Raw genomic sequence first — 72,089 nt, 5'->3', positions numbered from 1 at the left:
ATTTATGAAGATTCCTTCATTAGTTTGTTTGACTTGTAACCCCAGAAAGTAACTCAACTCTCCCATCATACTCATTTGATACCTGTACTGCATTAGCTTTGCAAATCTCTCACAGAGTTTATCATTAGTAGATCCAAAAACGATATTATCAACATATACTTTTACTAATAACAAGTCCTTACCATGGTATTTATAAAATAGAGTTTTATCAATTGTACCTCTTGTGAAACCACTCTTTAGCAGAAATAGAGCAAGTGTTTCATACCAGGCCCTTGGAGCTTGCTTCAACCTTCTTAGGTTCAGTTTGAGATAGAAAAGATTGGTAGAAACATTCATTCTGAGTGGCTTTTCTTGTCCTTACACCACTGTTAGGGTTTTCAATGATAAAGTCGGGTGTGTGTGACTTAGACCATTTTCTTGCTGATGGAAGTTGACTCCTTGATGAAGAACCTCCCCCTTGATCCATGAATTCTCTGTTATTTCTTTGAGTAGTACCATTGTTATTTCCTGATGCTCCCCCTGAATCAGTGTTCCCATTGTTATCAGTGTTTGACTCACCAGAATTTGAGGAATATGATCCTGATGATCTTTTTACTGAATTTCCTTGAGATGTATAACTTGCAGTAGACTCTGGATTTGAGTCATGTTGCTCCCCCTCAATATCAGGACTTACTATATCAGAGTCAGGATTTAAAAGTTCAGCATAAGGTACTTTATTTTCAAATCTCAACTTGTCATGATCATCTGCATCTTCTAGACCTGTTATCTTCTTGTCATCAAAAGATACATATATAGACTCGATGATTATTCTTGTTCTCAGATTGTAAACTCTTAAGGCTTTTATAGTCAACGGATATCCTACAAATATTCCTTCATCGACTTTTAGATCAAACTTGGTAAGCTGCTCCGGATGAGTTTTGAGAACAAAACACTTACAACTAAATATATGAAAGTATTTCAAATTTGGCCTCTTCCATTTCACCATCTCAAATGGTGTCTTTCCATGATTGTTGATCAATGTTGAATTATGTGTAAAGCAAGCAGTCTGCACAGCCTTAGCCCAGAAGTAGGTAGGCAGTCTTGCTTCTTTAAGCATGATTCTTGAGCTTATATCAGAGTTCTATTCTTTCTTTAAACAACTCCATTTTGTTGTGGAGTTCTAGGAGCAGAAAACTCATATTTTATCCCCTTGAGTTTGCAGAACTCTTCCATAGAGCTATTCTTGAATTCAGTTCCATTATCACTTCTGATGATCTTCACTTTGTATGTTGATCCTTTCTCCAGCTCCCTCGCATGATCAATAAGAATGGATGGAGATTCATCTTTGGTGTGTAGATAATACACCCATATGTATCTTGTAAATTCATCAACAATCACAAGTGCATACCTCTTCTTGGAAACGGATATAACATTCAACATGAAGTAGATGATATGGTTCAAGAATTGAGGATTCAGTTTTACTCTTGAAAGATGTCTTCCTTTGTTTGGATTTTTGGCATGAATCACATAAGCCATCAAGAGTAAATACTACATTTGTCAATCCTCTTACAAGATCTTTCCTCATAAGTTCATTGATATTGTTAAAGTTGAGGTGAGAAAGTCTTTTATGCCAGTTCAAGTTGTCTTCCACAGATGCTCTACTAAGTAGACAAACTTCTGAGTTATCAGTTCTTGTGAAGACCCTGGCTTCATACAAACTATCATGTCTCACACCAGTCAATGTGATCTTGCCATCAGATTTACTGACACTTTCACAATGCTCCTTATAAAAATTGACATGGTAATCTCTGTCACGGATTTGACTCATACTGATCAGATTATGCTTGAGTCCTGCAACCAGAGCTACATTTACAATGATGACATTTCTAACTTTGATTTTGCCATATCCCAAGATTTTTCCTAAGTTTCCATCTCCATAAGAAACGCTTGGGCCAGCCTTCTGCTCAAATTCTGATAGCAGGGATTTATAACAAGTCATATGTCCTGAGCATCCACTGTCCAAGACTAGAGCATTCCTCCTGTCACCGTACTATCAGTAATTTGAATCAGTTAGTGTTTTTAAGGATCCATACTTGTTTGGATCCTTTGGTCTTTTTAAGTTTGTTAACATATGCAGCAAAAGACTTCATATCAGAATTTATCTTAACATTCTTACTACCAGTATTTATACATGTAGAAATATATTTTGGTTTAATTAAAGAGGGTTTCAGTGTATAAAAATCATAATACAAACTATGATACTCTTTACATGTATAAATAGAATGCCAAACACTTCCATAATGAAAACAAGGGTTCTGTGGTTTATATCTAGCTGTTCTATTCCTAAACTCTGATTTAGAAGGAACAGCTTTTATCTCTTTATTCTTCCTGCAAGTATTAGTAAGATGATTAGTGCTACCACAGTTTGAACAGGTCTTTCGAGGTGCATTAGGAGGGGTTACATAGTTTCCATTCTTATAAACACCTACCTTGCCATTCATATTCTTTCTTGACCTTTTCCTCTTGTCTTTTATGTGTAAATCCTTCAGCTTTTGCTTAAGCTATTTATGAGTCACTATTTATGAGTCATTGAACCAATGTTTACTGAGTTTGTGTGAACTTGTTCACTCTTTTCAGTAATTAAGTCTAATCTAAGTGCTGAGGTAGTACCTGCCTAATGGATATATTTAACATTATTAGCACTTAGATTAAATTTAATGGTCTTTATTTGAACCTTGTTCAATTTGACCGGACTATCAATTTTTATTGGTTCTGTTATCTCAGTTTCTTTTCCACTTTTCTTATCGGAATTAGATCTAGCTGAATATCCTAATCCTGATCCCTAACAATCATTTTCCAAGATTTCCTGAGTTGACTTTCCTGAGTTAGTCCAAAGTTTAATGACTTCTCTCTCCTTAGCTAGCTCCTTTTCTAGATAAGCATGTATTTCTAACAATTTATCTTTAACATAAATAGCATTATCTCTTTATTTTTGAATTTCTAGCATGGAAAGAAACTCAGTTTCTAGGTAATCATTCTTTTTCTTAAGCATAGAGTTTTCACTTTTGATTCTATTATTCTCCAAGGTCTGTTCCCTATAACTAACATACAGAATCTTAAGAAATAATCTTAATTCACAAATATCATCAGTATCAAATGCAAGAGTTGATTGAGGTACCTTTAATTCATCATTGTTAGTCTCAGCATCAACATTTGCCATGAGAGCATAATTGACCCCATCATCTGAGTCTGATGAATCGTCCTGGTTTCTCTTCCTTGAGATTAAAGCTTGTTTCTTCTCAGTTCTGGGTTTTGTGTAGTCAGCTGCAAAGTGTCCAAGTCCATCACAGTTGTAGCATCTCTCTTTTGACTTGTCAGGTTTTCCAGATCTAGCTTTCTTCCAATCAGTATCTGTTCTGTTGTTCCTCTTATCAGAGATTGAGGAACTGGAGCCTTTTCTGGAAAATCTTCTCCCTTTCTTGAAGTTTCTGTAGACCATCTTCTTGAAGCTTTTAACCATCAGGGCAGCCATCTGATCCATATCTTCATTGTTATTTTGATCACTATCAGTATCTGATTCAGTATCAGGATTTGAGTCATCATCAGAATTTGATGATTCAGTATCTAACTTAGCAATCATGGCTTTCCCTTTGGAGTAGCTTTTAGCTTTCTCCTTTGGCTTCTTTTCAACTTTGAGTGCAACTTTTCTAGATTTTTATCCTTTCATCTTGCTCCTTTGCTCCATCTCTAGTTCATGAGTTTTCAGAACTCCATAGATCTCATCTAGAGGTGTGATGTCGAATTGATAGTTATCCCTGATCGATGTGACTTTAAAGTCACACTTTTAAGGAAGAGCAAGTAAGAACTTCAAGTTTGAGTCTTCCAAATCATATTCTTTATTTATAAGGGATAAGTCATTCAGCAACTTCTGAAATCTATCATAGATCTCAGTTAGGGATTCATTGTCCCTCGAGTCAAAATGATCGTATTCTTGAGTAAGCACTGTCCTCCTATTTTTCTTGATAGTAGTTGTACCTTGACATTTTACTTCTAAAGCATCCCATATCTCTTTTGTTGTTTTACATCCAATAACTCTGTTGGACATAACACTATCAAGACTACTGTGCAGGATATGTCGAACCTTAGCATCCTTCATGATTGACGAGATGTCTTCAGGAGTGTATTCCTTCTTATCTTTGTCAATCATCTTCTCTGGTTCTCCTGCAACTGAAACAACTACCTTCATTGGTTTATGAGGACCCCCATAGATCCTGCTTAAGTATTCAGGGTCCGTCGCTTCCAAACACATGGCCATCCTGACTTTCCAGATTGGATATTCATGCACTTTCAGGATGGGCACCTTGATTGCTTCATACCTACTCATGTTGCTACTTATCTGTGATGTAGCTGGGGGTTTTGGCGTTGGATCCAGATTCTGTGTTTCTTCTTCTCCTTTGTCTAACATGGTTGATCAATCTTCAGATCTTAAATTGTTTTTGCATAAACAACAAGCTTTGATACCAATTGTTAGGCCCTTAATCAACTGTAGAGGGGGGTTAATACAGTTAATACGAACAAGTAGACAAAGCTTCAACGGAATCAAACAGTTTTTATATAAATCTTATAAAAACTTATTACACAAGTACTCTCTCGAAAGGATGAACAAATATCCTTGAGAGCTGCTAGTTTATGCGAAAGATATAACAATGTCACAATGCATATAGCATGAACCTAAACTATGATTTTATAGAGCACATCTACCAATGCATAAGGAATCATATTCTATTAAGAACAAGGAAACCTATATAATTGCTTCTGAGATAAAGTCCTCCACCGCCTTAAAATTCCTGTTTCCTTTTCCTCTTCAAAGATCAACTGATGTGACAAATTCTGATCTCATCATCCGTTGACATCGTCATCCGTCGAATATCAACATCCGTTGATGCTTTTATTTATCATCCATTAATGCTTTTTAATCATCATCCGTTAATGCTTCTGATAGTTCTTGTTTGATATCATCAATTGCTCCTAACATAACGAACAACAGAAGAAATCAAAATGCACTCCCAAGAGTCCTAACAATTCCATACACATGAAAAAGAGTGCATTTGAGGCCTTACTGGAAAATGGAGTTCAAAGATGAAAAATGCATCAGAAGATTCTTCAGATTGGAAGATCAGCTAAAAGTTGCAAGCAATGAAATTCTCATAAAAATGCAAGGAATGTTGGATTAGATAAATGAAGATGAATCTGAATTTTATAGGCAACTCCAACACCAGATTAAAGAAAACAATGTGAAATTGGGAAAGAAGTTCAGAAAGTCAAGGAAATAAGCTAAATTTACTCAGTCTATAGGAGCACCTTGAAAATGACCTATGAGATTTTCTACAAAACTTCCTCTCTGTGTTTGTCAATAATTTGCAGCACTTGTTAATTTTATCTACTAGAAATCAGTCTGTATTCATAGGGTATTTTGTTATCATCAAGTTTCTCTTAATTTATGGCTATAATTCCAGTAGACATAAATTGGGGGAGATTGTTAGAAATATATTGTGCACTTGATGATATGTTGAACAAAAAACTTATTAGATTTAATTCAGTGAATCTATAGCTTTCAACGGATGATCACTTTAGACATCCGTTGAAAGGGTAGATTATATATCAATAAGATTAGTAGCACATTTCTGCATATTGTAATGCCTTAGAGAACTAGATGTTGTAGAATGTTTTAAGTCATGTTGACTTCTCGATATATAATCAAGATAGGTCGGCTAATTGTAAATATTAGATGCCTTGTAATCTTGTATAAGTGAAATGGAGTCAACCGCTATGAAGATAGTCTCAACGGATGTTCTACAAGGTTTCAACGGATGATCAACTAAAATCTCAACGGATGTTCAACTGGACTCTCAACGGATGATCTAATTGAGTTTCGACGGATGAACAAATTCAAAAGAGCCGTTGAAAGTGACTTGAAAGTCACATGCGTTGATTGTATTCAAATGGAATGTGGCAGCCTATTTACAAGAACAAAGAAGCATTTCCATTTCCATACTAAACTGGAGTTATTCAAAGATGCTGGATGGAAAAATGAAGCAACATGAAATTAAACTAGAGACATTTTATCTTATTTGTTTGTCTTTTTATCATGTAACTTGGTGATATATAAATCAAGGGTAGCAAGTTGAAAAGTATCTAAATTAGTAAGCAATTACCAGAGAAATAGATAAAGCTACATCTGTAAAGAATTTCTCTGTTCTTTGTAAGTTTAACTTGTAAGCAGCTGTGTGCAAACATTGCATCACAGAGTTCTCATATTAATATATATCTCTGATGGAAAAGTTCAATCCACCAGAATATTTTTAAATACTTGTATTTGATTACTTTGTGTTTTGATTTCATCAATACTTTCATTCCGCATCATAGCCAAATCAAACACGGTTATATATTCACAGTAGAACTGTTCTTAAAATTGAAAAAGTATCCAGAATTACATTCAACCCCCCTTCTGCAATTCTTTGTTAGATTGTTAGGGAATAACAATCTATTCTAGTCGCCAGTAAATTAAAGTGGAGCTTCAAGGGTCGCAAGTAAATTATTTGCAAGCTATATCAACTAAAATGCTTGGTCCTGGTGCAGCCATGTGTCCCTCTTCTCTCTCCAACATATCAGCCTATATAACAATTAGATGCCGATTGAAAGCTTATTGAAAGCTTGATTTGACAAGGAGAGGTCATGTCCAATTTGATTTACTCCATTTTAAAACATTACAAACTTGTAACACTCATTATTTAAAACTACTTTGATCGTATTTAATACATTTTGATAAGAGCTTGAGATTTTTAGAGTGATAAGAAGAACCCTAGATTTATAACTTGTTATTTTGGTTCTTTTTATATTTGTAGCTTCGAATATTTGTATTTGGAGTTGTAAGAAAACCCTCCAGGTATTTATACTTTTGAATAAAAAGAATATTTACCCAGATTCTCTTTGTTTATTTATTTCATTTTATTTTTGATATTCCGCTTCATTAATTTGATAAAAATGAAAAACATACATTCACCCCTATGTATGTACCTTTTGCACCTAACATTGGTCTTTGGTATCCAGAAGGAATACCATTTGACTTAGTATGTTTTTCTGTTTCGGACTATGCCGGATGTTATGCCTATATTCCTTCGACTTGAAGAATAGGCTTCGGACCTCCAAGAACAGCCTTCGGCTTTAACCTGAAAAGGAAAAGAATGCAAGGGATTGTCTCCCAATTCACCTCCGGTGTGAGAATAAGTAATCTGGATGTAGAATTTTATAGGATTTTCTACGGACCCTAAAAAACAACCAAAAAATAATTTTATAGGATTTTCTGATTTTTCTGAAAAATAAAAAAAATATCTGATTTTGATAAAACTTATAATAATTAGAAAACTATTTATATTTACACAAAAATATCCCTAAAATTATTTGGGCCTAGTTATATCATTTAATAAAAATAATTAGCCCAAAATTAATGATTATTGGGGAATAATTTTTAATAAATAAATATAAAATTTATGCCAAAATTCCCCAAAAATTACGAATATTCCAAAAATACAAAAATATAAAATATTTGAAAGTCCCACGATTTTATAAAAATGAAAATACGATTTTTGTGGGCTTTGACATCCGGGTTGTGCCGGGTCCGATAATCTTTTCGAAAATGAAATATTTTCTAAATTAATTGTAAACCCCGAAAATAAATATAATATATGCAATTGCACACAGAACGAGATTTGACACGTAAATGGAACAAACGTAATTTGGCACACGTCCAAATTGCATATAATCTTATATAAATACATTTTAAACACATAACAAATATCCGAAAAATACTTTGATCCTTACGGGACCACACACATATTTAATGCACCTTAAATCATGACCAACGATATTTTAAATAATAATAAAGACATAATAATTCATTTAACACGTAATAAAATAGTCGTAGAATATTATTTTTTAATATTTTCATAATTCACCTGCTACGAGAAGAACATGAATAAAAACCAATTATAATTTTAACGTGGATAAAATTATCCACTCGATCCCCAACTTATAAAATGAACTCAATTTATCGATGACGATTAAACGATCGGCTTTTTAAATAAAATTTGAAAATAGTAAAGGTAATCACATACTTTCATAATATTGACCGATACATGATAAGTGGAATTTTATACCACTTAGAACGTCTTATAATGGCTTGAATTGATGTCTTGAAATCAAGTATTTTGTGTATTTGATGCATTTTTCTAGTGTTTGTGCATTTCAGGGTATTACTTATGTTTGAGGGGAGATTTCATCAAGAATAAGCTTAAGTATGTGCTTGGCATTGCGAGTGGGAAGTTAGGAGCAGAACGTAGCAGAAAACGAGAGTAAAATAATAATTTTTCCAGTAAGGTGTTGGGCGCCCGTTCAGCCTGGCTGGGCGGCTGCTCAGGAAGCTGGGGGCCCGCTCAGGATTGCTGGGCGGTCGCTCAGGGTCGTGAATTAAAATACTGATTTTTAGACTCCTGATTCTGTTGGACTTCCGACTTCTGAGATAGCTGGGACTTGTGGGGCTTCTATATAAGTAGTTTTCAGAGATGTTTCACGTGTGTTGAATCGGGGTATCAATCGAGGAGCAAGGAGAGAAGGAAGAAGACCGTTTTAGCACATCGCAACGAAGAAGAGGAAGCATAGTTTCTTGTGATTCTTTTATTCGTTGTATCAGTGGATGCTAGTTTTCTTTACTTTGAACCTTATTACTCTTGTGACGTACTCTGGTTTTAATAAGTAGTTTTATTAGTTATTCTTGTGTGTTATTATCATGTTTTTATATGAACCCATGGTGACGATGAGTTCAATCATGGGCTAATCGTGATCATGGGGTCGTAACGGATTTACTATGGAATTCTTTAGTTAGTTGTTTAATACCTTGGTGTGTGATGATTGAATGATATCTAGTATTGGTTGTGCTTATTGGTCTTATATGCGTCGCGAACATATAAGATAGGGTGTTAATCTCTTGTGAAGCGACAGTGGATCTTGAGGTTTAGAACTTGCCATGCTAGCATAGGTTCATGTATGTGTATGCATGATTAGTGGGTAACTCTAACCGTTTTACTTTTCCTGTATAATCATAAGGAATAACTTGTGCTTAAATCGTTATGTTGTCAAATTCTGTAGACATATAGGGTCTCAACATAATTGATGCCTAGTCAACTTCTATCTTAATTGTGGATGTTTGGTAGAATGGTATTAGTACAACGAAAGCTGGCTTTTATCAGTTTCGTGTTATTCGATTAATGTCATCACCGTTACATGCTAAGAGTAATAACAATAACTATTGAAGGAAGTAGTAATGAAGTTATGATCTCATGTGTGTTTAATATTGTTAATTAAAGTGTCAATTAAGTGTTTAATTCTCGTAGTTAATTATAGTTAATAATTAGTTAATCAATTCTACGTGTTATTGTCTTAACATTGAGAAGTAATCATACAGTGGTGAGTAAGTGTTAATTAAACATAATTAGTCTGATTCTCTGTGGGAACGAACTAGAAATTATTCTATATTACTTGCGAACGCATATACTTGCGTGAATTATTAGCGCGTGTCTTTCCGCCTAACAAGTTTATGGCGCCGTTGCCGGGGACTCGGCGTATTTGTTTAGTTTATGTACTTACCATCAGTGGTCATTAGAACTTATTGATTAAGACGTGTTACTTATTATTTCTGGTTGTGTTTCAGGTACTTTAGCGAGCGTTTATGCAAACACATTCTCGTACTCGCAAGAGGACTTTAGATACGGCTGAGGAGAAAGACTCAGTTCTTGATATTCCGGAGAAGATTGATTTTGAGAATTCAGATAAAGAGAGTGAGCAGAAAGAACCAGTAATCATGGGTGATAGTATAGTTCCGGCAAATCCAGCTCTTATGGACTTTTCTCGGCCTAAACTGATGATATTCAGTCAAGCATCCTTCATCCGGCTATTCAGGCCAACACTTTTGAAATCAAGCTGGGCACTATTCAGATGGTGCAGAATTCTGTTTCTTTCCGAGGAGCTGCGACTGAAGACCCCAACATGTAGTACTTTCAAATATAATGGTGTGACTGATGAGGCTATCAAGCTGAGGCTTTTCCCATTCTCTCTAAGGGATAAAGCTAAGGACTGGTTACATTCTGAACCAGTTGGGTCCATCATTACTTGGCAAGATCTTGCGCAAAAGTTTCTATGGAAAGTTCTATCCAATGGCGAAGACTGCAGCTATGAGGAGTGCTCTTACTCAGTTTGCGCAGCAACCAACAGAATCTATGTGCGAAGCTTGGGAGCGCTACAAGGAGATGTTGAGAAAGTTTCCACATCATGGTATGCCTGACCGGATGGCGATCACTGGTTTCTATAATGGGTTGGGGGCACAATCTCGGCCCATGCTCGATGCAGCAGCTGGAGGCGCCTTGTGGGCCAAAAGCTATACTGAGACTTATAATCTTATTGAAACTATGGCTGCAAATGAGCATCAAAACCCAACTCAAAGGATGATGTCTGGGAAGGTAGCAGGTATTCTGGAAGTTGATGCAGCTACAGCTATTGCAGCGCAGCTCCAAGCGCTATCTTTGAAGGTCGATTCTTTAGCCACTTATGGAGTCAATCATATAGCTATGGTCTGTGAGCTTTGTGCAGGTTCTCATGCTACGGATCAGTGTTCTCTTGTTAATAAATCTGTTCAGCATGTGAACAATTATCAGCGACTGCAGCAGCCTGTGCCAGCTACTTATCATCCTAACAACAGAAATCATCCCAATTTTAGCTGGAGCAATAATCAGAATGCTATTCAGCAACCATATCAGCAAGGCATAAGTAAACAGTTTAATCCACCTGGATTCCAGCAACCATAGCATTATGCTCAAAGGTAATCATATCCTCAACAAGGAGGTGCTGCTCCACCTTCTAGTGCTGATTTCGAGGAACTCAAGCTGTTGTGCAAAAGTCAGGTTGTTTCTATCAAGACCTTGGAAAATCAAATCGGTCAAATAGCCAATGCAGTGCTCAATCGTCAACCTGGCACACTTCCCAGTGATACTGAAGTGCCAGGTAGGAAGGAAGCTAAAGAGCAAGTCAGGGCTATTACCTTAAGGTCTGGAAAAGTTGTTAATGCTGAAAAAGCAAAAGACGGAGAAGCTGAAGTTGTTGATGAAGAAGAGAGGCAAAAGGAGAAAGCGGCGGAACCAAGGAAGACTACTGTTGAACACATTCTGCCTGAGGGTAATACAGGGGAGAAACAGCTCTATCCTCCACCACCTTTCCCTAAGAGATTGCAACAATAAAAGGTGGATAAGCAGTTCGGTAAGTTTTTGGAGGTGTTCAAGAAACTTCACATTAACATACCTTTCGCTGAGGCTCTAGAACAAATGCCTAGTTATGCGAAATTCATGAAGAGTATTCTTTCAAGGAAGGTGAAACTGGATGACCTTGAGACCGTTGCTCTAACGGAAGAGTGTAGTGCTGTGCTGCAACAAAAATTACCTCTAAAGCTTAAAGATCCAGGTAGCTTCACCATTCCTTGCACCATTGGCCAGTTGTCTTTTGACAAATGTCTGTGTGATTTGGGAGCAAGCATCAATCTGATGTCGTTGTCTATCTTCAAAAAGTTGAATTTGCCTGATCCAAAGCCCACTTACATGTCTCTACAATTGGCTGATCGTTCTATTACATATCCACGAGGCATAGTGGAGGACGTGTTAGTAAAGGTGGATAAGCTCTTCTTCCCTGCAAACTTTGTCATTTTGGATTTCGAGGAAGACAAGAAGATGCCCATAATCTTGGGGAGACCTTTCTTGGCTACAGGCCGTACCTTGATAGATGTGCAGAAAGGTGAACTTACTATGAGGGTGCAGGATCAGGATGTGACATTTAATGTATTCAAGGCGATGAAATTCCCTATAGAAGACGAGGAGTGCTTAAAAGTGGATTTGATTGATTCTGCGGTAACTTCAGAACTTGATCATATGCTAATGTTTGATATATTAGAGAAATCCTTAGTGGGGGAGTTTGACAGTGATGATAAGGATGGCAATGAGCAACTACAATATCTAAATGCTTCTCCTTGGAGGCGAAAGCTAGACATGCCATTTGAATCTCTTGGTACTTCTGATCTCAAGAATGCTGAAGGAAAGCTCAAACCATCTATTGAGGAAGCACCTACTTTGGAGCTTAAACCATTGCCTGAACACTTGAGGTATGCCTTTTTAGGTAATGCATCTACTTTACCTGTTATTATTGCATCTGACCTTTCAGGTAGTGAGGAGGACAAGCTCTTGAGGATCTTAAGAGAATTCAAATCGGCTATCGGATGGACTATAGCAGATATCAATGGGATCAGCCCTTTGTACTGTATGCATAAAATTCTACTAGAGGAAGGTAGTAAGCCGACTGTTGAGCAACAGCGACGGCTTAATCCTATCATGAAAGAAGTTGTAAATAAAGAAATTCTGAAGTGGCTAGATGCAGGAATCATATATCCTATTTCTGACAGTTCTTGGGTGAGCCCCGTGCAATATGTACCGAAGAAGGGAGGTATAACTGTGGTAGCAAATGAGAAGAACGAGCTCATCCCCACTCGAACAGTCACAGGATGGAGGGTATGCATGGATTACAGAAAGTTGAACAAAGCCACGAGAAAGGATCACTTCCCTCTTCCATTTATTGATCAGATGCTAGACAGGTTGGCCGGTCATGAGTATTATTGTCTTCTGGATGGCTATTCGGGGTATAATCAGATTTGCATTGCACCAGATGATCAAGAAAAGACTACCTTCACTTGTCCATTTGGCACGTTTGCTTTTCGCTGAGTTTCATTTGGTTTATGTGGCGCACCTGCCACTTTTCAGAGATGTATGATGGTTATATTCTCTGATATGATTGGAAATAATGTCGAAGTGTTCATGGACGACTTCTCCGTCTTTGAACATTCGTATGATGAATGTTTGAATAATCTTTGTGCGGTGCTTAAAAGGTGTGTGGAAACTAATTTGGTACTCAATTGGGAAAAATGTCACTTTATGGTGCATGAAGGCATTATTCTTGGGTATAAAGTCTCTAGCAAGGGTCTTGAGGTGGACAAAGCTAAGGTGGGAGTTATTGAAAATCTTCCACCACCTATTTCTGTGAAAGGAATCCGTAGTTTTCTTGGTCATGCGGGTTTTTATCGGCGTTTCAGTAAGGACTTCTCGAAGATATCTAAGCCGTTGTGCAACTTGCTTGAGAAGGATGTGCCTTTCAAATTTGATGATGAATGCTTGGAGGCATTCGAGACTCTCAAGAAGAGTTTGATAACTGCACCAGTTATTACGGCACCTGATTAGACAGAGCCTTTTGAGATAATGTGTGATGTGAGCGATTATGCGGTGGGAGCAGTTCTTGGGCAGCGCAAGAATAATCTTTTTCATGTGGTTTACTATGCTAGTAAGACTCTAAATAGAGCTCAAATGAACTACACCACTACTGAGAAGGAGCCCTTGGCTATAGTCTTTGGTTTTGAAAAATTTCGATCCTATCTGCTTGGGACAAAGGTGACAGTATTCACTGATCATGCTGCCATTCGCTATTGGGTCTCAAAGAAGGATTCGAAGCCTAGACTTATTCGTTGGGTGCTCTTGTTACAGGAACTTGAGTTAGAGATCAAGTATGGGAAAGGTACTGAGAATCAAGTAGCTGACCATCTCTCTACATTGGAGAATCCCGATTCTACTTTACATGATAAGACATTGATCAACGAATCTTTTTCGGATGAGCAGTTGTTCGCAGTTCAGGAGGAAGAGCCATGGTTCGCAGATATTTTGAACTATCTTGTCAACAATATAATGCCTCTTAATATGAATGCAGCTCAAAAGAAGAAGTTTCTGCATGAGGTGAAGTGGTACATGTGGGATGAACCGTATTTGTTTAGACAAGGAGCTGACCAGATCATCAGGAGATGTATCCCATTCTGTGAGATGGGGGGGATATTACGAGACTGACATTCCACAGTTTATGGTGGACACTATGGTGGCGAAAAGACAACAGCTCATATTCTGCTAGCAGGTTTTTTTTGGCCTACTTTGTTTAAGGATGCACATCAGTTCGTTTTAAGGTGTGATCGTTGGCAAAGAGTGGGGAATCTTACGAGGAAGGATGAGATGCCGTTAAATGTGATGCTTGAAGTCGAGGTCTTTGATGTTTGGGGAATCAATTTCATGGGACCATTTGTCTTGTCCTGCAATAATCAGTACATCTTGCTGGCAGTCGATTATGTCTCAAAATGGGTAAAAGTCAAGGCTCTACCGACAAATGATGCAAAGGTAGTGTTGAATTTTCTTCATAAGCAGATTTTCACAAGTTTTGGAATGCCACGAGTAATCATAAGTGATGAGGGGTCGTATTTCTGCAACCGTAAGTTCACTTCTATGATGTAGCACTACAATGTGAATCATCATGTTGCTACTGCCTATCATCCGCAAACGAATGGTCAAGATGAAGTGTCTAATAGAGAGATCAAGCGTATTCGAGAGAAAGTTGTTTGTCCGTCAAGGAAGGATTGGTCTTTAGAGCTCGATGAAGTTGTTTGGGCTTATTGAATAGCATACAAGACTCCACTTGGGATGTCCCCGTTTCAACTTGTTTATGGTAAGAGATGTCATTTACCTGCGGAGCTTGAGCATAAGGCTTATTGGGCGTTGAAGAAGTTGAACCTTGATCTAGATGTAACTGGGAAGAAGTGAATGCTTCAGTTAAATGAACTTGATGAATTTTGACTACAAGCGTACGAGAACAACAAAATGTACAAGGAAAAAGTGAAAAGGTGGCACGACAGGAAGCTATATCCTAAGTCATTTGTTCCGGGGCAGCAAGTTCTTTTATTCAACTCTCGTCTCCGACTTCTTCCTGGAAAGCTGAAATCAAGGTGGTCCGGACCTTTTATTGTCAAAACTGTGTTTCCACAAGGAGCGGTGGAGATTTTTGAGAATGATCTGGGCCAAGCGTTCAAAGTTAATGGTCAACGATTGAAGCATTACTATGGGGACACGGCAAACCGGGAAGTGGTTAGTGCCGTTTTATTGTCAACTTGAGCAAGGTACTCTACATCAAGCTAATGACGTAAAAGAAGCGCTTCTTGGGAGGCAACCCAAGATTTGTTATTATAGGAACCCTTAGAAGTCAGTAACCTATCCAAAAACACAACAAAATCAAAAAAAGTGGGCAAGAAAAAAAAATTCCAGACACCCTCTGGGCCCCCGCTCAGCTCTGCTGGGCGGCCGCTCAGGATGTTGGGCGCCTGCGCAGCTTTGCTGAGCGGCCGCTCAGCCCCCGACTGCCTGAAATTTTTTTAGCCTTATAAAAATCTAAAAAAATCAGGAAAACCAAAAATAAAAACACAAACCCACAACCCACGAATTCTTTTCCCATTAACCCACATTTTCTCCCTCAAACCCCACTCCTAATCAATTTCTAACCCTAATCCATACCCTATATTTACATACAACTCCTCCATATACTCTCCCATATACTTTCAACCTTAAAACTCTCTCCCATATTCAAAAACACAACTCTTAAACACTTTTTCTCAGTTTCAATGGCACCCAAGAGATCACGAACTATTGATAGCAGCAACACCGTTCCTACTGTTGATTCTTCGAGGGGTACTGTTGTGAGACCTCGTTTGTTTGATAGGGCTGCTGAGGAGGAGTATACTAGGCTTCTGGCTAAGCCGATTCTGAAGGAGATGGGATTCTTACCATCGGGGAGGGATGGTGAGTTGTTGCCGATGATTGCTGAAAAGGAGTGGATTTTTTTTTGTAAGTCGCCGGAGGCGGTTCCGATGAGCGTGGTTCGCAAGTTTTATGCGAACACAAAGGCTAAAAAGAATGGGTTTACGGTGGTTCGTGGGCTTACTGTGGATTATCATCCGGAGGTGATTCGCCGTGTGATTGGACAGCGACAGCGGAAACCCACGGAGGAGAAATGGAATGAGAAACCCTCTGAGGAGTTTGATTTGGATTTGATTTATGCTACTCTCTGTCAGTCGGGCACGGTTTGGAAGTTCAAGACTGGAACTAACGAGTATCGTTCTTTTCCGGAGATTACGATGAATAGGTATGCCCGTGCATGGAATGCCTTTATTTGTGCTAATATTTTGCCTACTTCACATGCACATGAGGTTACAGTTGAGCGAGCAAGGTTGTTATGGGGTATTTTAAATGAGGAGTATTATGTGGACCTTGGTGAGTTCATCTACCAAGGGATTCTGAAGTTTTTGAGGGGAGCGAAGCACCTGAACATCTCTTATGCATCTACTGTCACGAAGCTATGTCGAGCAGTGGGAGTTCATTGGCCTTCTTACGAGCAGTTGCAGATGTCGGCCGCTCCTATTGATTCAGCGACTCTGAATGCGATACAGGAGTGGACGGGTGGAGAGCCCGAGGAGCATGGGTTGGGTTATCGTCTTCCAGGAGGACGTCCAGCAGCTGGTGCTACCATGGCTAGGTCGGGTCGTGATGAGGCAGGCTCTTCTAGAGCTCAGGAGGGTGCTGGGATGGCTGATGTCCATTATAGGAGGCTGTCGAGGATGATGGATGTGATGTATGAGTCGCATAGTAGGTTCGCTCAGGAGCTCACCCTTGCACTTGGGACTGCTTTCAGAGGCCTTGGAGATGACATCCAGTGGCCTGTTTTTGGTGAGGACTCTGCTTATCCGCCTCCTGATACTCCACCCTCTGAGGGTGATGATGATTTCTCCGAGTAGGTATACCCTGTGTTCCTTTCTACTACCTTCACTAGGGACAGTGAAGATTTTAAGTTTGGGGGTGGTAGTTAAGGAATATTTGTGTGTGTGTGTCATGTAGTTGCATATTAATGATAGTTTAGTTCATATAATTGCATATTTTTGCCATATAGTTTTTTTATTTTATTTTATAGCTTTAATTATCATGTCATTTAGCTCATGCATATACCATGATCCCTTTTGTGTTGCTTTACCAATTGATTTGTGATAGCGTTAGAGTGATGTTGAGTCTTGTAGGATGACGTGCATGCTAGAAACACTTGTAATTTCACTAAGTCTTAGAGTATGCTTAAGGACTAGATTGTTGTCATGGTTTGATGGTTTTCAAGGTTAATCTATTGATTATGCTTAGAATTTATAATAGGTTCTTAATGATAAAAGGCATGAAAAGAAAAAAATTGGAGTAAAAATTGAAATTCATTGCTAATTGTGGCTAGGCGTCAAATGGCTAGTAGCCGGCTCGTATTTTTATGCGAGTAGTCTAGGGTTGAGCAAGATGAAGCGAAACGCACTTGCTCAGAAATTTGAAAAAAAGAAGAAAAAAAAAGAAAAAAAAAGAAAAAAAAGAGAAAAAAAATAGTTAATGCATAATTGATCACGAGTGGGCTCTTTGGTATTCGATTATTAAGTTCTTAGGGGACTTTGTTCCTAGTGACCTAAGGCTTTTATAATCTGGGATCCGCTAACCTAACACTCGCTAAATGGATGCCATTGTATAAGTCTTTTGTGGACCTCACTCATTGCATGGTCAAATAAGCATTTGTTGGTATGTTGAATAAAGGCATGGTTCCGTAATAAGCTCCAGTAATCTTGAAGTGTTATAAGTCATTTTTTGCCTAAAATTTATTCTTCGTATAATCATGTGATTGTCTTAAGGATAGTCGAGTTATGATAATTGATCTAGTTTCGAAGCATATCTGTTAAGCATCCGCACACATCACGTTTCTGGTTGTATGTTAGGTTGCATGATTTGATTGATCTTTATTCGCCTAATTGCATTTGTTGAGATGTCGTGAGTTGGTTGGTTTAGTCGTTGTAAGGGGGATCGCAGCATTTCATATAGATTGCATTCATGCATGTTTTTGTTTTATTTTTGAGTCTGTGACGCTGGAGGACAAGCACCGATTTAAGTTTGGGGGTGTGATAAGTGGCATTTTATACCACTTAGAACGTCTTATAATGGCTTGAATTGATGTCTTGAAATCAAGTATTTTGTGTATTTGATGCGTTTTTCTAGTGTTTGTGCATTTCAGGGTATTACTTGTGTTTGAGGGGAGATTTCATCAGGAATAAGCTTAAGTATGTGCTTGGCATTGTGAGTGGGAAGTTAGCAGCAGAACGCAACAGAAAACGGGAGTAAAATAATAATTTTTTCATTAAGGTGCTGGGCGCCCGCTCAGCCTGGCTGGGCGCCCGCTCAGGAAGTTGGGCGCCCGCTCAGGGTCATGAATTAAAATACTGATTTTTAGACTCCTGATTCTGTTGGACTTCCGACTTCTGAGATAGCTGGGACTTGTGGGGCTTCTATATAAGTAGTTTTCAGAGACGTTTCACGTGTGTTGAATCAGGGTATCAATCGAGGAGCAAGGAGAGAAGGAAGAAGACCGTTTTAGCACATCGCAACGAAGAAGAGGAAGCATAGTTTCTTGTGATTCTTTTATTCGTTGTATCAGTGGATGCTAGTTTTCTTTACTTTGAACCTTATTACTCTTGTGACGTACTCTGGTTTTAATAAGTAGTTTTATTAGTTATTCTTTTATTTGCTGTCAGGATACAGGGAAAAAAACAAAAAAAAACATTTGATATTAATTTAAATAAATAAATAATGAATATGATTTTATTTATTTATTTAATTAAAAATCAAATATAAATTTATTTTTATAAATTAAATATCGATATTAAATTAAATAAATAAATGACTTGGATTTCATTTATTCATTTAATAAAAAACAAATATTAATTTATTTATTTAAAATCAGTTGTGATGTAAAATTAAATAAATAAATGAATTGATTTCCATTTATTCATTTAATAAAAAATCAGTCTATGATTAAAAATAAATCATGTAAATCATCGGGTTGTACTCCTCTGTATCTGCAGGTCTTCTAATCTCCAGGATTTTGTACCTCAAAATATTTTCAGTCTCCTCGAGTACAAAAACCACAAATGACTAATTAGCACTTTACATCCCAAAATTTTGGCTGAATCTCACTTTGGTACTATTACTTTTAACCTTAACAGTTTGCATCCTAAACTTAAAAAACGGTGACTTTTTACATCGCTTTGGTAGTTTTGTTGTTAAGTCAGACGTTAACTTTAATTGTCAGAAGGGCATTTTTGGTAATATTTTTATATTTCAGTTTGCAACCTAAAATTTTACTCAAATCTTACTTTGCATCCTAGAATTTTGTAATTCAGATATCAAAAAATAATGGTAATTTCAAATTATCAAAAAATAAATCGAGTTATATTATTTTTTATGTTCACATTAGGATTTTAAAACTGGACCATTGGTTAATTTGGTCTAGTTTATATAATTTTTTAAGGCAGAATCTTTACTATATTTGTTGTATATTAAGTTCTAAAAAGTCAATTTATAAAATTTTATGACTTACACAAAACTCATAAAATAATTATTAATTCAGTGTTGTTTTCACAATTATAATATAACTGAAATTAGAAAGAAGATAGAGAGAAAAATGATTAATAATTTTATAATACGATATTACTTTATTTATAAAATTTACAAATTATAAAAGCATAAGTTATTTATAAATTTAAGAATATATTTTAGGTATTGTACAAGTAGATATCATATAATATTATATAATCTTGTCCGTTTAAATTAATTTTCAAGTATTAGAATCAGACTATATTTAATTATTCTCGTAACGCTTATTTTATTTAGCTAATGATTATTTACTAATTTTTCTTAATTTAATACTCCATACGTCTCATAATTAAGGCTACTACAAATTATAGGACCATAATTGGATTTTAAAATTTTCTTTTTTGTATAAAAAATTTAACATTAAATTTTTATTTGGAAGAAAAGATTTTTAAAAAAAATGAGGCAACTATATTTCATAAGAGTTTTAAAATACATGCCGAGCTCTCATTTTCCAATATAAAGAATTGGGTGGGATAGAGAGAATATTATACTTCGACTTATTATATTTTATTTTAAATTATATAAACTTGGAAAAAGAAAATTGAATTATTTTAGATAAATTTATTTATTTGTTTAAAATAATTGTGGGATGCAAACTGTTATAGTTTAAAGTTATAGACCTAAAATGAGATTCAAGATAAAATATGGGATGCAGACTGTAATTTACGTTTGTATAAATTTTTTGAAAATATACATTACCAAAAATACCCCTCTGGCAATAACGTTAACGTCTGACTTAACGTCAGAAACGTTAAAGGGATGCTTATTGACGGCGTTTCTAAACTTTGGGGTGCAAACTGTTTTAGTTTAAAATATTAAACCTGAAGTGAGATTCAGCCAAAGTTTTGGTATGCAAAGTGCAAATTAGTCTTCTAAAAATAATACTCTGTTACCTTTCACGGATCACTGACGTCTAGTGTACGGGGCTGATTCACAGATGACTACTTCCGCTCTCAGGCCTTCGTATTATACCCGTACAAACCACTGTTAAGTATTCTACCAAATATAACCAATTTCACTAGGAATCCTTGAGGTCTTCACATGATCTCGATAACTGCTTCGAATGACTCCAACCTTATTCCTCCGATGACTGAACATATTAATGAATTTCATACGGATCACTGTTGACGTTTTCTTTACTGCAGCTAACGAAACCTTTTGTATATATGCCCAATAAACAATTTGTACTGATTCTAGTGGAACATAGATTATTTCAAAGTCCTTGTTCTATGTTGAGTTATCCAAACCAGTATTGTTAAGTTATAAATATAGCTTTAATCTTGCTCAACAAAGTAAAATGTTGTTTTTAATCATACTTCTAATTACAAACTAGTATTGTTGAGTTATAAATACAGTTTCAATCTTACTCAACAAAGTAAAATGTTGTTTTTAATACAAAATTATTTAGATATTTGCGCAATCTGTATATATGATTATTTTTGTTTCAATAGAGGCTAGTTTACACTAAATTTCCGAAATTTGACTTTGAAAACTTATATAAGCCGATCTTTGGACTTAATTCAAGAAATACTCGGTCTGTGTTTTTTATATTTGACTTTTGAGTTTTTTACACACATTATATAGTAAAAATTATATTTTTTTATGAATTAAAGTATATATATCTTATACTGACATTCACAAAAATATTTTTTATTAAATACTTATATTTACTATTCGGTTAAAATACTTTAAATTTCGTGTTGAAAAGTCAAATAACAAATATAAAAAATAGCGAGAACATTTTTTTTTTTGGAATTTGAGTTTATTTTAAATAGATTAAAAGCAACTTTTTCACAATTTATAACTACAAAATCGAAAAAACATGCTCAAAATACCTCATTTTTTGATTCAACTACTCAAAGGACCTAAAGGCACATAACAGTATCTAAAATATCCGTTGAATACGTATATCTGACAATTGTATTCATTTTTTAAGAAAATAACAAAAACTATGCATTTATAATATACACAATCCATTTAATAATTTCAAGGAACTTACATTTCAGGAATGCATATACATTAAATGAAATAAATGAATACACATATTTTGATTATTTGTCTTTCGTTATTGTTTTAAAAAAAATTGAACATGCGTTAACCAAATACATATTTTGTGAATATTTTATATAAAACATTTGACCTATATGAATGTGTATGGGGTCATGTAGTATTATCCCCGCCCCCAATCCCATCCCCGTACCTTAACCCATTTCCCGAACTCGTCCTGATTTGTGAACGTGAACTATTTTACTCCCTGATCTCCACCCCTAATAGGTAATGGGGATTCCTGCGGGTAATCGGGAACTCTAATATTTTTTAAATAAATAAAAATTATATTAATTATTAATTCATTACTAATAATAATAATTTAATCAATCATGACGTATAAATATATTTTAAATTTAATATCATATTTTAAATATAAATTCGATTGACATATTTTTATAATAAAAGATAGTATTAAAATTATTTTTATTAAATTATATTATACTATACAAATTAATATAATCAAAAAAATTAAAATTTAAAATTTATATATATTATTTATTCATAATATATATTTATTGATAATATTTTAAATTAATATACATGTAAATTGTAATTTATTTATATTAAATATAATAATCAGGGATTAGGGTCGGGGAACGGGAAGGGGATACTCTAATTTCCTTACCCACCCCAATCCCCGAATTAATTTTATAAATTTTCATTTTTTTCCAAATCTGAAAAATTTCCTGAGATACTCTGAACTCCTGCCCTAATTATGATCACCTAATTATTTTTATAATTTTTTCAGTTTTTCACACCGAATCCAAAAAATTCCTCAAATCTCTTACCTAACTAGGGGGTAATGGCCAAAAATACCCTTCTTTGAAAAATTGTAACAAGAATACCATTATTTGAAGTCTATGGCTAAAAATACCCCTCTAATAAGCATTTGAGAAATGAGTAAGTCTAATACACATTTGAGAAATGAGTATTAAGGAAAAAACAAAAAAAAACATAACACAAAATATGCATTTGCCAAATGCGTATCACCAAAAGTCAAAGGCTGAAATGCGTATCTCTATTATATTTTCTTTTAAAAACATTTTTAACACAAATTATCCATTTGTTAAATGCGTATTAATGATATTCAACTTAAATGTATTTTTGGCCAAATTTTTTTTAAAAAGGTATTCTTGTCACAATTTTTTTAAAAAGAGATATTTTTATTATTTTTTCATGTAAATTAAATTCCAAAATGAGATATTGTGATATACAGTACACCCAAATAGAAATTTAAATTGACCTTTTTTTACTCTGGGACAGGGACTTCAACTTAAATCTGAGAATTCAGTCGCAACTGCTTTCGACAAACTAGAGTAGCCGACTCGTATTTTCCCCCCTCCCATTCTGAAAACTCATCGATCATTAAATTCCTTCTTTTTACGATTTGCAGTACAGAGACACACACAAAATCTCTCTCTCTCTCTCTCTCTCTCTGCTCTCGCTTCTATTCTCTCCCCTTCCCCTTTTTAGGCTCTCTCTCTCTCTCTCCAATCCCTGTGAATACGAAGCATTCTTGAAACCTCTCATCTGGATTTGCATTAAAAAGATACACGAAACCCTTGTCTGAGGCAGAGGAGAAGATTGCTTGGTATATGTTTGTAGAAATGTCTCAAAAGAAGTTTGCTGTGTATTTACCCGAAGAGCTTTTTACCAATATTTTCTTGAGACTTGGAGTCAAATCTTTGCTTCGATGCAAGTCCGTTTGCAAGACATGGCTATCCGTGATCTCGAACCCTCTTTTCGTTGAGTCTCAACTCCACCGTGCCCTTATGACTCCCACATTACTCATTATTGATTATCCTGGGGGATATTCTGCAAGCCTTTGGAATAAAAATCTTGTTATTAATCCTTTTCCTCGTCTTGTGCTGCCTCACATTTTCGAGAAATGTGATGTTGTAAGTTGTTCTTATAATGGTATTATCTGTTTATGTGATGATAATGATGCTATCTACCTTTGGAATCCGTCAATCGGGGAGTTCAAGAAACTTCCTCCTGCTGCCAGGCATCGCCCGCGATGCTTGCTTAGATATGATAAGGTAGTGTTTGGTTATGATTCTATCTCCGATCACTACAAGGTCCTCAAGATGGTGTATGAAAATTCAAAGGATTTTATGCGGAAAGTGTATTTGTATTCCACAAATACCGATTCTTGGAGACGATTTGAGGATCCTATTATGAGAAAGTTGAATGGATTCGGACAGACTGATATAGTTGTTAACGGGGTTCTCTATATCAAGAGTGGGAGTGGACTGATCACATTTGATTTGCATAGGGAGGTTTTTGGGCTAGTTCCAGTCCCTGGTTTTTTTGGAAAAGATATGTCAAATGTCCTTGATTTCGAAGGTTCTGTTGGTATTGTTTTTAAATCTGTTGGTGATGCAGAAGGAATTTTTTTATGGACGTTGGATGATGTTTCTGGCCGGATGCGGTGGACTAAAAAGTTCAGGATCAACGCTTATCCGGGCTCGCATTTATGGCTATATTGTTATTTGGGTGCGGGAAATTTTTATGGAAGAATGGTACCTAATCACAGTATCTTCACACACCATATCTCGTATGACTATGAGACGGAAAAGACCAAACTTTATGTTCGAGAAAATGTTTATGCAACTGTAAAATACACACAGACGCTTGTTTCACTCAATGGTTTTGAACTGCTGGGTAATATGCCAACTAAGTCATTAGCAGGGAAGAAACGATCTAGAGGTAAATTAGCAACACTTTTGTATATACTTTTGAATTCAACTTAATTGTTATTCAGCACTTTCTCATTTTCACGGCCTGTTCCATTATGATATATTGGTACGTTTATCATTCTCATATTTATTTTTGTTAGGGTTTGTATCACTCAAGTACAATGGTTAATTGAATAGTTCTGGTCTGGGCTGCTTTTCTAGCCATTCTCTATGCATATTCTTCGTTCTTGCTTCATCTCATTTGTTCTTTGGTTGTGTGGAAGAGTCGCGTCCTTCTTCTACTTGTAATTGCATTGCTGGTACACATTGGCAGAAATTTTCTCAGTTATATGACGACTTAAAGCTTCTTATATAACATAGATATATACCCTTGAGCAATCTAATATCACACACACACACACATATTATATATATCCATATGATCACTTAACTTTCTGGTGACGGAAAAGCTCCTTAAATCCCAAGTGAGATTTTGAATAAACATGTAAAGAAATTTTGTTACAGGACGCTTGAGAGATCTAATTATTTGTTATGCTGTTTTTTTCTTTTTTTATATTTTACATGTAAAGAGAGCAGATAACTATATATTGGGACTTGGAATAGTATTCAGTTTTTTATTTAAATTGCGTGACTGGTAGTCTCTACCCGTGGGGGAAAATGTAACCACTTTTTCTCCTTTGCCCACAAGCACTTGAAGTAAAAGCTATCATCACTCAGCTTCTCTATTGATTAAGTCATTTCTCTACATAATAAAGTGCTAGGAAGCCAAAGGAAATTGCTAACCCCAAAAAATCTAATGAAAAATGAAAATGAGTACCGTCAAAAACATCTCAGCTCAATCAATCTGGCTCATGATTGTATGTATAATTTATAGAAACCTAAGATATATGTGAAATAGCAGTTATGAGATCTGAGCTCTGGTGAATTTTACTACCCATGACCTAATCATCAGCGTATCTGTTGGTGTTTACCAATCTATCATTAGGTGATCTAAATGGCAGCATTTAACAGTTACAGTGATTAGTTCACCTTACATAAAAAAATTGTTTAGCTAGCAACCTAACATTTTCTTTCAATTGAATATTTCCTTAGCCCTAAGATATTTCGAAGTTGTGTATTTCATCTTATGTCCCTATGTTGTAAATTCTATTTACCACATGCCAACAAAGGAAGAAACTCGAGCAGTATAGTCTGAATGTTGATTTGTGCTTACATATTGCCTTGTTTTGTTGTCTATATCCACTATTAAAATATGGTCCGGTATAGTTATATTTGACACAATGAAATCTATGTTTACAGCTTTTTTCCAGCATTAACGGCCAGTATTAGGAGTGCAAGGAAAATTAGAAGAATCCATGACTATATTTTATATCAAGTCTTAATTGTAAATGTGGTTTGGAACGTCCTGTCCAAACCTTAACTAGATTTTCCAATGTATAATAAATGAAAAGCAGCTCTATTTTTTCTTTAATGACACCTTGGAGTTGGTGCTAGTTTTGAAAACATCTCTTTGTAGCATATCAATTTGTAGCTAATTAAGTTTTTCCGTCCATAAAAGAATGAACCTGGGGTTTGAACAGGTTAATAATAATATAATGCTTAATTCAGTTGTTATATATTTGTACATATGTTCTGTAGCCACTTGCCTCTAGTTAGTGTTGTGATTGCATAACTGTAGCTTTAACATTTAAAGATCTTGCTTGATGTTCATGTATCTATCTAACATATTGCAGGAACTTCCATTGACTAGAAGCTAAGCGCAATGCTTCAAGTGAAGAGCAATTAGTAGCAGAGCTGTTGCGATCTTTCTTTGCTTAATGCTTCATATTTGAGAGAAAATCTAATGGCTATAAAGGATTGAAAGTACTAGACCCTTGCAATGGATGGGTTTGTTGTGTATTAACTTGCTTTGTTGGTTGTGGTTAGTTTGATCAGAAGTAAATGGGATTCTTCTCTTAAGTGTTTAGATTTCGTTACGAGTGAGATATTCTGTTTGTTTGATCAGACTCTGGGTGTATTTTAGCAGTTACCTATGCACATTCATGGTTCTTGCTTCATTTCATTGAGCTCTTTGGCACAGTGATATCTTTCGTTTACTTGTGTAGTTATGTTACATGGCTGTATAAACCCTTCAGTGATATCTCTGAAATCAGTTCTCCTCACTAAGTAATCTTTTAGTCACATTTGTTATGGGTTAAATATCAAAGTGATCACTGAATACCATATATCAGTTTTATCATCAAACTTAATGGGATATCATTTGAATCACTAAAGTCATAATAAATATCAAATGGATACCTCAAAATAGGTGCTCGAAAATTAAAAATTATTTTATGGAATTTTATACATGCTTCTTGAATCCTATTACAACCAAATGAAAAGTTATGAATTCCTATTATTTTAGATAATTTAGTGAGATTTTTAAAAATTTATCTACTAATTATTTTTATTTAAATAAAAAAATATAATTATAAAATTAAAAATAAATAGTAGATCAATTTTTAAAAATCTCACTATATTATAAAAATATTAGAATTCATACATTTTCATTTGGTTATAATAAAATTCAAGAAAAATGTATAGAACTCTATAAAAATAAATTTTTAATTCCCGAGCACCTATATTGAGGTATCCGTTCGATATTTATTATGAATTTAGTGATTCAAATGATACCCCGATAAATTTAATGATGAAACTGATATATGACATTCAGTTGAGTGACCACTTTGATATTTAACCTATTTGTTATGGAACTCAAGTGATACTTTAATTTAACCTTTTTTTAGTTGAACACACTCACACACCCTTCTTGTCTTATCTCTAACACATAAATTAAATGTGAAAATTTGTCCGTGACAAGATTCGAACCCTCAACATTTTTTCAAGAGATTGAGGGAGATGCCACCACACCTAGTGGTGCTGGGTGATTCTTTAATTAAACTTGTTACAGGAATCTAAGCATATGTTCTGTACTGTCTACAATTGATGGGGCTGTCCTGCATCAACCATCATCTTTAAAAATCATGTTACAGGCCTCTGAAGTAATCTTTCTATAAAGTACTGATCGCCCGTTTGGTGCTGCTGCATTTTACTAACCTGGACATGGCTGATGATCAACATGTCCTTGGTGATCTGATCTGATCTGAATATAACATATAAGACTTACCGTGAAGTCTAACTTGCTAGATAAGAAGCCACAAAATTGGTGTTTGTTCTTGGAATAAGAAATTAGGCTCTTTCTCCAATTGATTATTTCCCTAGTTTTAAGTACGACAGATGTTAAAGATAAACTGTTTTTAGAGCTAGCAATTCGCTTAGTTTGTTTATTTTCATGTCGTTTATTTTGTGTTTCGTGCACGTTTAGCATTCGTGTACGGAAGAGTATGCACATATTTGTAACCGATCGGTACATTTCATGTATGAAAATAAATAAAAATATTATATTTTTTGATATAATTTTATATATATTAAAAAATATACATATTTACATATAATGGTATATTTTTGAATATTATTTTATAAATGTATACGAATTATATTATATATACATATAATATTACTAAATATATATATATATATATATATTTATATAAATGAATATTTAAATATCTTATATACGATAAAATATTTATTAATAAATTTATTTATTTCATATACTTTCGTGTCGTGTTATGTACCTAAAAATAAACACATATCCGTACCCGTTTACCCGTTTAGATTTTTTATTTTATCCTATCTTGTATTTCGTGTTCGGGTACCAAAAAATTAAACATATATTCATTTGTATCATATCATTCTCGTGTCTTTTTATCATATCTTACACCAAATTGTCGGCTCTAACTGTACAGCAAAACCTTCGTGAGCTAAACTACTGCTTATATATAGTCTCCTTAACTTACCAAAACTTATCCTACAAAACTACGATTAAACTCCTTTCTAATTTTTTTATAATTTTTATTATAAATTTATAATAGTTATATATTTATATAAATATATTAAAATTAATATATAATTGAATTAAAAATATTAAAATTTATTTAAATATCAACAATGCACGGGATTTAATCTAGCTAGATTAAAAAACTAAGAGCATGTCCAAGGTTAATAGTTAAAACTGTTAGATAAAACATGATTAGGTAAAATTTTGTTGAACCTATGGTCTTAGCTATAATTATTAGCTATATTCAAAATCTCATTTTTTTTATTAATTTTAAATATATATATATATATATATATATATATATCACAGAAAAAAATAAAAATAATATAAAAATTATAATATAAAATTAACTACATCCACTTATATCCATTATTTTCTTACAATACACTAACTTTATGTATTAAATAATATACAAATAGAAGGTAAGGTATAGTGAATTATTAGTAAATGTCAAATGATTATAAATTATCATCCTTAATTAAAGTAAAAATATTAAAAAACAATTATTAAGCAAAGTATTTAATAAGAATACTAATTATTTTGATAACTAGTTTAGACCACTACTAGTCTTACTGTTGGGTAATGAATAAAACACATATGGGGTGAATGTGTTTTAAACAATTTTAATGTCTTTTTGAACTGTTAATAATGGTGAACAAAGTAATCTATATTGTATAGATAATGTGTTTTAACAGAATAATTAAAACATGCATATGAACATAATTATCTTTCAAAACTCACTTAATTTTATATTAAAATCAAGCTAGTGTTTGCTACAAATTTATGGGTTCTTAGTATGTTAAGAACTCAACTTCTTTCTTAAGAGTTACAAGAAATTTCATATCTATTTTGTTACATTTAAAACAAAGCATCCGGTGTTTACTTTATAGAACGGTAAATAGTGGTTTTTATACAGCATGCAATAGCATGTACTAAACCCTACTTTTGGATAACCAAATCTTTCTATTTCTGGCTTAGTGTATCTTTGCTAATCTTGCATGACTGTGACTTTACTTTTCCAGTTAATCTTGGTCTTTGATCTTGTACTCTTCAAGCTACTTTTGTAGACTTTTCAAATCAGTGATTGATTTGTTTGTTGATTGATAATCTTGGATATTAAATTGATTTGTATTCTGTACTTGAACTTTTACATCGAGATCTCGAGTTAGTCATGTAGAGAACTCGACATCTCGATAAGTATAATGACTTATCGAGATCTCTAATAACTTTATAGTTGTTTGACTTATCGAAGTCTCTGAGTTCTCTAATAGAGAATTTGGCTTATCGAAATCTCTCATCTTCATGTCTTCACTTTGGTTTATCGATGTTTCTGAGTCCTCTAGTGACTAATTGTATTATCAATATCTCAGAGATCTCTAATGATATTTTGACTTGTCGATATCTCAAAATTCTCTAGTGAAGAAATGACTTGTCGATATCTCCATTCTTCATGTCTTCCTTTTGGCTTGTCGATATCTCTGAGTTCTCTAGTAGCTTTTCTTGACTTCTCGATAAGTCATTCTGGAGTTCTCGAATGACTTCTCTATAACACATAATCTGTGACTTATAGATTTCTTGACTTAAAATATTTTTTCCAAAACACATATATTCAACTCCAAGCTTCTTCACACTTTCTCTGAGGCATGATCTCCATGATCTTCTTCCAGAGTTTATTCTTAAATTTGAAATTGTTTACAGAAAAATACTCCAGTCTAATCTAATTACATTTTTACATACTTAAGTGTTAGAATACAAAATGCAAACATAGATTATCATACAACTTATTTAGGGTTGTCAATTTGACTTAGTCTTGTTATTGTACAGACATGTTTTGCACAACAATCTCCCCCAATTTGTGAGAAAATTGCTTATCACAAATTCATGCATGTTAACAAGACTAACCTCAAGCTACAATGAACATTTAAGCTTTACAAAAAAAATGACAGAAATGCAATACTTATCATTGAGAGGTTATAGAATCTTTAACATGAAATTCATTACATAAAGTCCTCATATCCTGGCTCTTTTCTAATGAGATCCTTAAGAGTTATAATAACTTCCATTTCTTCTAAGATCTCAGTTCCCCTTAAGGCTTCCACAAGCTTCAGCCACTCATCCAATAAATAACCATTTAAATATTCTGCTCTAAATTTGGAGAATCTGCCAACTTTGATGATCAGAAAATGTCCATTCTTGGAGAGTCTGCTCATCCCTTTTTCTTTAAGCTCATTTGATCTCTTCTCCATTCTTGCAAGTTCTTCTGCATATTTCTTGTCTCTTTCTTCCTTTTCAGCCTTTGCCTTTGTAATTTTCTCATCTATTTCCTTCACTCATACACAGTCTACAGCTTTCCAAAACCTTGTGATTGTATCCTTGTCCTTCATCAAACTGATCACTCTTTTGAATTCTATGGTTGAAAGTGTATCCATTAGATTACTGCCAAGTAGAGTGAAAGAACCATCATCATAATAGATTCTGACTTCTGTATATGATACAACTCCGATTCTAACTATTTCTTCAGCTAGCTGTAGAAAATATTCTTCATCTGTGAGGCACCAATTTAGTGACAAAAAGTCAGTTTGATCATAGCAGTTCCATAGTGATATTTCAGTAACTGGCAGTTGCTTTGCTTTTCTCCCAAAAAAATTAAAGTGTGTCTTGATTGGAGGTTTATATGAAGGTAAGTTTGTGATTTTCTTCAAGCTGGTTTTAGAGGTAGTGGTTGGGATTTTGAGAAGTGAATTTGCATTTGGCTTGTATAGAAATTTTGGCTTTAAGGTGAGAGATGGTTGAGTGTTTGAGCTAAGAGATTTGGTAGGTTGAGATTGTTGAAAGAGATATGTCCTAAGTCCAATCATGTATGAGAATTTAGGAATAACTTTTATGTAATCTGTTTTGATTTCATTGATATTAATAAAAGGTTTGTTTTGTTTTTATTGTGGGCTCTATCTATTTAAATAAGATGTACCACAGTTTAGAGTAAAGCTTTTTATGGATTGTGATGAGATCATAATAATGAGACCTAAAAGATGATAACTCTAAACTTAAATAGTTCCTCATCGTAGGATTACTAACTGATAATTAATAATCCACAAAGATCGGTACATACTATGCTTGCTTCATTATGAAGGATGTCTGTTCTCATAGACATTTGTGTGGTGACACTATAGCTAGTATGGAGGTTCTTATTATAGAATAAGTTCACTGAACATGACTCACACAGCTGAACAACAGATGGAGTTCACTCACGTGTCAGCAATTGTTCACATAGTAATAGTTGTACAAGTATCCTTAGACTTGAGGTCATCATAGTCATCTTGTGTACACTGAACTATGTTTTGGTTTAGTTATTAGTCTCAAGGGACAATTATAAGGGCTCTACTGGGTATAGGAATTTGTACACGAAGATAGTGTATGATCAATAAAGGATCTACCCCTTCCAGTGTAAGAAGAGAATGTTCAATGCTGATCCACTTATGTTAGTTCAGGAATCTCTAGCCAGAGTGAATGAAATTAGAAAGGAGTTTCTAATTTACATTAAATAGAACTAAGCATAGTGAATGGGAAAGCAAGTGATTAAACAAGATAGGCTTGACACAAATTCCATGTCTTGTATTTAATCGTGACATTGCAGGGTAGAAGGAATTAATTGTACGGTAATTACTCACTGAATAGGTTCTTGGTATTCTAAGCAGTGAATTCGTATTATCCGGATAGTCGCGATATGCTGAGAAGTATTCCTCACAATGTAGAATAAATATGATTAATTAATTAATCATATTTAATGAATTAGAGAATTTATATAAATAATGATAAAATAGTTTTATTATTATTTATTTCTACTACCGGCTTAATATTGAACCTACAGGGTCACACCATAAAAGAGAATGATTTAATGGTGGAGGAATTAATTAATAATGGCTGATAATTATTTATTTATGAAATAAATAATTAATTGGCAAATTTAATAATTGATTAAATGAGATTTAATTGATTATAAATTAATTAAGAAAAGGTTCTTAATATTATTAATTAAGAATTTAATTTTTGGAAATTAAATCAAGTGAGAGAATTATTTTTAAAGAGTTTAGAAAAAGGATTAATAATTAAAAGGTGTTTTAATTATTAGTGAGAATAATAAAGGGTTAATAATAATAATATTTTATGAGAAAATTTTCAGCTAAAAATTTTGCCTATAAATATATTATTATAAACCTTATTTTTGTCTCAACCAAAAAGATTTACAAAACTCTAATTCTCTCCATCACCTCCTCCTTCGTTACATCGTTTTCTTGGTGGATACCGGTGGAGTGCTTCACACTTGAGGAGCAGCTGCTAAGGATCTCCGTTCATCGTTCTTGGATCACTATTAAAGACCTCCATCTTTCCATTAACGTAAAGCTTCTTAAGGTAAACATACTGAACTACAAATTAAATATTATTTTTCGCATGGATCCTACGGAGGGTTTCGGTTTTTTTAAGATTAAATTTACGTTTTCGCTGCGTTTATGTGCTAAAAACCCTTCAATGGCATCAGAGCTACTTGCGAAAAGTTTTTAATTCATTTATGTGTTTAACTGTTTTCGATATATGAGCATGTACGTGATTCGCCATGATTTGATGTTGATATAATATGCTTATATATGTATGGTTTTGAATATATGATATTCATGTGAGTTGTATAATCATAATATGATTATGTAATCTGTATATATACTGATATATACATGATTTATGTTTGTTCTAATTATGAGAATCATATTAGATACGGATTCTGAATTGGCTGCTGCAGATTTGCTGAAATCTGGGTCTGGTGTCCGATTTACGCAAACGAATACCCTATTCCATAGGTAAACGAGCGTCTGAACAAAACTGATAGCTGAAGCTATCAACGACTCGTCTGTAAGACATTTGACGTCGTTTACTGCTCGTAAACAGTGATTCTTATTTTTCTGATTTGATTCTGATTTTTTTGATTTTTGTCATATTTTTTTTTATGATTAGATCATGGATAATATGATATGTTAAGATCAGATTATGTGTTTTAACATGCTTTTATGTGTTATATAAGCATGGTGGATGGTTATGGCCTTTCGACCTTAGTGTAATGGTTTTGGTTTTGGTTTTAAATACGACTTGCATGTCGTCAATCTTTGTAATCATAAATCTCGAATGTAACTCGAGTTATTCTTGTAAGTTCATTAGATTAGTTTTACTTTCAATCATGTAATATAATTGAAGACTCAAGAAGGCTATCCAATGGAGGTGATACAAAGAAGAGGACGAGGCATACAAGAAGTCTAAACAAAGAAGAAGACTTATGTAATAAGTAGTTGTATTTATTTCCATAACCATATTAGATTGACCTTGATCTTTATCATGAGATTGATAAAGATCACATAGGATGGGGCCATAACCAAACATATTTACTTTATTGCACTTTACATTTACTTGTTTATTTAATTTTATATATGAGATATATGCCTATGTTTACCATGCGATGATAGATTTAGGTGAACTTAAATCAATATAAGGCGTGCTCTAGAAAATCTAGAATAGGAATCATTTCTTGCCTTAACGATAAATATTATGAATACGATCATGAGATTCTTGTGATTATCAAACACGTAATTGAATATGAATTTTCAATATTGAGAGAAAGGATGATTCTGTCAACAACAGATTTCTATCTGTAAGAAAGGGTTATTAAGTGACGCCTCTTGACAATGCTCCACCCGATCTGGGAATCATCTGATTATCGATTATTGATTTGAAATATTTAATTTAAAATGAAGAATCTCTTTATAATATGATTATGATTGTAACGTAATATAATCCCTCTAAAATTAAATAATATCAAGTAGTAAATGGCCAATGACACAACGGGCTTGTGTCGGTCATAGCCTTCCAACATGGTAGAAAGTGGTTCTTATTTTTAAATCATTGTCGTTTCGTGCTACAGCCGAGGGCTTTGATTTCGAAATAAGAAATACTTTTCTATTACATAGAAATGTGTACATTGAATTAGAATCTAAAGGTCGGTACATGCTACAGCCGTGGGCCGTTGGAGACTGATTCAATTGTACGAAATGTTGGGTTAGACTTGACTTAGAATATTGAGTTTGTCGTGCCACGGCCGTGACTCAATTATTCAAGAGGCTAAACTTATATTAGGGAACAACATAAGATGTAATTGACAAGAGTTGTCTGCCTATTGAACATCACATGACGTTTCGTGCCACAACCGAGGTTGTGTGATGGAATGTAGGATCTCTATTCCCACTAGCATTATGAATGCTTAATTTTCACTTAGGGGGTTGAAAAAAATTAGATAAACTAGTGGGAGACACTTATGAATAAAGACTCGATTCATATAGTGTTTTAAAATGAAATTGAATATTTGCTAAGTGTTGTTATGTGTTTATCATTTACAGATTTACTATATTCATCATGTCTTCTGCACTATCACTCCGGAGCATACTAGATGCTCACAAGTTGACTGGTCCTAATTTAGCTGTTTGTTTTCACTGTAACAAGTTGGGGCACTGGAAGAGGAACTGCAAGGTTTACCTTACAGAATTGAAGAAGAAGGGTAGTGAGACTACCGCTTCTGATTCAGGCATGTTCATGATCGAAGTTAATATGTCACTTGGTCAAATTTCTACTTGGGTATTAGATACCGCCTGTGGTTCTCATATTTACAATTCGTTGCAAGGACTAAAGGGAAGTAGGACTCTTGAAAAAGATGAGGTGATTCTACGTATGGGCAATGGAGCAAGGGTTGCGGCCATATCTGTAGGATCATTTAGTTTACATATGCCTACGGGCAAGACTATTATTTTGAATAATTGTGTTAGATATATTTGATAATGTCATGGCTAATATGATATATGTTTAGTTTTCAGATCTTACTTAAACAGGATAAATCAGTACTTACTGGAAGTCAGGACTTAAGGATATCAGTACTTATATTATCAGGAGATAATCATCAGAAGATGGATATCAGAACTTAAGTATTGAAGGACGTTCAGATAAGGAAATCAGCTGATTTACAGGAAGAGAAGATCGAGACAAACATAAGAAGAGATACGCATGAAGAAGGAATTCTATGAAGAATAGAATACTTGGAAGAAAAGATATCTGATTGATATATTTTAGGAAGCAGAATTATATTCCATATCAATTAGCGATTATCTTGTAACTGTGTAGTATATAAACATAAACATAGGGTTTACACTATAAGTGTTATCACAATCGAGAAGATTATTCTTTGTAACCCTAGCAGCTCTCGTGATATTTATTCATCACTGAGAGAGAACAGTTCCATACTCAGAGTTTATTGATTCAATAAAGTTTGTTTTCTGTTACTTGAGTTATTAAAGTTCGATTTGATTGTACTATACACTGTATTCACCCCCTCTACAGTGTGTGTGTGACCTAACAAGTGGTATCAGAGCCTATCTGTTAACGCACAAACAGTTTAAGATCCAAACACAATTATGTCTGAAATAGAAACTCCAACTAAGCCCACCAAAACTGAAGAACCTCCAAAGACACAAATTTAAAGCCGATATGAGACTATCAGAGTTCCCATATTGAGACCATCTGAATATCCCATATGGAAGGTGAGGATGACCATGTTCCTGGAAGCGACAGATCCAGAATATCTTGATAGAATCAAGGAACGGCCTCACAAACCAACCAAGCTCGCGGTTGCAGTTGCAGGTGAAGCAGTAAAGACTGTACCAAAGGAGAAGAGTGATTACACTGCTGAAGATATTGCATCAATTGCTAAGGATGCTAAGGTACGACACTTACTGCATAGTGCCATTGATAATGTAATGTCAAACAGGGTAATAAACTGCAAGACTGCAAAGGAGATATGGGATGCCCTGGAAACAAGGTGTCAGGGAACTGATACGATTAAGAAGAACATGAAGAAAATATTCACTCAAGAGTATGAACACTTTGACTCAAAGGCTAATGAGTCATTGACTGATTTATATGATAGATTTGTCAAACTCTTGAATGATCTGTCACTGGTTGATAAGGAGTATGATCTTGAAGATTCAACCTTAAATTCCTGTTAGCTCTTCCTGAATGCGGGGATTTGAAGGCAACAACAATAAGAGACAACTACAATCTTGATGAAACAACTCTTGATGAAATTTATGGAATGCTCAATACTCAAGAACTTGAGATGGAACAAAGAAGTAAGAGGAAAGGAGGAAAGTCAAGGACAGTTGCTCTTAAGGCTGAAGAAGAATCCCCCAAGGCAGCTACCTCAAGGAAAGACAAGGGTAAAGCTCTTTTCACAAAGTCTGATACTGAGTCATCAAGTTCTGAAAGTGATGATGACTCAGAATCTGAAAGCTTGCCTGAGACAGATGCTGATGAGGAGATGATGAAGCTGTGTGCTCTTATGGTGAAAGGGATCACAAAGATTGCATACAGGAAATTCAGGAAGGGAAATAAGTTTTCCAGGAAAGGCACAAGTTCTGATAAGAAGAATTTCAGAAAATCTGAGAGCAGAGGAAGAAAGTCTGACATAGGAGATTATACAAATGTCAAATGCTACAACTGTGGTGAGAAAGGCCACATATCTCCTGATTGCAAAAAAGTGAAGAGTGACAAAGGCAAGGCTCTTTTCACAAAGAAGAAAAGCTGGACAGACACCTCAGATTCTGAAAGTGAGGAGAATTATGCCTTGATGGCAAATGCTGATAAAGCAAGTGCTGAAAGCAGTTCTGAAGCTGCTGAATCAAAGGTACCTCAAACTACTTATGCTTTTCATACTGATGATATTATTGAGTTGAGAAAATATCTTAAAACCATGTTTATAAGTTATAGAGATCAAACGTTTTTACATGTGAAAGATTAACTTTTGAAAACCTGGCTTTTAAGAAAAGAAATAATTTCTTAGAAAAGGAGTTAATTATTTTCCATCAAACTCAGAAAGATAGAGATAATGCTTTTTATGTTAGGGATGAAGTGCTAAAAATGAATGAATCTCTAAAAGATGAGTTAGAAAAGGAAAGAGAGGTTATCAGGACTTGGACTAACTCCGGCAGAACAACTCAGAATCTGTTAAGTAGTGAAAACTGGAAAGAGGGCTTAGGTTATGGAGAGGATAAGAATGATAAAGGAACTGTAGATGTTAAGCCTATAGCTGTTAAACAAAAATCTAAGCTAAAGCCTGTTAAGTTTGTAACTGTAAAGTCTGATAATGAGAAATCAGAAGTTAAAAAGGAATTAACTTCTGACAAACTAAAACAGGAAAAGACAACTGAAGTAAACGTAGGCTTAATGACTAAGAAATAGCTTAAGCATAAGCTGGAAGATGTTAAGAATGCAAACAAGGTAAAGTCACCTAGGAAAAATAGGATTGGAAAGGAAGGTGTGAATAAAAGCAACGATTATAAGCCTGTTCCTGATGCTCCTAGGAAAATGTGTCATAACTGTGGAAGTTCTAACCATCTGGCTTCTTTTTGCAGGAAAAATAAGAATATAAACTCCTTACCTTCAAAGTCAAGAGTTAAGAGTCAGTCTGTTAGATATAAGCCACAAAATCCTTGTTTTCATTGTGGTAGTTTATGGCATTCCATTTATACTTGTAAGGAATATCATAGTTTGTACTATGATTATTATCAAATAAAACCTTCAAAGAAAGTTTCCATTGTTCCTTTTAGTGTAAGTTCTGATTCAAAGTCTGATAGTGTAAATTCTGATAAGAAAAATGTTAACATAAACTCTGATGCTAAATCCGCTGCAAATGTTAACAAACTTAATAAGGCCAAAGGATCCAAGAAAGTCTGGGTCCTTAAAACTAATCATTAGTGGTCTTTGTGATTGCAGGGCAACAGGAAAAACATCCTAGTTCTGGACAGTGGATGTTCAGGACATATGACTGGAAATAAAGCCCTGCTATCAGACTTTGTGGAGAAAGTTGGCCCAAGTGTTTCTTATGGAGATGGCAACATTGGAAAAACATTAGGATATGGTAATATCAATCTTGGGAATGTCATCATTAAAGAAGTAGCTCTGGTCTCAGGACTTAAACACAATCTGCTGAGTGTTAGTCAAATCTGTGACAGAGGTAACACTGTGAAGAACACTGTGAAGTTATAAGTAAATCTACAAGCAAAGTTGTTCTGAAAGGATACAGGCGTGATAACATTTATGAAGCCAAGCTTTTAACAAGTACTGATGGTTCTGCAATCTGTCTGATGAGTAGAGCATCAATTGAAGAAAGCTGGAATTGGCACAAGAAACTCTCTCATTTAAATTTCAACAATATAAATGAGTTGGTCAAGAAAGATCTTGTGAGAGGACTGCCAAAGTCAGTATTTGCTACTGATGACCTTTGTGATTCTTGTCAGAAGGCTAAACAAAGGAAATCTTCATTCAAGAGCAAGACTGAATCATCAATTCTTGAGCCTTATCACCTACTACATGTTGATCTATTTGGTCCAGTAAATGTCATGTCTATTGCAAAGAAGAAATATGCTATGGTCATAGTGGATGAGTTCACCAGATACACATGGGTGTATTTCTTGCACACTAAAAGTGAAACTACATCTATCTTGATTGATTATGTCAGGCAACTGGATAAATTGGTCAAAGATTCTGTGAAAATAATAAGGAGTGATAATGGTACCGAGTTCAATAATTTGATTATGGAAGAGTTCTGCAAAAACCATAGAATCAAGCAGGAATTTTCTGCTCCTGGAACTCCACAACAAAATGGAGTTGTTGAAAGGAAGAATAGAACTCTCATTGAAGCTACACGTACAATGCTTGATGAAGCAAAGCTTCCAACCTATTTCTGGGCTGAAGCTGTGCAGACTGCTTGTTTTACTCAAAATGCAACACTCATTAACAAGCAAGGAAAGACACTGTATGAGATGGTGAAGAAAAAGAAGCCAAATCTGAAGTATTTTCATGTATTTAGATGCAAGTGTTTTGTTCTTAAGACTCATCGTGAACAGCTATCCAAGTTTGATCTAAAAGCTGATGAAGGGATCTTTGTTGGATATCCACTTTCCACAAAAGCCTTCAGAGTCTATAACTTGAGAACAAGAGTGGTCATGGAATCTATCAATGTCTCTTTTGATGATAAGAAGATTACTGGACTTGAAGATTTTATTGATCATGATCAGCTGAGATTTGAAAATGAAGACTCAAATTCTGCACTGAAAAACCTGACAATCTAAGTCCTGATACTGCAAACTCTGATGGATTAAACTCTGATGTTATGGAAACTGTGGTGACTACGCCAAAGGAAGATGCACCTATTCAGGGGAAGCATACTCAAGATATTACCACATCTCAAGAAGCATCAGAACATACATCTGGCTCTTCAAGTTCTGATTCGTCAAGTTCTGATAAGTTAAGTTCTGAAAATTCCGAAAATCTAAATTCTGAAGAATCCAACTCAGAGAGCATAGTTTCAGGGGGAGCATCATAAAATGAGAATGAAGATAACATGGATCATGGGGGAGCATCCAGTTCTAGAAAAAACCTTCCATCTGCAAGGAAGTGGACTAAATCACATACACCTGATTTGATAATTGGAAATCCCGATGTAGGTGTCAGAACTAGAAAAGCTACTTCAAGTGAATGTCTTTATAATTCTTTTCTTTCTCAGACTGAGCCAAAGAAAGTGGAAGAAGCTCTTCAAGATGCTGATTGTGTGCAAGCAATGCAGGAAGAGTTAAATGAATTTGAAAGAAACAAAGTCTGGACCCTAGTGCCAAGACCAAAGAACAGATCTGTTGTTGGTACAAAGTGGGTATTCAGAAACAAAACTGATAGTGATGGCATAATTATAAGGAATAAGGCAAGGCTGGTTACAAAAGGATATTCTCAACATGAGGGAATTGATTATGATGAAACACTTGCACCAGTTGCTAGATTGGAAGCCATAAGGATATTTTTGGCTTATGCTGCTCACAAAAAGTTTACTGTCTTTCAAATGGATGTGAAAAGTGCTTTTCTCAATGGAGAATTGGAGGAAGAAGTATATGTTGAACAACCTCCAGGCTTTGTAGATTCCAAATATCCAGATTATGTCTACAGGTTTGATAAAACACTTTATGGACTTAAGCAAGCTCCAAGAGCATGGTATGAGACTCTAGCTCAGTTTCTTCTGGAAAGTGGATTTAACAGAAGAACTATAGATAAAACACTGTTCTACCTCAACCATGGAAAGGACTTACTTCCGGTCTAAATATATATTGATGATATCATTTTTGGTTCTACAAATGACAGACTTTGCAAGAAGTTTGCCAAACTGATGCAGTCAAGGTATCAGATGAGTATGATGGGGGAACTTAGCTATTTTCTGGGCCTTCAAGTCAAGCAGAATGAAGAAGGCACTTTTATTTGTCAAACTAAGTACACCAGAAACTTGCTGAAGAAATTTGGAATGCAAGATTGTTCAAGTGCATCCACTCTCATGGCCATTGCAACAAAACTGGACAAGGATACTGGTAAATCAGTAGATATTACTGATTACAGAGGTATGATTGGCTCTCTACTCTATCTAACTGCTAGTAGACCTGATATCATATATGCAACCTCTCTTTGTACAAGATTTCAAGCAGATCCAAGAGAACCTCACTTAACAGCTGTGAAAAGAATTTTTAAGTATCTTAAGGGAACAGCTGATCTGGGATTGTGGTATCCCAGAGAATCAGATTTTAAACTAATAGGTTACTCAGATGCAGATTTTGCAGGTTGCAAAATTGACAGGAAAAGCACAAGTGGAAGCTGCCAATTTCTTGGAGGCAGATTGGTTTCTTGGTTCAGCAAGAAACAAAAGTCAATTTCCACATCAACTACAGAAGCAGAGTACATTGTTGCAGGAAGCTGTTGTGCACAGATTCTTTGGATGAAGAATCAGTTACTGGATTATGGGTTAACATATTTTAAAATCCCTATTTACTGTGATAATCAAAGTGCTATTGCTATGACAGGTAATCCAGTTCAACACTCAATGACAAAGCACATCAACATCAGGTACCACTTCATAAGGGAACATGTGGATGAAGGTACAGTGGAATTGCACTTTGTTCCAACAGATCAACAAATAACAAATATCTTCACAAAACCACTGTGTGAAGCTACTTTTACAAGATTAGTAAATGAACTTGGAATGGTTTCAGGTTCTTTCTCTAAATCTGCTTAGTTTTGTTCTGATGCATCAGACTTTATGATCAGTATTTACAGAAATTACTCTCTTTGTGTATTTTGTGCTTAATTGAAAATTGCTTAAGTACTGACTGGTGTCTGATGTGACTTTCTAAACTCTGATAGTGCTATGTCTATTTATGTAACTATTCTATCCTATGAGGATACCTGTCTAGATGCTGACCTAGTAATCTTCAATATACTAGAGATCCCATGTTAGAAGTAATTATTTATGTGGAAATCCATTGACACAAGCAAATTCTGATATTGAGCTTAGTTAAGTTTACTCTGTCTATCTTATTACTAAGTCAAAAACTAGAATAATGCTTCTCATCTGTTAAGTTCTGGTGTTAGTAAATCTGCTGAATGTACTAAGTGCTGATAACCCTCACTTATCAAAAGAAAAAGGAAAAAGAAAACGAAATAAAATCAGGTACTCCTTTGAGGTCTAGAGTAAAAATATGGAAGGGACGACCCAAGTGCATTGCTGGTATTAAGTAATATGCATCAGAAAAGCAAAATATTTTCTTGGTGAATTTTCACACTCTATGATTACTGGAGAAATACTCTGATAATAGCATAAATTCTGATAAGCAGTCGTGACTCACTTACACTGAGAAACCACTGTAAAATAGAATTTAAAAAGATGCACAAAATTAGCACAAAACAGTTGAGGTGGACTCAAGCATGAACTCATTCAATAGTCGGCTTCAGAATAATGACAGATTTTTAGTAAAGTTTTAGTTATGCCTTATTTCTAAGATGTACTGAAGTGAATCAGACTTTACTCTTTGTCTGATATTTAGCTTAATGCACACACTAAACACTCCATATGAATGATGAAAATTACTGTGGTGATCTATGTTATTTTAGATGAACAGTTTATGTGTCACATTGCATAAATTCTGAGGACAAGTTCTGATGAACGTTCTGATGATTAAGTTCTGAAGAATCTAAATCAGAATTTGTGTGAAGAATTACAAAGATAGGCATTCATTTTTCGAGTTAAGAAATCATGTTCTGATATCTGTTAAGTTCTGATATAAGTCTAAGTTCTGATATTAAATTATGATCCTTTACTTGACTTATCTGTGGATAATATCTAAAAATAGTCTCATTTTAAATTAGAATATGTTCAGGCAGAATATTAACAATCACTATAATTAGGGATAGTGGTCCACGTACATGCACAGTAATTCTTACTTGTTACTTGTGTGCATTAAACCCTGTCTTACACTTCCAATGACTGTTTTTCGTCTTCCAAGTTTAGGGAGACAGGGTAGAATTAATTTTACCTGTCAGCATTAAATTCCTTGCGTCTTCTGGCATGCTCTTGCCTATATAAACGAACACTTCACATCAGCCTATACATCAATTCTTTCCTCAAACACTTACTCTCTTTTCCCTCATATACACAACATCATGGTTAACTACAATATGTTTTTAAACTATGAGACCTTCAACATGGAGTTAAGCTGTGAAGCCTGGCAGCAGGAATGGCACGTCACTGCCATTCCTGATGAGATTTGGGACTCTGTTCCCCAGGAGGTTCTCACCCATCTCCTGTTCTTTTACATGGACTACCATCGCCATCTGGAGCGATTGGAGAAGGAAAGGCTGGAAGCTCTCCGCCAGCAAGAGCGAATCATCAGACTCGCCATTCTGTTTGTCGAGAGTAGGAAGAAGAAATAACTTATTTTATTCTTCCTGTTTTTCTTCATCGTCAGCCTTGCCCTGCTTCTTGAGCTAGGACTAAGGCTGTTGATGTTAGTTTTAGAAGCTTAGGACAATCTTGTAAAGTTCTGATGTAATTTAAATTTCATGAATGTATTCTCTTAATATATTAATGGGATTTCTCCTTTTTGCAAGTTTTTGTCTCTGAGATGTTTGTATTTTAAATACACTGATAAATCCTGATAAATCCATATTCTGATGACCATTTTCATTTTAATTTAAATTAAGTTCTGATCTTACAATATCAGTACTTATTTACTTGATTTAATTTTGGTCATTTTCATCCTTAAATTTCTTCTCAGAACATTGGTTTTGCAGTGAAAAATAATTGAATAAGTGGGAACAGTTTCAATTTTGAATTAAAACTGATTTACCTCGATTAATGTAATTACTGGGTAAGTGGAACGGTTTTTCCTTGAAAAACTACAAGTGGGTAAGTAATGATTACTGTTTTCCCGTGCCCATTAACAATTCATTATTACTGCATGTCTGACAGGTGTCCAACGGTTATATTCCAAAACTCAAAGGCATTGTGATAAAAGAAAGGACAAATCCTGAAGCAATCATGGCTAAATCACAACTGCAGATAGATCCAAGGTCCAAGGGCAAAGAGAAAGTTGGTGAACCTATGAAGGTTTATGTGCCTCCTGTGAATGAAGAAATTACAGATGAAGATGATGATCTTGCTCTGACTCCAAGAAAAGTTTTTAAGACAACCTCTGACATGGCTCAAGTTGTTCAGAGTCAAGAGATAATTAGTTCTGATATTTCGAAGAAGCAAGTAACCCCTGACATAGCTCAAGTTAACTTGATATCAGAAGATAAATCAAAGGAAACCTCTGAAATTGCTCATGTTAAACCTTCAAAGAAACTCATACCAGGATTCACTAAAGCCAAACAGACTCAACCTTTGAAGACTAATGCAAGTGGTTTTGAAGCAAGAGTGGTTACTAGAAAGGAAGCAAGAGTTAAACTGGATTGGGAAGTGCTGATGAAAGAAGAATACAGAACACTACCAATGATCCAACTTTTTAAGTGAACCAGGTATTGGAGCAACTCCTGAGAGATTGAATCGACTGGAATCTGTACAAATGGTTTACCATACCTACTTGAAAGAACACATCTTATTGTACTTCATGACAGATGGTAGGGTTTATCATATAAGGGAATATGCCATTCCACTGAAGTATTTTGAAGAACTGGAGCATGTATTATTCTTACTTCAAGTGAATGACAGAATAACAGAAAGTGCTGCAAACTATTTGAAGAATCAGATTCTGAGACAGAAAAGGCTTTATTCTGTTAAGTCCGACAGCACATATCTTCCAAAGTACAGAGATCACAAGGGTGATATAGTTGAAATGAAACCCAACACTGCCAAGATTATAACTACCTTTCTGGGTTACAGGGCTGTGGAATTCAATCTTGAGTCTGATAAGGCATATTTGATCAGACTGGATCAGGATATAAGAAACGCTAGAATTAATGATCTCAGGGCTGCAATCTTTCAGATTGGTGAAGATATTACAGAACTTCAAGATGCTAAAAGGAGGATGATTGATGAACTCAGATATGCTGAGAGATGTTTGTTGAAGAACTATCTCAGAACAACTCCTGACATCAGAGAGATCAGAAGATGAAGCCAAGTCAAAATCTACAACTGCTTAAATTCTGATATGAATACAGACTGAAGTTGTTATCAGAAGTTAAAGATTGGTAAAACTTTAAGGACTGTAAGTTATAGTTATCTAGTAAAATTCTCATGCATTTGTACTGAATGTTTTTGACATCATCAAATATCTATTAAACTTGTATATTATGCTAATTTACAAGTTGGGGGAGATTGTTAGATATATTTGATAATGTCATGGCTAATATGATTTATGTTTAGTTTTCAGATCTTACTTAAACAGGATAAATCAGTACTTACTGGAAGTCAAGACTTAAGGATATCAGTACTTATATTATCAGGAGATAATCATCAGAAGATGGATATCAGAACTTAAGTATTGAAGGACGTTCAGATAAGGAAATCAGCTGATTTACAGGAAGAGAAGATCGAGACAAACATAAGAAGAGATATGCATGAAGAAGGAATTCTATGAAGAATAGAATACTTGGAAGAAAAGATATCTGATTGATATATTTGAGGAAGCAGAATTATATTCCATATCAATTAGCGATTATCTTGTAACTGTGTAGTATATAAACACAGACATAGGGTTTACACTATAAGTGTTATCACAATCGAGAAGATTATTCTTTGTAACCCTAGCAGCTCTCGTGATATTTGTTCATCACTGAGAGAGAACAATTCCATACTGTAACAGAGTTTATTGATTCAATAAAGTTTGTTTTCTGTTACTTGAGTTATTAAAGTTCGATTTAATTGTACTATACACTGTATTCACCCCCTCTACAGTGTGTGTGACCTAACAAATTGTTATTACGTTCCCTCTATTGTGAGGAATATTGTTTCTATTCCTATGTTGGATGTGGATGGTTTTTCATTTATTATTAAGAATAATGAATGTTCTATCCTTAGAGATAATGTTCTTTTTGGACGTGGCATTTTAAATAATGGTCTGTATGTATGTGACGTAGAGCATGATTTACTTCAGATTGAACAAACTAATAAAAGAAAATGAGATGATGAAAATCTGACCTATTTATGGCACTGTAGGCTAGGTCATATTAGTGAAAATAGACTGCGGACATTGCATAAGGAAGGCTTACTTGACCCCGTTGATTTTGAATCATATCCTATATGCGAGTCTTGTCTATTGGGTAAAATGACCAAATCTCCATTTAGTGGACATGGAGAGAGGGCTGCAGATTTGCTAGGATTGGTACACACAGATATATGTGGACCAATGTCTACGCAAGCCATGGGTGGATTTTCGTACTTCATTACTTTCATAGATGATAGATCTAGATTCGGATATATGTATTTGATGAAATACAAGTCTGAAGCCTTTGAAAAGTTCAAAGAATATAAACATGAAGTGGAAAAACCAACCAAACACAGTATTATAACTCTTCGATCAGATCGAGGTGGTGAATACTTGAATGGAGAGTTTCTAGATTATCTCAAAGAAAATGGTATAGTCTCCCAGTGGACTCCTCTATATACTCCACAGTTAAATGGGGTATCTGAAAGGAGAAATCGAACTTTATTAGACATGGTTCGGTCCATGATGAGCTATGCGAATCTTCCAGTATTCCTATGGGGTTATGCATTGGAAACCTCAGCATATTTACTGAATAAGGTGCCTTCCAAATCTGTTCCTCAAACACCATATGAGATATGGAAAGAAAGGAAACCGAGTCTTAAACACGTTAAGATTTGGGGATGTCCAGCTTATGTCAAGAAAGTTGACCCAGATAAGCTGGAATCTCGATCCGTAAAATGTGATTTTGTGGGATATCCTAAAGAGACTTTGGGGTATTACTTTTACACCGATCATCGGGTGTTTGTCTCCAGACATGCTACCTTCTTGGAAAAGGAGTTTATCCTTGAAGGAAACAGTGGGAGCAAAATTGAACTTGATGAAGTTCAAGAAGCACAAACTACTATGGATTAAATGGAAACACCTGTTCAGACTGAACAACCTTCTGTGGAACAACCCATTCATAGGACAGGGAGAGTGTCTCACCAACCTGAGAGGTATTATGGCCTTGTCATTGAGAATGACAATGAGTTGTAAATCATTGATGATGACAACCCTGTGACCTATAATGAGGCTATGAGTAGTGTTGACTCAGAGAAATGACATAGTGCCATGAAATCCAAAATGGAATCTATGTATACCAACCAAGTATGGAATCTGGTTGAGGCGCCTGAAGGTGTTAAGCCTATTGGGTGCAAGTGGGTATACAAAAGAAAGATTGGAGCAGATGGCCAGGTGGAGACCTATAAGGCCAGGCTCGTGGCAAAAGGATTCAAACAAAGGCAAGGGATTGACTTTGATGAAACTTTTTCGCCTTTAGCCCTGTTAAAATCAATTCGGATTTTTCTTGCGATTGCAGCTTACTACGACTATGAGATCTGGCAAATGGACGTGAAAAAGGCCTTCCTCAATGGGGAACTTGAGGAGGAAGTGTATATGACACAGCCAGAGGGTTTTCTTTCCAAGGGAAATAAACACCTAGTGTATAAGCTACTGCGAACCATATATGGTTTAAGGCAAGCTTCTCGTAGATGGAACATCCGTTTTGATGAGACAATCAAAGAGTTTGGTTTTATCAAAAACATAGATGAACCATGTGTCTACAAGAAGGTTAGTGGGAGCGCGGTAACATTTCTTGTATTGTATGTGGATGACATACTTCTTATAGGAAATGATATACCGATGCTACAATCAGTCAAAGTATGGCTATCAAAGAACTTCATCATGAAGGACTTGGGAGAAGCATCCTACATTCTCGGTATGAAGATCTATAGAGATAGATCTAGAAGAATGATAGGTCTTACCCAGGGTACATACATCCAGAAAGTGCTTAAAAGGTTTAGCATGGAAAACTCCAAAAGAGGTCTCATACCGATGAGCCATGGAGTGTCCCTTTCCGAAAAAATGTCTCCTAAGACACCTGAGGAAAGAGAGCGTATGAGTAAGATTCCTTATGCTTCAGCAATAGGATCTATCATGTACGCGATGTTGTGTACAAGGCCTGATGTTGCTTATTCAATTAGTGTGACGAGCAGATATCAGTCCAATCCAGGTGAAGACCACTGGAAAGCAGTGAAAAACATCCTTAAGTACTTGCGAAGGACTCAGGACATTTTTCTTGTTTTTGGTGGTGAATCTGAGTTGAAAATAGAGGTTTATACTGACTCTAGTTTTCAATCAGAAAGTGATAGCAAATCCATGTCAGGATACGTGTTTACTCTGAATGGTGGTGCAATTCAGATTGTTGAAAGAGGAGATGTCAATATCGAGAGAGTTGACTCACATAACAACGTAGCAGACCCACTCACAAAGCCACTTTCTCAGAGTCACTTTGATCATCATAAAAATAAGATGGGTATTAGATACCAGAGTGATTGGCTTTAGTAAAAGTGGAAGATTGAAAGAGATATGTCCTAAGTCCAATCATGTATGAGGATTTAGGAATAACTTTTATGTAATCTGTTTTGATTTCATTGATATTAATAAAAGGCTTATTTTGTTTTTATTGCGGGCTCTATCTATTTAAATAAGATATACCACAGTTTAGAGTAAAGCTTTTTATGGATTGTGATGAGATCATAATAATGAGACCTAAAAGATGATAACTCTAAACTTATAAAGTTCCTGGTCGTAGGATTACTAACTGGTAATTAATAATCCGTAAAGATCGGTACATACTATGCTTGCTTCATTATGAAGGATGTCTGTTCTCATAGACATTTGTGTGGTGACACTATAGCTAGTTTGTAGGTGCTTATTATAGAATAAGTTCACTGAACATGACTCACACAGCTGAACAACTGATGGAGTTCACTCACGTGTCAGCAGTTGTTCACATAGTGATAGTTGTACAAGTATCCTTAGACTTGAGGTCATCATAGTCATCTTGTGTACACTGAACTATGCTTTGGTTTAGTTCTTAGTCTCAAGGGACAATTATAAGGGCTCTACTGGGTATAGGAATTTGTACACGAAGATAGTGTATGATCAATAAAGGATCTACCCCTTCCAGTGTAGGAAGAGAATGTTCAATGCTGATCCACTTATGTTAGTTCAGGAATCTCTAGCCAGAGTGAATGAAATTAGAAAGGAGTTTCTAATTTACATTAAATAGAACTAAGCATAGTGAATGGGAAAGCAAGTGATTAAATAAGATAGGCTTGACACAAGTTCCATGCCTTGTATTTAATCATGACATTGCAGGGTAGAAGGAATTAATTATATGGTAACTACTCACTGAATAGGTTCTTGGTATTCTAAGCAGTGACTTCGTATTATCCGGATAGTCGCGATATGCTGAGAAGTATCCCTCACGATGTTGAATAAATATGATTAATTAATTAATCATATTTAATGAATTAGAGAATTTATATAAATAATGATAAAATAGTTTTATTATTATTTATTTCTACTACCGGCTTAATATTGAACCTACAGGGTTACACCATAAAAGAGAATAATTTAATGGTGGAGGAATTAATTAATAATGGCTGATAATTATTTATTTATGAAATAAATAATTAATTGGCAAATTTAATAATTGATTAAATGAGATTTAATTGATTATAAATTAATTAAGAAAAGGTTCTTAATATTATTAATTAAGAATTTAATTTTTGGAAATTAAATCAATGAGAGAATTATTTCTAAAGAGTTTAGAAAAAGGATTAATAATTAAAAGGTGTTTTAATTATTAGTGAGAATAATAATAATATTTTATGGGAAAATTTTTAGCTGAAAATTTTGCCTATAAATATACTATTATAAACCCTATTTTTGCCTCAACCAAAAAGATTTACAAAACCCTAATTCTCTCCATCTCCTCCTCCTTCATTACATCATTTTTTTGGTGGATACCGGTGGAGTGCTTCACACTTGAGGAGCAGCTGCTAAGGATCTCCGTTCATCATTCTTGGATCGGTATTAAAGACCTCCATCTTTCCATTAACGTAAAGTTTCTTAAGGTAAACATACTGAACTACGAATTAAATATTATTTTTTGCATGGATCCTGCGGAGGGTTTCGGTTTTTTTAAGATTAAATTTACGTTTTCGCTGCGTTTATGTGCTAAAAACCCTTCAATTGTGTCATTTGGATTTGTAGGGTTTGTTGGTGTGGTCCTAAATTGTCTTCTTTCTTGTTCCTCCTTCTTTCATCTCCTTTCTTCTTGTAATCATCCTTCTTCTCATCTTTCTTTTTATCCTTACTGCCAGTTGCTCTTGAAGATTGACTTGGATTTGAGCCAGAAGGTTTTTGTTTATCATCCTTTGGCTCATCATCATCCTTGTCATTTCTTAAGTTATATTGAGTAGATGGAAACATGGTGTTAGCATTTACAAGATACTTGTCAAGAATGATGATCATTTTTTTATCTTTAATTTTCTTGTTCTTCTTATACTTCAGATCAGATTGAAGAGTCATGATCAACCTCATGTTCCTGTTAGGCACAAAGCATGCGCTAAATAAATCACGCAAGTATACGCATTCGCAAGTAATATAGAATGATTTCTAGTTCGTTCCCACAGAGACTCTGATTAATTTTATCTAATTAACACTTACTCACCAGTGTATGATTATTCTTCAATGTCAAGACAATAAAAATTAAGGTTGGTTAACTAATAATTACTCCGAGAATTAAACACTTAAATTAATAATATTAAACACACATGAGATCCTGACTTCATTACTACTTCATTCAATAGTCATTGTCATTAACCTTAGCATGTAATGGTGATGATATTAATCGAACAATACGAAACTGATAAACACCAACTTTCGTTGTACGAATACCATTCTACCAAGCATCCACAATTAAGATAGAAGTTGAATAGACATCAATTATGTTGAGACCCTATATGTCTACAGAATTTGATAACATAACGATTTAAGCGCGAGTTATTCATAATGATTACACAGGGCAAGTAAAACGGTTAGAGTTACCCACTAATCATGCATACAATACATGAACCTATGCTAGCATGGCAAGTTCTAAATCTCAAGATTCACTGTCGCTTCACAAGAGATTAACAGGCTATCTTACATGTTCACGACGCACATAAGACGAATAAGCACAATCTATACTAGATATCATACAATCACCACATGCCAAGGTATTAAACAATTAACTAAAGAAATCCATAGTAAATCCTCTAGGATCCCATGATCATGATTTTTTAGATATATTTGAGATGTTATGTCTAATATGATTCATGTTTAGTTTTCAGATCTTAACAAACAGGACATATCAGGACTTACTGGAAGTCAGAACTTAATATCAGAACTTAAGGTCATATCAGAACTTAAGTGCGGGAGGACTTACAGTTAAGGAAGGTAGCTGATTTACAGTAGAAGATCGAGACTTAAATAAAAGAAGATATGCATGAAAAGAGTTAGAAGACTGGAAGACTTGTAGAAGATATCTGATTGATATATTTTAGGAGACAGAATTATATTCCATATAAATTAGAAGTTATCTTGTAACTGTGTACTATATAAACACAGACTTTGGGTTTACACTATATGTGTTATCATTATCGAGAAGATTATACATTGTAACCTATCAGCTCTTAGTGATATTTGTTCATCACTGAGAGAGAACAGTTCCATTGTAACAGAGTTTATCTTATTGAATATATTTGTTTACTGTTACTTGTGTTCGAAATAGATTTGATTGTAGTAACACTGTATTCAACCCCCTTCTACAGTGTTGTGTGACCTAACAAGTGGTATCAGAGCTTTTCTGTTAACACACATACAATAAAGATCCAAACAATCATATCTGAAGAAGCACAAACTCCAACCAAGCCCACCAAAATTGAAGAAACTCAAAAGACTCAAACCCACAGTCGATATGAGACTATTAGGACCGCATAAGCCAACCAAGCTCTCTGTTGTAGTTGCTGATCAACCATCAAAGACCATACCAAAGGAGAAAGGTGATACATAGCTGAAGACATCTCATCTATTGCCAAGAATGCAAAGGTAAGGCATTTGCTGTATAGTGCCATTGATAATATCATGTCAAACAGGGTAATACATTACAAAGCTGCATATAAAAAATATGCTATGGTTATAGTGGATGAGTTCACAAGGTACACTTGGGTGTATTTCTTGCACAAAATGAATGAAACTGCATCTACTCTAACTGATCATGTCAAACAGCTGGATAAGTTGGTCAAAGATTCTATTAAAATTATAAAAAGTGATAATGGCACTGAGTTCAAGAATTCAATCATAGAAGAGTTCTGCAAAGAGCATGGAATCAAACAAGAATTTTCTACACCTGGAACTCCACAACAAAATGGAGTTGTAGAAAGAAAGAACAGGACTCTCATTGAAGTTGCACGAACTATGCTTGATGAAGCAAAGCTACCAACCTACTTTTGGGCTGAAGCTGTGCAGACTGCTTGTTTTACACAGAATGCAACACTCATAAACAAGCATGGAAAAACACCATATGAGATGGTGAAGAAAAAGAAGCCAAATCTGAAATACTTTCATGTATTTGGTTGTAAGTTTTTTGTTCTTAAGACTCATCCTGAACAGCTGTCAAAATTTGATCTAAAAGCTGATGAAGGAATTTTTGTTGGATATCCACTTTCCTTAAAAGCCTTCAGAGTCTACAATTTAAGAACAAGGGTTGTCATGGAATCTATCAATGTATCTTTTGATGATAAGAAGATTACTGGACTAGAAGATTTCAATGATCATGATCAGCTGAGATTTGAAAATGAAGATTTAAATTCTGATTCTGTAAATTCTGATGACTTAAAATCTGATCCTGTAAGTTCTGACGGGTTAAGTTCTGATGTCATTGAAACTGTGGTAACAACTCCAAAGGAAAATGCACCTGTCCAGGGGGAGCAAGCTGAAGATCCTACCACAACTCAAGACTCTCAAGAAGCATCAGAACCTGTCACTGGCTTTTCAAGTTCTGATTCATCAAGTTCTGATGAGCCAAATACTGATAATTCTGGAAACTCTGATTCTTCAAATCCTGAAGGAACCCACTCTAATTCTGAAGTTTCAGAGAGCATAACTACAGGGGGAGCATTAGAAAATGCTGATGGAGATATCATGGATCATGGGGGGAGGATCCAGTTCTAGAAATCAACTTCCATCTGCAAGGAAGTGGACCAAATCACATACACCTGACTTAATAATTGGAGATCCTGAAGCAGGTGTCAGAACTAGAACTGCAACATCAAATGACTGTCTCTATCATTCTTTTCTATCTCAGACTGAACCAAAGAAAGTGGAAGAAGCTCTTCAAGATGTTGATTGGGTGCAAGCAATGCAGAAAGAGTTAAATGAATTTGAAAGAAATAAAGTCTGGCCCCTAGTGCCAAGACCAAAGAACAGATCAATTGTTGGCACAAAGTGGGTGTTCAGAAACAAAACTGACAGTGATGATATAATTACAAGGAACAAAGCAAGGCTGGTTGCTAAAGGGTACTCTCAATAGGAGGGTATTGATTATGATGAAACATTTGCACCGGTTGCTAGATTGGAAGCCATAAGAATCTTTTTGACTTATGCTACTCACAAAAAGTTTAAAGTCTTTCAGATGGATGTGAAAAGTGCTTTTCTCAATGGAGAATTGGAAGAAGAGATTTATGTGAAACAACCTCCAGGCTTTGTAGATTCAAAATTTCCAAATCATGTCTACGGGCTTGAAAAAACACTTTATGGCCTTAAGCAAGCTCCTAGAGCATGGTATGAGACTTTAGCTCAATTCCTTCTGAAAAGTGGATTTCATAGAGATACAATTGATTAAATACTGTTCTACCTCAACCATGGAAAGGACTTACTTTTGGTACAGATATATGTTGATGATATCATATTTGGTTCTACAAATGCCAAGCTTTGTGAAAGGTTTACAAAGCTAATGCAGTCAAGATATCAAATGAGTATGATGGGAGAACTTAGTTATTTTCTAGACTTCAAGTCAAGCAAAATGAAGAAGGTACTTTTATCTGTCAATCCAAGTACACCAGAAATTTACTCAAGAAATTTGGAATGCAAGACTGTTCAACTGCATCCACTCCCATGGCCACTGCAACCAAGTTAGATAAAGATACTGGTTCATCAGTAGATATTACTAACTACAGAGGTATGATTGGCTCTTTACTCTATTTAACTGCTAGTAGACCTGATATCATGTATGCTACCTGTCTTTGTGCAAGATTTCAGGCTGATCCAAGAGAACCTCATCTAATAGCTGTGAAAAGAATTTTCAAGTACCTCAAGGGTACAACTGATCTAGGATTGTGGTATCCTAGAGAATCAGATTTTAAGCTAATAGGTTACTCAAATGCAGATTTTGCAAGACTTTGCTCATAAGAACTTGATATCAGATTTTGAGTATTAGTACTTGTTATCAGATTTTGAGTTTGAGCAGCTTCAGAACTTGTCTTCTTTTGAGTAGAAGATTTATTTGCTTCAGTAATTAGTTTCCTTGAAGAAACCTTGCTGCTCTGCTCTTTTCCCTAAACTTGACCTTTATCCTCGCTAGGGTTTCCCTGGTCATCAGTTCCATCATCTTTCTTCTTCAGTAATTGATCATTTGAGCATTTGGACTTAACTAACTTCTCCCCCTTTTTGGCATCATCTGATAGTAGGAGTGAGAGAAGAAGTTCAACTGAAGATTGGATCTCATCCAATTAAGCCTGTTGAGAAGCTTGATTAGTTAGAACCTCAGTGATTTGGGTCTGTTGCTTCTCTTGAGTTTTCTCAATTGCTTCTACCTTTTTAGAAATAGGTCTGATAAACCTCTTTTTGTCAAGTTTAGTCTCCATATCCAGCTTTTCAGCCTTTGCTAGAAGCTTATCAACCTTTTCTTGAGTAGTATAGTGTAGACCTTGAAGATTTTGGTAGACAGAGCTGTGACTTTAAGTGGTGTCTTGAAATCAGAATTTTTGAGCAACTCATCAGCTTTACCAATACGGTCTATCAGTTCTTTGGAGCTTGGAATGAAGTCAGCTTCATTCCACTTCTTGGTCCACTCCACACCTCTGTGAGTATCTTCCCAAGGAATAGGAGCAGCTTGCTCAACAAACTTCTCAATTAGTGCCTCCTTTTTTAGAATGGGAGCAGGAGTATCAACAGAAACACTATCTTCTGAACTTGAGGAAGACTCATTATCTTCTGACAGTACCAGAGTGTGTGAAGCAACTGGAGATTCTGGAACAATTTCATCTAAATTCTGATCTTTAGGTTCTTGATCCAGAATAGGTGTAGATGGTATCTCAGCAACAGCATTTGAGATTGGAGAATGAGTTGGAGATGTCTGAGCTGCTGTAGGAGCTTCCAGATAAAGAACAGGTTGAATTTGCAGCCTATTGATGTCAAATTCAGGACTTAAGCCTGAATCTTCAACTGTAATATCTTCATGAAGAGGAGAGACTGGAGGTGTAACTAGGGCTGTTCACGAACCGAGCTGTTCGTGAACAAGCTCGAGCTCGGCTCGTTAAGAGCTCGTTCGGCTCGGCTCGTTAACGAACTCGAGCACGAGCTCGAACAGAAAAATATGTTCGTTAAGCAAATCGAGCTCGAGCCGAGCTTTGGGTTGTTCGGCTCGAGCTCGGCTCGGCTCGAGCTCGGCTCGGCTCGAGCTCGGCTCGGCTCGAACTCGTTCGTTAAAATTCAAAAAAATTCTAATATATCCTAAATATTTTTATATAGGTATGATTTTTTTTTAAAATCCAACTTCACTGTATTTTTTTATCTTCCAACGATCATTTTGCATACCATATGTGATATATTTTGACGTGATTTAGAAATTTTATATTTTAGTTTCTAATTTTAAAATGTAGCTTCATAATTATATTTTAGTTAAGATTTTTTTTTAAAATATTTTTCATCGATCCAACCGTATGGATGTCATAAAATATATATTTTAATGATATAACCAAAGTTTCACATCAAAAACAATTTTTTTTGATTTTCTATTTTATGGTGAAGCATTAGTTTGACTATTAACGCTAATGAGTATTTAATCCGAATTTGTTGTTTCGATTATTTTAAAAATACTTCATATCGATCCAACCATATGGATGTCATAAAATATATATTTTATTGATATAACCAAAGTTTTAGATCAAAATAATTTTATTTGGTTTGCTATTTTAATAGTCAAACATTAATTTGACTAGTCTTGGTAACTAATGTTTAGTCTTGTATTGGTGTCTCGATTTATTTAAAATTATTTCTAATTGATCCAACCGTATGTATGTCATAAAATATATATTTTATTGATATAACCAAAGTTTTAGATCAAAATAATTTTATTTGGTTTGCTATTTTAAAAGTCAAATATTAGTTTGACTAGTCTTGGTAACTAATGTTTAGTCTTGTATTGGTATCTCGATTTATTTAAAATTATTTCTAATTGATCCAACTGTATGGATGTCAAAATAAATATATTTTAATAATATAACCAAAGTTTCAAATCAAAATAATTTTATTTGGTTTGTTATTTTAACAGTCAAGTATTAGTTTGACTATTACCGCTAATTAGTGTTTAGTCCTGATTTGTTGTCTTGATTATTTTAAAAATACTTTATATTGATCCAACCGTATGGATGTCATAATATATATATATATATATATATTTTATTAATATAACCAAAGTTACAGATCAAAATAATTTTATTTGGTTTGCTATTTTAACATTCAAACATTAGTTTGACTAGTACTGGTAACTAGTGTTTAGTCATGTATTAGTATCTCGACTTGTTTAAAATTATTTCTAATTGATCCAACCATATGGATGTCAAAATAAATATATTTTAATGATATAACCAAATTTTCAGATAAAAATAATTTTATTTGGTTTGTTATTTTAACAGTCAAGTATTAGTTTGACTATTACCGTTAACTAGTGGTTAGTCCTGATTTGTTGTTTTAATTATTTTAAAAATATCTTATATTGATCCAACCGTATGGATGTCATAATACATACATTTTATTGATATAACCAAAGTTACAGATCAAAATAATTTTATTTGATTTGCTATTTTAACAGTCAAACATTAGTTTGACTAGTACTAGTAACTAGTGTTTAGTCCTGTATTAGTATCTCGACTTGTTTAAAATTATTTCTAATTGATCCAACCGTATGGATGTCAAAATAAATATATTTTAATGATATAACCAAATTTTCAGACCAAAATAATTTTATTTGGTTTGTTATTTTAACAGACAAGTAGTAGTTTGACTATTACCACTAACTAGTGTTTAGATATATATATTTTAGTGATATAACCAAATTTTCAAAAAAAAATAAATTTATTTGATAAGTTATTTTCACAGTCAAACATCGGTTGACCAGAATTTTTTCTGGCTCGGCTCGACTCGACTCGTTTATGTTCGCGAACAAGCTCGTGTTCGGCTCGTTAGTTAACGAGCTCGAGCTCGAACATAATTTTTGTTCGATAAGAAAGCTCGGCTCGGCTCGGTTTGTCAGAAAAAAAAATTAAAGCTCGGCTCTGTTCGATCAAAACCTGGCTCGGTTCGGCTCGGTTCGTGAACAGCCCTAGACCTTTCCAATCTTTTCTTGGAAGCTGCCACCGCTCTTACTGTCTTCGAATATGAAGCAAAAATGATGGAGATTGGAGGAACATCACAAGAGGCTGCTCTTTGGATTCAACAATTTCCTCCTCAGTCCTGGGCGACTGCATATTTTCAAGGTATAAGATTTGCACGATTGACTGCTAATTAGTAGAGTCTGTGGAATTATGGATAATAAATGCATGTAATCTTCCAATAAAAGAACTGCTGGAGTGCCTCCGTCGACGATTGATGACATGGTTTAGTGAGAGATGTGAAGCTAGTGCACAATGGGCATCCATGCTTGTCCCTTCCGCATAAAGGCTTGTGTCTGGGGCTTTTGATTGTGCACGTACTTACCAGGTATTCCGGGTAAATGAGGCAGAATGCGAGGTCTTAACAGCTGAAATGCCATATATTGTTGATATTCAAAAACGTCAGTGTGCATGTCAAGGATGGCAGCTGCTAGGATTGCTTTGTTCTCATGCTGCAGCAGCCCTCCTTTTCTGCAACTAAATTGTTTGTCGTTTCACTGAAAGCTGTTATACTGCAGCAACTTATCGCAGTGCATATTCTGAGACGATACATGCTGTTCCGGACAAGAGACATTGGAACCAAGATGATGAAGTTTCTGATTTAAATATTGTTATCTACCCACCTAAGTCTATTCTACCCCTAAGTAGACCGAGTAAAAAGCGAGTCCATTCAGTAGATCAAGGTCGCGTGAAGCGGACGGTCCATTGCAGCCGCTGCAATCAAACCGGGCACTTCCGAACTACGTGTTCAACATTAATCTAGAGTAATGACTGAAGAAAAGCTCCTTATCCTTTAAAAACTTTCTTATTGGTTTTAGTCTCGGTGATTGCAGGTTTTGATAAAAACCTGTCAAGACCAATGATGTTCTACAACTTGCATGTTTCCATGTGTGAAAACTTTAGATTTTCTTTTCATCTTAGTTCCGGATGACTTCATGTACATTACAATTTAGCTTATCAGAAAATACATCGGACAAATTCATAGAACCTTTTTTAAGCATGTGTATCATGTTTGAGATGTCTGCTCGACGAGGATTTGTAGACAGTCTAGTGTTAAGGGCTACTTCCTGGCCTCTTGCCATGACAGTCATGGTCTCAAATTCCATAAAAGGGGTAGAGCCTTTTTTGACATCGTAGATTTTTGGGAAAAAAAGATTTGTCTGCTGCATTTGAATCATACCTGTTTTGCTTTCAATTGATAAACAGAGAACTAGATTAGAATAATAACATAGTTGCTAAGCAAGATGTTGCACTATAATTCATAGCAGTTCCCATGCCATGAGTGGTAACTTTCTAACCATACAAAGAGATGCAGCGCAGGTAATAGAAATGTAAATACGTTCCCTTCTCTTTGATTATCATAAATTTTGTTAATATAAAGATTCAGTTGCATTTGGGTGGCTATTTACTTGGCACACCAAATTAGTGGGTACCGTTAGCTTTTATTAACGGGACGGACAGAGCACAGGGGTACTCATGGGTATTTAATTTGGCCGTTGCTGGGATGTAATTTGGAGTGCTACAAGATGTAACTATAACTTGTAACTATTATAACCATAAGCATTGTACTCGTGTTTATATATGTCCTCTGATTTTGATTAAGGGACATACAGCATGAGTCTTCAGGTAGGTAAAAGAGATGTGCAGGTGAGGCAGCATGAGTCTTTAGTTCGGTAAAATATTTTTTTGTGATCCGGGTTTCGCATGGCAGCACATCTGTTTCTTTTATACAGAATTACCTGATGAAGAAACTAGGCCTTCCAAATGAAGACAAGGCGCACGAGTGAACACATCCTTTACTAGCCTATTATTAATTCGAGTATTTTACTAAAGAAAAATTTGCCTGATTGTAATTCTTTATGTAAGTCATTTTTCATCTAGATGAGCAAAAGAAAGATGAACACAAAATATGACTTAAATCCAAGTCAATCTAGCAAAACAGTGCGATTCATAATGGTAGAACAAGAAGCAACGATGATGGAAAGAAGAAGAGTCAAGGCGACACAGATTGTGTAGACACAAAGAAAACACGTATAAGCCAAAAATCTACAACTCTACAAACCTTAATCTAAAAGAATAAAAATACCGATTTGTTGTTAAAATATAGCAAATACGCTATGTAAATTGATGAGTGAGAGATGAATAAAAATACAATGAAGTTATTTTTTTAAAAAAGTTAACCGACTAACTGGAAAAGTCAAATTAAAAACGAAGAGGAAAATATATACATGAATACTTAGTGCAAATGAAAGAGAGAGAAAGAGATTAAGCATGTGGTTGTTATTGGTTTGTAGCTTGTATTCTAATATTAGTTTGTATTTGAGAATTTGCTTATATATATATATATGAATGAGAACTATATGATGTAAGAATGCACACAGCTGCTTACAAGTGTTTACAAAAGAATAAGAGAACAAAGAAATTCCTAATAGATGTAGCCTTTTCTATTTCTCAGTTTAATCGATAATTATTTTACTTACTACACTTGGTTTATATATTACCAAGTTACACATGAAAAAAGATAAACAGATAAAACAAATATCAAAGTCTATTTACATGTTCCTTCATTTCTATATCCATCATCTTTGTATTTCTTCAAGTAAGCATGGAAATTGAAATGTTCCTTTTTTCTCTCAAACCTGCAAATAGGCTGCCACGTTCATTTTATATACAACAACCCATGTGACTGTCAAATCACTTTCAACTGCTATTTGAATTGGTTATCCGTCGAGATTTCACGGTTATCCTTCGATACTCCACATGAGATATCCGTTGAGTCTCTGATGGATCATCCGTTGAAAGTGTCTTGAGTTATCCGTCGAGGCTTTGTAGTTTATGTGTTGAAAGTATCTTCTTAGCAGTTGATACTGTTTCACTTATGCAAAATTATAAGGCATCTAATATTTAACACCCTCCAAATCCGGGGTATAGATTTGGGGTATTACTATCACTAACTATTTTACTGAACCTGTATAATTATAATGTACTACTATCTAGGATCTTTTCTAGGTTAATGTATGAAAACAAGAACGACACACCATATAACGACTCGTATATTTTGTGATATTTAAATGTGTAATTATTGCGTAATTAATTAAATAAAGAATTGTATGTTAATTTGGGATCTCTATATTTTATTTATTATTATTTATATGTGATTCTTGGGATGTGTGGATTGTTCGTATAATTGTTTGTGGCACCATATGATTTATGCTTTGTTTTTAAAAGTGAATTTATGGCAGTTTTATTTTCAAAAATATTTGGATTATCTTTAAAAATGTTTTTATGATTTTATAATTTCAATAATTATTTTTGGCATTTTATAAAATTTACAAATCAATATTTTGCTAATTATTTATTTTTAAATGATTTTCTGATATTGCTTATTTATAAAATCTATATTTAATTTCAGGATTCTTCAAAAATAATGAAACTCATATTTTATTAAGTTTATAATATTCTGAGAATTTTAAACTTATTTTGGAGATTTTTGAGATTAAATTTACCGCGCATGGTTTCATTTAATTGTTAAAAACTAGTATAAACCGTATTTCGGAAATTATTTTAAAATTTGGGAAATTACGTTTTTGTGTACTCCTGGATATTTCTGACATTTTAAAACTAATTTCGTAATTTTTGGAGATTATTTTATTCGCACCTCCGTCCGATAATTTTGAATTTCGGGGTAAACCGGGCCCTTAAATCCTCGTATTTATCACAAAAACAACGTGTCAGCCTCTTAGTAATTGCATTGCCACGTGTTGTATGTAGAAGGAAAGAAATAAAAAAAATAGCGAAAGGGGGGTTTCCCCTTTTCCTCTGTTCCATCGGCTTTGTGTTGTGTCTCCCTCACTCGCCTTGAATCTTCTCCTATCTTTGTTCTTCTTCCTGTTGCTCGTCTCTGGTTGCTTGTTTTCGACCTATTTCTGGTGAGGCACCGCCTCGTGCTTAGCTTGGCTGTTTCAGTGATTCGATTATATGCATATATATATATATATGTATATATACCTTGGTGTATATAAGTGTAGTGATTGTGTGTGCGTGTGTTTATGTTGCATGTGGGTGTGGCTGTGCTTCTCGGTCATCCCTGTGTTTTTCCGGTTGATTGCTGCGGTTCTGTGGTGGCGCTTGTGCGTGTGTTGCCCTGTTTCGTTGGTTGTGTTTGGTTCGATTGATTTGGATTAATTCGTATTATTTTATTAATTGCAGGGAATTATGACTACAATTTGTGATATAAATAATTTCGTGCATTTGATTTTTAATCGAATAAATAAATGTAATTTATTTGGAACCCGTATTATATTGTGCACCACTAAATTGTACCTCCGTTGACGATGAACTTCAGTGAGTCAACGGTGGACGGTGATGATTTTATTTTGAGTCCTAAATATTTTAAATAAATAAAATGATTTGTATAAATTATTTTTGAAAGTAAATAAATATTGTGGGACAAGTCGTTTTAGAGTATGAATTGCGAATTGTGATTTGTTGGGTTATGACGTCGATTGATGTTTCGAAGGGTAGGTCTATAAATAAAGGAGTCACTGTCCAAATTTTCTAAAAATTACTTTTAAATACGAATCGAGTGTATATATCTAAATAAGTACAAATCGAACCCTGATTGTTACATGTACCATTATTACGTGTATATTATCATTATGTGAATGCGTGCGAGTCGGGAATCGTATCGTTGGGTAATTAGTCTAGTGAGGATAAGTCAAGCATAACTGGTCGTTTAACCTAAGTTGTTTCGATTCTGTAGGTTCGAGTCGAAGGACCCAGTAGTTGAAGTCGGTTTAGAGTTAAGCCAGTGTTAGTGTAAAGCTTTGCAAGGCAAGTACCCCTGAACAAATCTTTTACAGTTCAGTATATATGAATAATTATTGATTTAAATTACGTACTAGAACATAACGTTTTAAGTTACGTGTTCCCTGTATTTAAATATGTTTTATTAACTGATGTTTTGGGGGAAAAGTAACTTCTGAAAATGCCTATCTCTAGATTGTGATTAAATTGGAAATATTTTAGAATGTGTACTGTGAGATAATTGTTTAAAAAGAGATAGGTGTAATTGATTTTGAAAACTGGATAAAAATGAATCAGATATTGGATGGTTGCGTAAGAGGCCCGTAACGGTCCAACGGGTTTGCGTAAGAGGCTTAGTCAGTTGCGCGCCATATTTAAACCGCTTAGTCCAACGTGACAGAGACCTAGCTAGTCTTTGAGTTCCGGAACAGTTTTGTGGTGGGATAGAATGATCAGCTTTCCCTAAAATTCATCCAGTTATATATCTGATTTTAGTTTAGTAATTATCTTCGTAGTTGGTTATATTTTGGTGGCGTCAGCCCCTGAGCCCGGGGTTGAGGCCGTCACAGTTGGTATCAGAGCTACAGGTTCAAGTCCCTGATTTAGGTTAATGATTGAGTCAGTGTAATAACCCCAATTTTTGGAACTTTGAAACACTGATGAATAGTGATTTTGCTGATTATGCTGATTAAGAAAACTTTTCATGCCATACTATGTAGGAGTTCTTTTATTGATATTCTAAGATCTTATTAGTACTCCATATGGTATATAAGTGTATGTAAAGATCGTCAGAATCCAAATTCGAACACTTTGATTTTTCCCGAAAATCCACCAGATACCGAAAGAATTGAGTATAAGGTAACATGATTAAAAGAATTTAAATTCAAGGATTATAAGAGAGGACCATAAAAGGAATATGAAATATTGAGAAAGGTTTAGGGGAACCCAAGTAATGAGATCCCGGATATGATCCCTCAAACGATTAACGAGAATGAACAATAAACGAGTCGTAAAATAATTAAACGACTAAGTAATGCAAGAGGCAAGGAGGAGGGTCAATTAGTGCAAGATTAATGCACTTAGTTAACATCTTAATATAAGGATTAAGCTTGAAAAGATGCTTCCACCATAAGGATGAGACAAGTGGCAAGGATTATGTAAGCTTGATGACATCACCATGCTTATGTCACTTTCCACTAATTTAAACAAAACAACTAGTCATGTAAATATCCTAAAATCATTTCATTTCCACCACAGGTTCAAGTCAACACAAGCTCTCATCTTCCTCCCCCATTTCCATTGCTCTCGGCCAAAACAGAACCAGCACATTAAAAGTGCTGTATCTCCTTCATTTCTCACTCAAATGTTGTGTTCTATAGCTCGTTGGAAAGGTATTGAGATGGCCTACAACTCTTGTTCACAAGTCTCATCCAAATAAGCATGGTAAGACCCACATTTTTACAGTTCTTTCAATCGGACTTTTAGAAACTTCAAAGCCTAACTTTGTGTTCTTGATTTCTTTGGAAAGATCAAGCTTGTAAGAGGCTCCCTAAGGCTTCCTAGAAACTTAACACCTCCCAAGGAAGGTATAAACTTCAAACTCTATCCTTTACTTTGATTATTAGTAATTTTGATGGTTGGTTTTCTAAATGAGAAGCATGACCTTTGATTATTAGTAGTTTGATTTGGATTTGGAGTGATTTGGTGAATGAATCTTGTTATAGTTAATAAAACTTGATTGAGGTTGGTTGAGATGAAGAATCTGAAGAATAAGTACTGGTATAGTATTATTTAGTTGAGATTTTGATGTTTTAATGATTGTGGGTTGTTTGGTGAGGTTTTGGTGTAGTGAGAAACTTGGAAAACTCGTAAATATAGCCGTCGTAATGCCATTTTTATTCAACTGCTTGTTCTTAGTGTTCAGGACATAAAACTCAATAAAAAATCTGTAACATTGCCATGTTTAGCTAGAGCGTGTTGTAAGCTTCATTTTGATATGTGGATCACTTGGTTCCGATGTACGGTTTAGGAGAAACGACCGTTTTAAGTAACGTCGTTTCGCGAAAGAACCATTACCCCTCGCCTTACTTTGAAACCTTGGTTAAGGCCCTTAAATGACTAATTGGAGTATGAAATAATTATGTAAAGTGGACTAGGCAGTTGGTAGGGTACTCGCGAAAGAATCGCCTTAAAATTCTTAATGATTAGTTTAATAAAATTAGTGGAGCCGAGGGTGTGCGAACGATTAATGCAAATCGTTAAGCGTATAAGCGAACGTTAGGTTTCAATTGGTTAAAGTCTAGTTTCTTAAGCGACCATGGTTTAATTCCGGCTTATGTTGTTGTTCATAGGTTACTGGACCCACTCTAAGCTTAAGTCTACCCTGGAGCACTCAGGCAAGTTTTCTACCCGTTATACTGTTGTTGTGATGTATATATGTATATGCATTATCTTGTGATAAGTGCATGATTATTATTAGCAAAGTCTTGCGATATATTGGAGCATGTGATATGATATTTATATGCATGCCTGTTTTGTAATCTTGATATCTAATTGTTGATTCAAAAGCTTATAAGTTGCATAATACCTATGCTAGAGATAAGCAGTAGTTGCGTATATCCTTAGTATAGGGGACCCAAATATGAATATTTTCTAAACCAGGAGTCGATGTTCCCGAGTATATTATATATATATATATTTATATATATATATATAGATATATAGTTTTCAAAACTATTAATCGAATAAGGTTTATTCGATAACTTTATTTTAAATAATGAATATTAGTTGAATATTCATTCGAGGACTTATGACTCTGTTTATTTTATTTTAATGAATATTATTAGTTGAATATTCATTCGAGGACTTATGACCCCGTTTATTTTATTTAATGAACATTAGTTGAATATTCATTCGAGGACTTATGACTCCGTTTATTTTATTTAATGAATATTATTAGTTGAATATTCATTCGAGGACTTATGACTCCGTTTATTTTATTTAATGAATATTATTTTGAATATTCATTCGTGGACTTATTACTCCGCTTATTTATTAAATAATATTCTTTATTTTATTAAAGAATAATGTTTCGATAATCAAATTTATTTTCGATTATTCAAATAAAGATCATACTTCCGTATAAGTATATCTTTGGTTATTTAATATCCATTTCAAGTATGAGTTTTAAAACTTCTACTTCAATTATTTTTATAAAGATTATTCTTTATGGGAATATTATTTAAATAATAATATTCAGACATTTTCTAAATATATTGGGACTGATTTATTTTATTAAATCAGCATTACTCCAAACATTCTTAAAAATATTTCCGAGTCTTCAAAATGATTTTAAAAGTTAGAGCGGATCCCAAAACTCATTTTTATATTTAAGATCTTCCTTTCAAAGGGGATTTAAATATTCGCTCAAAACTTGAGGGATCCGGCTCTGTGGTGTATTTATATTCGCAACGAGGTTGTTGTTTTGACAAATGAATTGATTACTTACCCAACGTTCGGGAAGTAAGCCCATCTAATTGAGTCGGCATAAGCGACAGGCCGGGGTACGGTCTATCAAAGTGTAAGTGGCTGGGTGGCAGTCCATCAACGCGTAAGAGGCCGGGTGGCGGTCCAGCACAAGGTCCTAATGAGGCCAGGATGATGACCGGTGGGGGATTCATCCATCTACTAGTAGAAAAGGTTACTTATTGGTATCTTTGCCTGATCAGCAAGATATCGGGTTATGCCAAAATTCTTTTCTTTCCAAATTCATTGGATATTGCAACTCTGTTCATACTTTACATGATAGAGGTTTTCAGGAAATGTATGAGAGATATATATGGATATATATATATATATATATCAGGACTTAATGAAGTATCTCGTAACTTCATTTCATTCAATAATATTTTAAAGATTGAATCTATTCAAGTATTATCTTGTAGTCTCATCTGTGTGATGAACTTTTGAAACTAATTATAACTTGAATGGTGGTAGTTCAAGTAGTATTCAGAAAAGATATAAGTATATGGGAGTATCTTGTAACTTCATCTTTTCAACTTATATCTAGTAAATGATTATCTTATGCATGACAAAGATTTTCAGAAAAACGTTGAGACAAGGTTAGATATATGAGATCACCTTGCAACGATATTTTATACAGTTATAAACTGGAACTATGTGTGTATTATGCATGGCAGAGTATTTCAAAGATTTTGAAAAGTATATATGTATATACTGAATATTTTTCGACTTGGTTGCGTTAAGATATCAGCTTGGTTCATTTCTTCTTGACCAAGACTTTCATGAGTACTATGAGAATGCTCATATATTGTTAATTATAATACATATTATTTCGGTGGGCTTGTTGCTCACCCTTGCTTTCTTCTTTCATCGCACAACAACAGATAGACAAGATGAACAGGATCAAGCTCCCAATTCGCGAGCGGATAGGATACGTTCCGCAGTTTCCTGTAGGCGTTGATGCCGTTGTAGCTGAGGTAGGGTCTACCAATAGGTTAGGCTTTCAACTTTTGTTGTACCAGACTTATGTATATTTATGAATTGTAATAATGGCAAATAATGTGTAAATTTATTCAGAAACCCTTTTGAGGTGTAATGACTTATAATTGTGGAATAAAATGACTTGTGTTATTTTTGGTATTCATCTCTGAGACTATAACTTGTGGTGTGTGTGTGTATATTGTGGGGTCACAGTACGCAGTAGTTGGTTGATTATTAAGATTAAGTATTATTAAGGGAAATGGAACTCGTGATAACCCGGATCCCCGACCCCGGATTTGGGGGTGTTACAGTCAGAAAGGTGTAGGAAGTGTGTCCTAAAGTGTGAGTCAACAACTCATTTAGAGGAACAACCCTAAGTGTCAGTCGAGGGTTTCGACGGCGTTACCCTAGCATCTATTGATGTTTTGATAGCACTACCTATACCTTGTTATGTCTTTCCTGTATATTTATATTGTTGGCAAGGGCCCATAGTGATTTCCAGTTCTCCATCTCGGAAGAACAGGTCAGATTCAGATGATTCAGACTCTGAGAGGACTTTGGATGTTATAGCTGAGGAGACTCCCATGCCTCCCCCACCAGTTCCTCTAGTTGTACCAGGAGGTGTGTCAGGACCTAGTGCCCGTCCTCGTTGGGTATGAAGGTCAGTGTCTGCTGTTAGGGATTTCCCTCCAGGGTGCGGTCCCAGTTCTTCCACCTTGAGACCACCTGTCCCTCCATTTGTTCCTTCAGGTGCATCTTCCCCGATCCCCTCCCATGTTCACCGAGCGGTGAACCAGACTTTTATTAGAGATCAAAGCCCGGGGTTAGCTGCACAGCTTGACCAGATACCAGCTGAACCTTTTCAGGGCATTCCTGCCCTTTCACCCGATGTTCAGGAGGGACTGCGATCCTTGACTCAGGCTGCTGTAGAGAGATCCTGGACCATTGACCGTTTCATTAGCTTAGAGTTTAGAGTTGTTCAGTATCAGGATCTCGTGAACTGGTTGGTATTTGAGCTAGGGTCTATCGGTGGCAGTGGTAGTGGTTAGATCAGAGTTGCTGCAGTGAGATACAGAGCTCATAATTGGTTATAGGAGTTCTGTAGGTGTTTTCTTTATGTTTGTATATTATGTTGTTGTAGCTTGTATTAGGTGGAGACTGCTATGATAGCCAATTTTGTTGTGTACTCAGTTTATTTCTAGTATTGTACTCTAGTTGTTGGATGGATTTGTACCGTTATTGTACTGTAGTTCTTTCTATTATATAGTTGTTGTTGGTTTTATTCTCTTTGCACTACTGTTACTGTTATTGTTGTATTTGTTGTTGGTTTTGTTAAATTTATTTATGCATCGTGGATGGACCCCAAGTAAACAAGGAAAGGAATATTTTATTGTGGCAGCATTCTCCAGATGCATAACAATATTGCTACCCGGGGGCACAATTTTCATATAAAACTTTTTTGTTGTGTTTCAGGAGAATGCCTTTCAAGAAGAATATCCCGTCCAATTTCTCCAGCAAGAACTCTGATGGGGGCCCAGCCATGGATGGATTACTAGATTTGCTGCGCCAATATTCTAATCAGATGGCTCAGCAGCAAGAACAATTCCAGCAGCAACAACAACAATTTCTGCAATAGCAGCAACAACAACAGTAATTCATACAACAACACCAACAAATCCAACAACAGTTGCAGCTTCAACAGCAACCCCAGTTGAGAGAACCAAACCAAACTGTTAGTTTCAGGTCCTTTCAGTCAATCAAACCCCCAGAGTTTAAAGGCGAGGTAGACACGATTGCTCCTAGAATTTGTCTTAAGGAAATGGAGAAAGCCTTCACCCTCATTCAGGTCAGTGATGATTCTAAGACAGATTATGCTAGTTATTTTCTCAAGGGTGAAGCAAATTTTTGGCGGGAATCCACGCGTGCACTAAAAGGAGAGGCACCTGTATCTTGGACCAGATTTACAGAATTGTTTCTAGAGAAGTACTTTCCGGATTGCTTGCAGAGTCAATTGGAAGTAGAGTTTTTGGAGTTGAAGCAAGGAGAGAAGAGTGCGGCTGAGTATGAGGCCAAGTTTATAGAATTGGCCCGACTAGCCCCTGGATATGTAAATACCAAGATTCAGAAAGCTAGGAGGTTTCAACAAGGATTGAAACCTAAGGTTCGTAGTCAAGTGGTGGCTTTCCAGCCTAAGACGATTGAAAGTGATCAGAAGTTGGCCTCCAAGGAAATAAGTGATAAGAAGGGGAAGTTTGATAGTGGTGCTGATAAGACGGATCGAGAAGTGTCCAGTCAAAAGTTCCCAAGGAAATTTGGTCGGAATAGAAACAAGAGATTCAGGAGATAAGGTTTTTCCTAGACGAGTTCCGGTGTCATCTCAGTTGCCTCTGCCCCAGTTCAGTTAACCAAGCCAATGGTGGAATGTAAGTCATGTGGTAAGAAGCATAGTGGTCAATGCAGAAAGGATGTCCAGTGCTTTAAGTGTGATCAAAAAGGCCATTATGCGTCTGAATGTAATTGAGGAAACCTCAGAGTCACCTACTTTAAGTGTGGTAAGGTTGGGCACATTTCCAGAAACTGCAAGATGACTACTCAGGGCAGCGTAGGAGGTAGTGTATCACAAGGACCGGCAACTAGCACAGCAAGAGCCAGAACCTTCAAGATGACCAAGAGATCTAATGCTCAGGATTCAGATATAGTTGCAGGTATGCTTTCTCTAAATTCCGTGCCTGTTAAAGTTTTGCTTGACTCAGGAGCGTCTAAGTCTTTTATATCTAAAGAATGTGTGAGTAATATGGACTTGATGTTGAAAGATTTAGCTGAGCCCTTGACTATAGAAGTGGCCAATCAGGATAAAATTTCAGTAAGTCGATATTGCCCTAGGTGTCAATTAGAAATCTGTGGGCATTCCTTTTCAGTGGACCTAATACCCTTTGAGTTAGGAGAATTTGATGTGATTTTAGGAATGAATTGGTTATCCCAGCATAAGACAAATATTGATTGTAAGAAAAAGAAAATTTCGTTGTATACAAAAGATAATGTTAGAGTAACTTACCAAGGACGGAAGCAGGAAAATAAGTTTCTTTCGATACTGGAAGCAAGAAAACTGATGAGACAAGGATGTAAGGTATACTTAGCCCATATCATGGACACTGAGAAAAAGGCACCCAGTTTGGATGAGATTCTAGTAGTTAGTGAATTTTCAGATGTTTTTCCAGACGAATTGCCAGGATTACCACCTGATCGTGAGATTGAGTTTTCTATCGACCTAATTTCGGGAGAAGAACCAGTTTCAAAGGCTCCCTATCGTATGGCCCCAGTGAAAATGAAAGAACTAGCTAAACAACTTCAAGAACTTTTAGATAAAAGGAGTAATTAGACCAAACGTATCCGGGTGGGGCGCACCGGTGGTATTTGTAAAGAAGAAAGACCGAAGTATGAGATTGTGTATCAATTATCGAGAACTGAACAAGTTAACCATCAAGAATAAGTACCCCTACCCAGGATTGATGATTTGTTGACCAGCTTAAAGGAGCATGTTGTTTTTCGAAGATTGATTTAAGATCGAGCTATCTCCAGCTGAAGATCAAGCCTGAAGATATACCGAAGACTGAACTGAACAAGTTAACCATCAAGAATAAGTACCCCTACCTAGGATTGATGATTTGTTGACCAGCTTAAAGGAGCATGTTGTTTTTCGAAGATTGATTTAAGATCGAGCTATCACCAGCTGAAGATCAAGCCTGAAGATATACCGAAGACTGCATTTAGAACCAGGTATGGCCATTACAAGTTTTAGTGATATCGTTTGGATTAACCAATGCACCAACAGCTTTTATGGATTTAATGAACCGGGTGCATAAGGAGTATCTGGATAAGTTTGTTATTATATTTATTGATGACATCCTCATCTATTCAAAGACCAAATATGACCATGCCGAACACCTAAGGATTGCTCTGTATAGGCTGAAGGAAAAGCAGTTGTACGCTAAGTTTTCGAAATGTGAATTTTGGTTGGAGGAAGTTCTATTTTTGGGTCATATAGTGGGTAAGGATGGTATTAAAGTGGATCCCGTAAAGATTGAAGATGTATCCAGATGGGAACAGCCGAAGACTCCGACATAAGTTAAAAGTTTTCTTGGATTAGCAGGTTATTACCGAAGATTCGTGAAGGACTTTGCCAAGATTGCATCCCTGTTGACCAAACTGACCAGGAAAAATAAGAAATTTGTTTGGTATGAGAAATGTGAGGAAAGTTTCCAAGAATTGAAGAAAATATTAGTGACAGCACCTGTGTTAGCATTACCAGATGAAACAGGGAATTTCGTGATCTACAGTGATGCCTTTCTGAAAGGATTAGGCTGTGTGTTAATGCAACATGATAAGGTTCTTGCGTATGCCTCTAGGCAGTTAAAACCCCATGAGCAGAAGTATCCCGTGCATGATTTGGAGTTAGATGCAATAGTGTTCGCGTTAAAGCTATGGATGCATTAAAGTATATATTCACTCAGAAGGACTTAAACATGAGACAACGAAGATGGTTGGAGCTGATCAAGGATTATGATTTTTCCATCAACTATCATCCGAGCAAAGCTAATGTGGTAGCAGATGCCTTAAGCAGGAAGGAAAAATTGAATGGGATTAAAGTATCTGAAGGACTCTCAAGGGTATTGGAAAAGCTAGAAATTGAAGTTCGATTTCTAGAAAGCAACCAAGAGTATTTGTATGAAATCACTTTTCAGCCAGAATTGATGGAAAGAATAAGAAGGTGTCAAGAGGAAGTTATGAATAAAAGATTGGATGATTTGACGGGAGAAGAAGTTTGTACTCAAAAGGATAGCAAAGGTATGTTCAGATTTTCCTCGAGGATATGGATCCCCAATGTAAGAGAATTGAAGAATGAGGTTTTACGGGAAGCTCATAATTCTAGATTCTCTATTCATCTGGGGAGTACTAAAATGTATCAAGACTTAAAGAAGAACTTCTGGTTGCCAGGAATGAAGAAGGATATTGTGGATTGGGTCAACAAATGTCACGTGTGTCAGACAGTAAAGGCCGAACATCAAAGGCCCAATGGATTATTACAACCTTTGGAGATTCCACAGTGGAAATGGGAAGAGATTGCCATGGATTTTGTGGTAGGATTGCCAAAGACAAAGTCGAATCATGACGCTATTTGTGTAATCGTCGACAGATTGACCAAGTCAGCACATTTCCTCCCTATTAACTAGAGATATTCTTTGGAAAAGTTGGTTAAAATGTATTTGGATGAGATAGTAACCAAGCATGGAGTTTCCATGTCCACCATATCAGACCAAGACCCAAGATTCAACTCAAGATTTTGGATTAAATTTCAAGAGTGTTTGGGAACCAAATTGAGCATAAGTACTGCCTATCACCCTCAGGCGGATGGCCAGAGTGAGAGA

At 35.2% G+C, this 72,089-nt stretch overlaps 1 protein-coding gene across 1 annotated transcript; it reads left to right on the top strand.

Annotated features, from left to right (window-relative positions):
* The first annotated feature begins 22,802 nt into the window (after positions 1-22,802).
* Positions 22,803-26,416, top strand: LOC141708516 (F-box protein CPR1-like). Its single transcript, XM_074512179.1, has 2 exons — positions 22,803-24,245; positions 25,969-26,416. The coding sequence occupies exons 1-2, from the start codon at positions 23,132-23,134 to the stop codon at positions 25,983-25,985; spliced, it is 1,131 nt and encodes a 376-aa protein (XP_074368280.1). The 5' UTR covers positions 22,803-23,131; the 3' UTR covers positions 25,986-26,416.
* Positions 26,417-72,089: the final 45,673 nt, after the last annotated feature.

The sequence above is a fragment of the Apium graveolens genome, chromosome 2, assembly GCF_009905375.1.
Source record: "Apium graveolens cultivar Ventura chromosome 2, ASM990537v1, whole genome shotgun sequence".
In the NCBI taxonomy this organism is placed as follows: domain Eukaryota; kingdom Viridiplantae; phylum Streptophyta; class Magnoliopsida; order Apiales; family Apiaceae; genus Apium; species Apium graveolens.
This window is presented reverse-complemented; position numbering and strand designations above follow the sequence as displayed.

Excerpts from the sequence above, each read along its gene's own strand:
- LOC141708516 (XM_074512179.1), top strand. The coding sequence starts at position 23,132 with ATGTTTGTAGAAATGTCTCAAAAGAAGTTTGCTGTGTATTTACCCGAA.